The 64,881-nt window shown below is 52.8% G+C and overlaps 1 protein-coding gene across 1 annotated transcript; it reads right to left on the minus strand.

Annotated features, from left to right (window-relative positions):
* Window positions 1-24,903: 24,903 nt before the first annotated feature.
* Window positions 24,904-57,338, minus strand: CD9 (CD9 molecule). The gene is made up of 9 exons (XM_012637880.1): window positions 57,076-57,338; window positions 56,612-56,794; window positions 36,310-36,418; window positions 29,984-30,081; window positions 29,259-29,333; window positions 27,339-27,437; window positions 27,095-27,184; window positions 26,417-26,500; window positions 24,904-25,372 (listed from the first exon to the last, which is right to left on the minus strand). Exons 2-9 carry the CDS (start codon window positions 56,675-56,677, stop codon window positions 25,307-25,309), a joined length of 687 nt encoding a protein of 228 aa, XP_012493334.1. The 5' UTR covers window positions 56,678-56,794; window positions 57,076-57,338; the 3' UTR covers window positions 24,904-25,306.
* Between the last annotated feature and the right edge of the window lie 7,543 nt (window positions 57,339-64,881).

Genomic DNA, 64,881 nt, shown 5'->3' on the forward strand with positions numbered 1-64,881 from the left:
CGCTGGTGTGATTTTCACGTGCCGCCATATTTGTGGCGCCCCTTTTCCTCTAACTGGCTTTGGAGAGTGTCCAGGATTCTTCCACACGGCCTCCAGGGTCACATGCGGGAGCTGCTTCTGAAGGAGTCCTGTCCCTCGCAGTCCCCGCCTTGGTTGCTGGATCTCCCGCCTTACTAGGCCCCAGTGTTCTCCCCTCCCAGTGGGGTCATTTCTCACAGGTTCTGGACAGGACCTCTGGGCTCTGCCTGGGCCTGGGACCCTCGACCTCTGAGGGTTTGGAGCAGCCGTGTTGGTAGCCCAGGGCTTGCCGGACAGCGGTGCGATCGTGACTGAATGGGAGGGCGACCACTCCCTCCTCCTCTGGGGCAGGCTGTCCCGCCTTCTCTTTCAGTACGGCTCGCCTGGAGCACGTCATCTGGCGTCTCCCAGCTTGGTAGCGTTTCTACTCCCCTTTGGGTTCCAGGTGCTCTCCTGGGTGTTAAGCTGGGAGGCTGTGGGGGGCCCGTGTTCTGGACTGCGTGCCCTGGGGCATGTCTCTTACCATCTTTGACCTTCAATTTCCTCATCTGTTAAATGGGCACCTCATGAGGTTGCCGTGTGGATCAAATAAGACAGTCTGCAAAGACTGTCTGCAAAGACCATCTGATTTGGGGATGTACTCTGGGGACGGGTCACGACATCAATGTTATCTATACTCATTGAATTGGATACACGGAGCTCTTCTCTTTCCTAGTTGGCAGAGTGACGGGTAATTTGCCCTTTCTCAGGAAACCCCCAAGGTATCAGCAGCCGATATGAAAGTCCCTGACAATGGTAGACCCTTGAATCTCGCCTCTGTTCCTTACTAAAACAGAGTGTTCTCATTGGGCGCCTACTGTGTGTACCCAGCATGGAGCTGGGTGTGAGGCAATTCTGGGCTGGTTGTTGGGAAGTAGGGTAATCCACAGAGAAAAACACGTGGGCCGTGCCCGGTGAAAGGGCGTGCCGTAAGCAGAGAATGCTTTGGCATTTCAGAGGCAGAGCACGGCGTAAGTGGCTGGAGGATAAAGATTTTACACAGAGGAAGAGCTTGAACCAGACAAGCTCAGGACAGGTTGGAGTTGGGTGGGGGGAGGACGAGGGCAAAGGTGGCCCGAGAGGGGCTGCGGAGTAGGCCGAGGGGAGGCCTGTGCGACAGAAGGTTGGGCTGACAGGCCTCCCCCTTCCTGTAGGGACCTGGCCCAGCAGGGCTGCCCAGCATCAACAGGTGGTGTCACGACACAATCCCCTCAATGAGCCTGTGGCCTCTCCCCTTCCTGCCTTTGCTTTTCCAAGCGAAAAGGAACGTCTTTTTTCCAGTTGTCCCCCCTGGAGGGAGACCTGGTGGCCCTTCTAGAATCTGTAGCTCCCTGGTGATGACTTCTGGCGCATTTACAAGGAAGGATAAATAAAAGCTCCCTTTCATCCTGGGCCCCTCTGCCCATCCCATTGGCAAGGGCAGAGGCCAGACAACCAAAGTTTGATAGGTCCTGATGTCACTAATTTGTTGACAACAATGAAAGCTGCTGTTGACAACAGTCTGAGTGTGTTAGGTGCCAGGTCATTCTTCCTGGACAGCTGTCCTCCCCCGTAATTCTCTCTCCTTCACTCTGGGCACCCCCTCTGTCACTTCCTGCCCACGCCCTCCTGTCCCAACATCACATGGTCATGCCTGCTCAAGTGTGTCACCTTCCACCCCAGCTGCCACCCATTGTTTTCCTACTTGGGAATGGACACAACAAGGGAAATCACTCTGTTTGGGGCCAAGGAGGAAGGAAAGCAGGATGGGACTGGAACAGGCAGATGATGGAAAAAGTGACTTCCAGCTGTTCCCTGGCTTGGACCTGGATGGCAGCTCAGAGTGGTTGCCGTGGTGATGTGCAGACAAACACATTACCTCCTCCCTCCCCCCCCAAAATAATGGTGGTTGTGCCTTTTCCTCCCTACTCTCATCCCCTCAGGACTCCACCTGGTATGGAGTACAGATTCCCCTTAGCTGCCCTTGCCTCAGTTTCCCAGCCCGATCAAAGGAGGCAGATGGGGCCGCTGGGATGGAGAGGGTGTGCCGGCTCTTTCCTGTGTGCCTCTGCTGACCCACGCTCCACGCTTCTGCACGGCCCCGTGCCCCGGCGGGCTGACTTTTGGGGACTGCCGATTATAGCCTCCTTGCCCTCCGGTTTCCGGTCAGCCAGTGGGAGGCACGGGCAGGACCTGGAGGGTGGAGGGGAGGGGATGGGACACTGGCCCCCTGGCTCTCTTACGGTGGGCTGCTGGCTGCCAGTGGCTGTGTCCCTCTCCCGAAGGCCACGGCTCCTGTCGGCAGCACCCCTAAAGCTCCAGGTCTCCCCGCTTCTGCTCCCTGCCCCTTCCCCGTGCCCCCCAGCCACAGAGTGGCAAGGCTTCCCGCTCCTGTAGCCCCAGGTTCTTCACCGACCCTACGCCCCTCTGTGGTCAGCCTTCGCTTCAGCTCTCCTCAGACGCCCACTCAGGTATGTTCCCTGCTGCTAGGGAGAATGTCTCAACATCCAGGGAGGAAGGTGCTTTCTTCAGGGCGCCTTTCTTTGTGCGCAGGCTCCGGCAGGCTGGGCGTGCGGCTGGGGTGGCCTCCCTGGTGTAATCTGAGATGTACCCAGAAGGTGGCCCTGCCCAGAACAGCCAGGCTGAACCCTGCAGCGAGAGGGCCATCCATCTCTCTGAATCAAATCCTAGCACTCTGGGAGGCAGAGGCGGGCGGATCGTTTGAGCTCAGGAGTTCAAGACCAGCCTGAGCAAGAGCGAGACCCCGTCTCTACTAAAATTAGAAAGAAATTAATTGGACAACTAAAAATATATAGAAAAAATTAGCCGGGCATGGTGGTGCGTGCCTGTAGTCCCAGCTACTCGGGAGGCTGAGGCAGGAGGATCGCTTGAGCCCAGGAGTTTGAGGTTGCTGTGAGCTAGGCTGACGCCATGGCACTCACTCTAACCCAGGCAAAAGAGTGAGACTGTCTCAAAAAAAAAAAAAAAAAGTTCCTCTGCAAAGATGCCGCACTCCCCAGGAAGGCAAGCGTATTATCTGGTCACTCGGTTCTCAGCCTGCCTTAGTGTCATCAGCTAAGAAGCTTGACTGTAGGCTTCGTAAATGCGAGGACTGTCTGTCCCCATTGCATAGACATGGGTGGCATGAGCCCTGGTGTAGAGAACATCCGTTGAATAAATTTGTTCACCGCTCACCAAATGTTTCTTGAGTGCCTGCTGTGTCCCAGGCACTGTTCTGGGTGCCTGGAACACACGAGTGAAGAAAAAAGGCCAAGGCTTTAGGCAGGGAGACCAGGAGCACGCTCTGTAGCACATAATGCTGGAGGGTGGCGAAAGACAAACAGGGCAGGGAAGGAGATTGGGTGCGGGTCAGGTGTTGTTGGACGATGGGTGGGGAGGCCTTATTGGGAGAGTGACCATCGAGCAGCCTGAAGGAGGTGGGCAGGGACAGTGACATGCACAAGGGAACAGCCAGAACGAAGGCCCAATAAGGAAGAGCAAAAAGCCCTGGGTGAGCAAAGGGGAAGCGGTTTGCCACATCTTTTTGGGTCCTTTTCTGGGCCTGACCTTCCTCTAGCGATCTCTCCCCCAAGCCCATAGGCTCCCAGGCCCGCCACCCGCTCTGGGGGACCCCACTGGACCCCATCCAGACTGCCTCTGTCCTCACTGCTCTAAGCAACCAAATGTCCTCCGTTTCCTTCCTTAGTGGAGCTGGTCTCAGACTCAGCTGGCGAGGAAAGCAAAGGCTCCTAATAAACAAGATGAATGTGACTCCTAGGAGTTCTTGAAGTGGGTATTTATAATCTGCCCCTCACTGGTGCGGCTTAATATGCTATGACAGGCTGCATTAAAACAACCGGGTACTGCATAGACGTGTGTCACTGTTCTTAGTTGCAAAATATAGAACACTTTCTTGCTAGCTTGGTCAGAAAAGGAATTTATTTTGGGATATTTGATTCCCAGGGAACCTGCAGGAGGACCGCAGAACCTAGCTTGAGGGCTACGTGGACTGTGTCTCTGACCGCGTCAGCGAAGGCCGCCAGCACTCCTGGACGCGGGCAGTGTGTCTTGTCCTGCCAGCGCTTGTCCCCAGATACCGGCACCTCCTCTCCAGCAGGCCGCAGTGCTGATGCTTCTTCTCTCCATCCCCTGTGGAGGTGCAGCCCCCGTGGCACCTGCCTCCTCGAGCTCTTTATTTACAATTTTAAACCCTGTTTGGTTGCCTCTGATGGGCGGAGCCCTGGGCGTGTGCCTGCTACCTAGCTAGAAAGGCAGCTGGGAAGGCAGTTTTTTCTGCCTTCTACCCTGGAAAAGTAGGACTCATTAGGACTGGAAACTTTCCCCAAAAAGAAAGGGTATTCAAAGGTGTTGGGCAGGAAGAAAACATGACAAATGCCCTCCCCGCCCGTGAAGCTCCCTGGGGCCATGATGTGGGGGTGAGCCGAGGGTTGCAAGCTCCATCAGTCCGTGCTCTTGGGCACGGCCAACAGAAACGGATTCCAGCCAACTTAAGCAGAGGGAATCGGTTGCCGGGATATTGGGGTCTCCCAGGACCTATGAGGGCTGGATGGGAGAGGGAGGATGAAGCGTTTTTGGCTGCCATGGGGAGAGGTGGGCACGACCTTCCATCGTGACCACACTCCAGGAGGGGCCTCCGGAAAGGGGAGCTAGTGCGCCATGAGGAAAGGGACCGGAAGCTGGGCAGTCACAGAAGGGTGACGTCCACCACCATAGCAGCAGTAGGCCAGTCCTCGTGAGGGTCCCCACCCCTTCCCCTCTAATGTCCTCGCTTTCGGTTTAGTTTACTATAGTCCACTTCAACGAGGTTTTGGGCTAGTTTCTATGGATTGTTGCCCAGAGAGAATCTGCGGGGGAGGCTGGTGGCGCTGGGAGGCCAGAGGAAGGAGAGCTTAGCTGTGGCTGGGAGAGACCAGGAAGGTCTTAATGGAAGAAAGAGCTCAAGCCAAGCTTTGGAGGGTGAGGAGGTTTAACAGGTGGGGAAGGTAGATAAAGCATTCCTGGCTGAGAGAATAGCACAGGAGCAAAGGTGGTTTGAGACTGTGACGGTCCTCTGTGGTTCTGGCCTGCTAAACATCTGTTCCCTTTTCTTCTAGAAAATGGCACTGGGATTTTCCTTGAGGAATCAATCTCCTCCTACCACGACCCCACGATTCAGGAAGGCCTGATCCCTGTCCTGGCCCCAGGGTGCCTGTCTGGCCCAGGCAGTTGGAACATCGAATCCCCGATCTCAGCATCTGATTCAGGGCTGGTGTGGGATCCCAGCCAGGCTGATGGCACCACATTCTGGGACTTGCATTGGAGCCACTGGGGAAGCAGGATTTTCACTCTCCGCTGGAGTTGCTTGGGAACATGGGAGCTGTCACTGCACCTCTCACTACTCCACCTTTCCAGGTGCTCAGATCCAAAGCTCTTCAAGTTACCTTGGACTCTTTATCTCATGCCAACATCCAATCCGTTAGGAAATCCTGCAAGATAGATCCAGAATCCAGCCACTCCTCACCCCTGCACTGCCACCTTTCTCCCCCGAATGCTGCTGAGCCTCCTCACCACTTTCCTTCCTCCCCTCCCCCTCCCACAGTCCATCCTCAGCGCATTAGCCAGAATGACCCTTTACAAAGCCAAGTCAGGTTATGCTGTATCTTTGTTCAGACCCAATAACGGCTTCCCATGTCACTTAGAGTGAAAACCCAAATTCTTGCGATGGCCTCTGTGGTAGGCAGCTTCTGGCCCCATGGTTGCTGCCTCCTGGTAGGCACGGCCTGAGTAATCCCCTCCCTCTGGGTGTGGGCTGCACCTAGTGACTTACTTCTAACCAACAGCGAAAGCAATGGGACGTCACTTCTGAGAGTAGGTTATAAAAGACTGTGACTTTGTCTTGGAGGCTCAGTCTTTCTCCTCCCCCCACTTCTTGGCTTGCTTACTTTGCTGCCTCAGGCTGCCATGTTGGAGAGGCCCTTTTGGCAAGGAACTGTGGGTGGCCTCTGGCCAATGGTCAGCGAGGAACTGATACCCTTGGTCCTGCATCTGGCGAGGAACTGAACCTGCCTACCGTCCTGGAGTGAGCTTGGAAGTGGCTCCTTCCTTCTCCAGTTGAGCCTTGAGATGTCTGCAGCCCTGGCCAACACCCTCTAGCCCATGAGAGACCCTAAAACAGAGGACTCAACTAAGCTGTGCGCCAATTCCTGACCCGCAGAAACTATGGGACGATAAATGCTGTGTTGTTTGGAGCTTCTATGTCTTGGGGTAATTTGTCAGGCAGTGAGAGATAGCTAAACCAGCCTCCAAAGACCTACTCAGTCTCTACCCTTATTCTCACATGCCTCTTAGCAGCTTTCTGGCCTTACCTTACCTTCTCTCCCCTCGCTCACTCTGTTCCAGCCAGGCTTGTTGCTTGAGCACACTGACACCCCCACATTCAAGCTTTTGTGTCTGCTGTTCTCTGCCTACCACATGCTCCCCAAGTTGTCTGCAGGGCTAATCCCCAACCCCTGCTTTTTCTTTTGAGACAGGGTCTTGCTCCATCACCCAGGCTGGAGTGCGGTGGTGTCATCATAGCTCACTGCAACCTCAAACTCCTGGGCTCAAACAATCCTCTTGCCTCAGCCTCCCAAATAGCTGGGACTATAGGTATGTGCTGCCACACCCAGCTAATTTTTCTATTTTTAGTAGCGATGGGGTCTCGCTCTTGCTCAGGCTGGTCTAGAACTCCTGAGTTCAAGAGATCTTCCTTCCTCTGCCTCCCAGAGTGCTAGGATTACAGGTGTGAGCCACTGTGCCAGTCCCCTCTCCTCTTTTATTCCTTTCTCCATGGGACTGACTTTGACCAGTCTATTTGAAAGTACACTCTGCTGCCACCACGGGCACTTTTGAGCCCCTTTACCTGGCTCTACTTTATTTTTTCATAGCACTTACCGCCTTCTAACTGTGTAATATGCTCATGTCTCATTATCATTATCCTTATTTTTTATTTATTTATTTTAAAAAAAATCACAGGAGTACAAATGTTTTAGGTTACATGGATTGCTTTTGTGCTAAAGCTTGAGTCCGGATTGTAAGTGTGCCCATCGCCCAGACAGTGTTTGTTGCACCCGTCATGGTCATTACTGCTGATCTGGTTTATTATCTATTTTCCACTGCTAGAACGTAAGGCGTGCAGGTACAGGGAGCTGGTCTGTTTTGCTCACTAATGTCTCCCAAGGGCCTAACATGGTACTCGACACATAGTAGGTGCTCAAGAAATACTTGGCGAATGAATACATGAAGAATACACCTGCAAATGAAGCTGACACTGAAGAAAGCAGAGCTGGTGGATGTCCAAAGCCAGACCAACCCCTGGGGGTGCCATTTATGTTTTGGAGCCAACTGCGTCGAACAGTCTCGTCTCACAAAGTCAATGCATTTCCTTTCGTGCATGAGTCACTCTGGTTAAGGTTCACTGTCACTTGCAACCAAGAGTCCTGAGTAATGTGTGGGATTACCGAGGACTGTGCCGTGCCTGTGACGCTGAGGGAGGACAGGAAGGAAACGCAGGGACGGCAGAGCAGGGAAAAGGGGTGGGGACAGCCATTTGTGGAGCCTCCACTGCGTGCCACGTAGGAGCCAGCTTTGTCATGCACATTATTGCTTCGAGTTTTCAGGACAAGCTTGTGAATTAGATATCATTACTCCCATTTCACAGATGAAGATACTGAGGCTCAGTGAGGTTAGGTGACTTGCCTAAGATCATATGGCTAGTGAGTGGCAGAGAGAGAAATAAAGCTCAGGTCTTTCTGATTTAAAATCCCATGCTTTTTCTGTAGTTTACGTTTCTCTATTTCTGTGCCCATGGATTGGCCAGAATCTCCAAATATTTTCCCCATTGCTGGAGTCCTGGCAAAGGCCACAAGTGGGGTGGCTGCCAGCGGCTGGGGCAGAGGAGGGGAGGAGAGGGAGGGTGTGCCTGTGTGGGCCCTTTGTATTCAGGTATTTATAAACCTGGGCTTCTCCCTTGTAACAAATATCAGAGATATTTCTTCTGGCTCTCAGACCCGGGGAAGGTATCCTTGCCTCTGTTTACGGGAACCCGCTTGGAAGAGGCAGTTCTTGGAGGTCAGGTGAGGCCAGGCTGGCCTGGAGAGGTGAACTAAGGCTGCCGACCGAAGGTGTCCTGGGGCTTTTTGGATGCCACATGAGCGCCCTGCCCGCAGCCCCTTGTGAGAGAAACTGAGCTGTCCGCAGGCCCCTGCCACCCATGTCTAAGGCACACGGTTGCTGTCCTGACCCGCGTGGCCTTGCCCACCTTGGCCTCAGCCGATTGGCCCAGCGTCAGCACCCGGCCAAGGACAGCCCCAGCCGGAGCTGGGCAGGGCCCCTGAGGGGCTTTGGTGTCAGAGCGCTGTGATGAGCTGGGCCCCTGGCGGAGGGGCTGGAGCAGCACGACGCACACACAGGAAAAGCAGAGGAAGAGGCAGCCCTGGGGAGACGGCTGTCTGGCGCTGTCTTGCTCCTGAAATAAGAGGCCGACTGGGTGGCTGCTCCTGGGGTCCCTTTGTGCTGTCAGTTCCTTATAGGAGTCCCCGCATTTGCAGACTAGTGTGAGAGTGACCACGGCAACCCAAAGAGGAGGACAGTCCGGACTGCAGAGCCTGATATGGTCGCCCCCGTCTCATTCACAGGGTCGTGACTCAGGGGCCTGTGGCCTCCCACACTTGGTTCCAGGGCCACTGGGCCACGCCTGAGGTGGGGCAAGGGTTTGGGCTAGAAGCCCAGGAGAAGGGAGAGGCTGGGCCAGAGGGGCCACGGAGGAACAGTGGTTTCAGTCATGACGTCACAACACATCTCAGGCCTGGGTGTGTTTTAAGCAGTTTGCTACTCACGGTAGTCAGAGACCTGGCATATATTTTTGTTGTTGTTGTTGTTGAGATAGAATCTTGCTCTGTTGCCCGGGCTAGAGTGCCGTGGTGTCAGCCTCGCTCACAGCAACCTCAAACTCCTAGGCTCAAGCAATCCTCCTGCCTCAGCCTCCCGAGTAGCTGGGACTATAGGCATGCGCCACCATGCCCAGCTAATTTTTTCTATGTATTTTTAGTTGTTCGGCTAATTTCTTTTTATTTTTAGTAGAGATGGGGTCTCACTCTTGCTCAGGCTGGTCTCGAACTCCTGACCTCAAGCCATCCTCCTGTCTCGGCCTCCCAGAGTGCCAGGATTACAGGCGTGAGCCACCGCGCCGGCCCCTGGTGTGTATTTTAGGCACACCTTTACTTCTGGAACCATGTCAAATTTCAAAGGGCCCAGAAGGGCACACACTGAAAAGTCTCCTCCTTCCCGTCGGGCAGCTGCCCGCCACAGGGGCCCGTTGTTACCAGGTTTTGGGGCATCCTTCCAGAAATGTTTTATGAATATATAAGCAAACATCCTCTTGCACACATTCTTTTTGGTTTTTTCCCATCAAGTACACAAATGTTGGCCTACTGTCTTCCCTGTCCTGCACCTTGTTCTTTTCATTGTGAACAGTTAACTGACTTTCCCCTGTGAGTGCGGATTTGAGATCATCCCGGGTCAAGGTCACACTCGCTCACTTGCCTCCCAGGGCTCCTTTCTGCGAGGGGGAGCGTTAGTCAGCAGCGACCCAGGACCCTGAGGGAGGGTGCGTGTGCGTGTGCGTGTGCGAATGTGCACACGTGTGTGCTCCCAGGAAGACCCGGAGGAGCCCATTCTGAAGACCTGGCTCTAGGTCTGGGTCCCACTGACAGGCCCTGGGCCCTAACCCCCTCCAGTTCAGTGTCCTCCCCACAAAGAGGAATGACAAGTATATTCCCCGGGGTCACTGAGGATGGAATAAGGACACTGAGAAACTGTCTTGAGAATTGCCAAGTCCCGGGCAGTGGAAGGTCACTCACTACCCGTCTGACTCTGCTGGGTGTGGAGCGTTCTCATCCGTTCCCCCTCGGGGACGGGTCTGACCTCCTTGCTCACCCCCCCACCCACCCTCCGCTGACAGCTCCTCTCTCCCTCCTGAGTCAGCGGAGGTGCTTCCCCGGCTGCCCACCCACATCTGCCTACGTGTTTACCCGGCTGCGCCACCTCGCCTCCTTCTGCTGCCTTCTCCTGGGCGCCCGAAACCGACTCTTGCCTCCTCGGGGACCCCGCTCTGTTTACTCATCCTCCTCCCCACTCCCCCACATCTTCAGCCTCTCTTTACTGGCTTCTCCCAGTCAGCTTCTAGACATGCTCAGATTTTTCCTGTATTACGGTAAACCCACCATGCGCGGTGGCTCACGCCTGTAATCCCAGCACTTTCGGAGGCCAAGGCAGGAAGATTGCTTGAGGCCAGGAGTTAAAGACCAACCTGAGCAACATAGCAAGACCTCATCTCTACAAAAAATAGAAAAATTAGCATAGCTTGGTGGTGTGAGCCTATAGTCCCAGTTACTCGGGAGGCAGAGGCAGGAGGATCACTTGAGCCCAGGAGTTCAAGGTTGCAGTGAGCTGTGATGATGCCACTGCACTCTGGCCTGGGCGACAGAGCAAGACTTTATCTCTAAAAAAAAGAGTGAACCCTCCTTTGACCTTACATCACCTTCGGCTGCTGTTTTTCTCTTCCACCGCAGAGTCAAACTTCTAGAGAGATGTGCTTAGCCTCCGTCCCTCCACCTCCTCCTGCTCCATTCGCTCAGCAGCACGTCGGATGTTTTAATTGGACATCTAAGGAACTCTGTGTGCCAGGTGCTCTTCCAGTACTTGCATGGATTAACTCGTTTAATCCTCACAACTACAACCCGAAGAGGTAGGTACCGTTACTAGCCATTTTACAGAGAGGCCTGCTCAACTATGCCGAGTACAGCCACGCACAGGCATAAGTGCTAATGCTAGTCACAAAACCAGGCCACCTGCCCCCAGGGCCTGTGGGCCTGGCCTCCCTCAGCCCCCTGCCCTTCCTTCCTTAGGTGACTCCTTTGTGATATACCTTGGATCTCAGCTTAAATGTCACTTTCTCGGGGAAGTGTTTCCTAAGGCCCCTCCCGTGACAGCCCTCCCTGTGTGCCCTTGTCCCTCTTCTGCCCCGTCACTTCTTGTTCTGTGCTGTAGTTGCCTATTTACTTGTCTGTGCTCACCCTCCCGCATGGTTTGTTTCCCTTTAGATCTGATCTGCCTGTGCCGTGCACACGGAAAGCACGCCATAAATGTGAGCTGAGTGACTTTTTCATGGTGCAGAGCTGTCTGGAACTGCAGGAGCGAAAGAATTCCAGGTGGTGGTCTGGTTTAAGAGCGGTCAAAGGGAGAAATGTGAAAATATTAAACAGAAACAAGGGAGTGGAAGTAGCCATGCTGGCGTGTGTCTGTGTCAGGGCATCTCTTACCTCCCTGTCACACTTTAGAGTGTGGTGCCTGGTTCAGATCCTGGCTCCACTATTTGCTGCAGTGTGATCTTGAGAAAGTTCCGGAACCTGTTTGTTTCTCATTGATCTAAGTTACCTGAAACAACTCGGCCCAATGCCAGTGGGCCAGGGCTCTGCTCCTGTGGCCACTTGTCCTTGTGCAAAGTCCTCCCCTCTCTGCTCCTCTGTTCCTCATCTGTAAAATGACAGCCTTGGCCAGGGCAATTCCAAGGGCACCTCCTTGTTTAAGCCACTTTAGCTCAATGACACTTCTCAGATTTTATGCTCTTGTTAAATTAAGTTTGGCCTAAAGCTGCCTCCTTACACATTTTCAGTTTGGCCTAAAGGTTTCTCTGTACATAGTGAACTCCACCCTAACTGCAGTGTAAACAGACTGGAACCTATTCCTGCACCAGTCAGCCAAGCAAAGGTGGCCAACTGTTCAAACCTGTTCAAATAAGGCAAATGCCAGACCGTACCCAATCTGGCTGTTTCTGTACCTCACTTCGGTTCCCTGCACACCACCTTCCTTTTTTCTGTCTATAAGGCCGCTCTGACCACAGTGCTGGGGTCTCTTTGAACCTATTCTGGTTTAGGGGGCTGTTCGATTCATGAATGGTTCTTTGCTCAATTAAACGCTTTTAAATTTAATTTGTCCAAAGTTTTTAACACTCTGGAGCATTTGGACACAGCAGCAAACATCTCTGCGGGAGGATGCAGAGGGTGATGTTTCACCTAGCAATCCTGCACCTTCAGGAAAGCAGGCCCCTGGGCAGCAGGAGAGCAACCCGAGATGGAACAGCCCCAACACAGAGCCTGCCACCGTTCCCCAAAAGCTGCTTGGGAATCAGACCGCCTGTCACCTCCCACTAGCAGGGAGGCAGGAAGAGCCTATAAGACCTCACTGGCTTTTCCTGAGAAGCTCCTTTTGGCTTCACAGCATCCCTGGGGGCAGTGACCTTGACTAACCATGAGCTGGACAGAGTTAGGGGAGTTACGGTTCTCCAGGGAAAGAGAACCAGTGGGATGAGTGTGTGTGCACGTGTGTGTGTGTGTGTGTGTGTGTGTGTGTGCGCGTGTGCGTGTATACATATATATACATATGTATGCATGTGCAGAGACTTATTTCAAGGACTTAGCTCATGTGAGTATGGAGTCTGGGTGAGTTCCAGATCTACAGAGTGGGCTGTTAGGCTGGAGACCTGGGCAGAGCCCACATGACAGTGTATTGCAGAATTCCTCTTGCTCTGGGAGGTCAGTCTTCTGTTCTATTCAGGCCTTCGGCTGATTGGATGAGACCCACTCATATTATGGAGGCAATCTGTTTAACTCAAAGTCCATCATTTAAATGTTAATCTTATCCAAAAACACCCTCACAGAAACATCCAGAACAATGTTTGACCAAATATCTGGGCAACGGGGCCAGTGTGATACTTGGATTGAACTAATGAAGGGTCTCTTCGTTCTTCTACCTTATTGGCTACTTTGTCTCAGTCTCCATTGCTGGTTTTTCCCCAACATTTAAAAAACAAATTAAACTTTTTTTTTTTTGTTTAGAGATGGGGGTCTTGATATGTTTCCCAGGCAGGCCTCGAACTCCTGGGCTCAGCAATCCTCCTGCCTCAGCTTCCCGAGTAGCTGGAACTGTCAGCGAGTGCCTCCACGCCTAGCTGTCCTCAACATTTTGATCTCTGAAACCGGAGCGAAGTGACTAAGAAGTCTAGGGCAGTGTTTTTCAAATTGAGAGACACAGCCTATTAGTGGACCCTAAAATTAAGTTAGTGGGCTGCAACCAGCATCTGTAAAAATGAAATAGAATAGAGTAGAAAATGGCAGAGCGTGTAGCAAGGATAAGTGTCATCTCATAAAGCTTTTATTTCACTTTTGTCTATGTAGTCATGGGTATTTATATATGGCCAGTGTGTGTCTGAACACAAGTATGGTTGGGTCATGAACAAACAAGTTTGAAAGCCACTGGTCATGAGAGTGAGCTAGGAGGTCAAAAAACAGAGAGGCCAGGTCATGGGAGAGATTTTATTGTAAATCCTGAGGTCACCAAGACTTTATTTATAGGGGTAGTGCTGAAGAGAAAGATATTTTACTAAGGTCAAAAATTTTCAAGAAATGTCCCAGGAGTTTGTGGATGATTGCAACAAAGTCGTCCTTAGTCCTTGTTCTAGGACTTTGAATTCTGACCCTGTCCTGCCCTTCCCCGGATCTGAGCCACTTGCCAGCTCCTTCCTCCCCAGCGCATCCCCACCTGCCTTAGGAGCCCTGGCAACCCACCTCCAGCCCCCTGGGTCCAGCTGGTACAGTCGTACCTCCTGCTCCCTGCAAGAGGTAGTGGGTATTAGTGATAATAGCAACTTAACGACAAGGCCAGCCATCATTTACTGAATTCCTCTGTATGCTCTATTAGGTTGTTACCCTGCAAAGTAGAAATTACCCCTCATTTTAGAGAGGAAAGCCAGGAGTCCGAAGGTCAAATGACTTTCCCAAGGTCAGTCACTCAGTGAGCAGCAGAGCCAGGATTTGAACTCAAGTCTCTCTCACTCCCCAGTGAGGCCCTTGCGGTGCACCCCATAGCCTCTCTCACCGGCTGATTGCTTAACTCCTATGGACTGTCCTCACAGCATGAAGTTCAGATTTCATGCTTCAATACAAGTGCGAATCATTACATGTCATGGGTGGTGGGTTCTCTCACAGAGCTGGAGAGTAAATTCTCGAATGGGTACTGTCCCCACTGAATGTCAGTCCTTCACCAAGAGCTGTGCTGGGGGAACAAGAATAGGTGGAGACTCAAAGACCCGGCTCTTGGGCTCAGGCAATGACAACCAGAGGACTAGAGACCTTAGAGACTAGAGAGGTGATCTATATTTAACAAAGACAAAACCGAGGCCTGTGTCACAATGAGGGAAGGATAGAAGTCTTGGAGCACGGAGGAAGGACCACCTTGCTGTAATCATTTACTGACTCTTAGGTCACTCCCTGTCGTTTCTTGAAGTTTTAGTACCCAGTAAAACATCTCTAACACTGCTATAAAATCTTGGTGACTTCAGAATACAGGTTTCCTGCCCAGCAGTTTACAAGTTCTCAGGCTGAGATGATAAAGCGATGACATGGGGCATATGGGAATCTGGCTGCCAGTGTCACGGACCACTCAGGTGCCACGTCCTACCCCGCCCTGGGTGTCTGGAGGCCACGGGCTCCGGGTGAGGCGGGACTCTCCCCGCCCTGGGCCGGGGCGTGAGTCCTGCTTAGTCCGACCCAGTCGTGGTCGTTCCCTCCTCTTCACTGCCGTGGTTTAGCAATGGGCATCTGATCGATTTGGGCCCATGGGATGGGAGGGGATGTCTCTGAGGGAATTCTGGGGGTGACTGTCATATTCTTAAAAAAGAGACGCAATGAAGGAACATTTTCTCTTCCAGCCTCAAGACACAGACATCTTGGGACAAGACGAACCCTTGAGTTGCTGCAGCCACTTTGTGACCATGAAGGGACCCACTCAAGGGCAAAAGCCAATGTGCTGGGACAGTCAGCCATGGAACTCCCTCCTTCTGAACTCCCTGTATGTGGTTTAAGTTTCTCATTGCTTAAAAAATTTTGACTTTGGGCTTCTGCTGCCTGTAGCCCCAAGATCCCAACTGGTTACAGTAATGTGCAGCCTCAGACGGCCCTGCTGGCAAGCGCTGTGGACGGTCAATGCCGCTGCAGCATGCACAGAGCTAAAGGCCCATTCGAAGGAGACCACCTGGGGTGGGGCCTGCGTGTGGGCAGAGAGGTCTATAAATTTGGGTAGAAAGAGAGCAGAATATAGAGGACCTTGAATGTCTGTGTCCGTCCACCTTTGTTGTGTGTTTCCCAGAGTTGATTTGGAACAGTTGTGTGAGATGGGCTGTATCTGGGTCACCACTTGTTGAGCCCCAGGCTTCAGAGTGAACCCCGCAACATCCCACGGCTTGGGTAAAAGAGTAAGTGGGGTGAGGGGAGAGAAAATTTACAAGTCCAGCCAGGGTCAGCAAGACAGAGCTGGCATGCTCCAGGGAAGGCACCCTGGCCTCTTTTGTAGGGCAAATACGAAAGCAACCTTATTCAAGAGAGGGCCCACAGGCTGCGTGGGGCCAGGCAGTCTGGAGAAGCCCAGCCCAGGGCCCTTGGGGTGTCGCAGTTCCCCGTGAAGCCACTGGCTGTGGGAAGCTGAGCTGGGGCGGCTCCTCCCGCTTAGAGAAGGGGGATCCCAAAGAGCTCTCCTGTGTGAGACCCTGAGTGACCCCCAGAGCCACTTTCCACAGCCCTGCTCCTCGCATAGTGGGAACCTGAGGATTTTGTGGTTTTTTGCCAAGGAGGAGCTCAACATTTGCATGTCACAGTCGGTGTAGCACTGAGGGAGGGGTCAGAACCATGGGACTCCACAGCAGAAATGCCGTGCCTTGCGTGTCGGCTGCGTGCCAGGAGTTTTGTATTTGCGCAGGGTAGGCCGAGCAGCAGGGCTCGTGGGTTGCAATCTTAGGCGCCTTTCTTTTGTCTCACACGATCCCTATGTCGTGGTCAGTGGGGGTAGCTCTTCCCGTGCAGGAGGGACAGTGGCAGTTCCAGACTTTCCTGATCACTTCGAGAGTGAAGTCCTGCAGCGACTTCAAGTTGCAAAACATAGTCGTGATTCCAGAACTGTAATGTTCAGTCACAAGCAGTTGTAAGTTTCCAGTTATATGTGAAGTTATTAATAGGACTGTTTTCCTCTGCTGGGGAGCTCGCCTCTGGGCAGGGGGTGTGGCCAGCCTTTCCTTTCTCGCTCGCTCACCTCCACTCACCTCCACTCACCTCTGCTCACCTCCGCTCAACCAAGTGCAGTGCTGAGCCCTCAGTCGGAAGGGTTTGGGAAATCTCGGGCCAAGGATTCGGAGGCATAGAATCCAGTTCTCTCAGAATCAGCCTCTCCACAGCCCCCAGGGGTGCCAGCAGCAGCTGGGACACGCCCCCTCCTCAAGGTCGGAGTCCCAGCTGCAGGGCCCCTCCTCCGAGCATCTAGCCCCTGATGATCCCGCCTCCTCCCTCTGTTTCCCCAGCCCAGGCTGGCAGCTGTTTCCTCCCTCTATTATTTCTGCATTACCTCGTTGTTCTCTTAGTGATTTTTCAGTCCTCCAACACTTGTTTAACCAATTTCCTATATTAAATTCTCTCTGATGAATTACCTATTTTGGATTTTGTTTTCTTGGCTAGATCCTGATTATACATTGGTTATTTAACAATTTCCAACCACTACGGTTGAAAGGAGATATAAATTAAATTTAATTTAATAGCTAACTGTTTATGGAGAAAATGATGAAACATTTGCTCATGTCAGCCAGGGCCTGATAAAATACTACTCTCCCTGAGAGGGGGATTTGTGCTTAGCTGAAAGGCTAGTACCTTCCTCCTCTGCCTTTGCTTTAAGCCCAGAGGGCGGCCGACGTGTCATTCATGGGCCAAACCACTGCACCTTGCGATGCTTTGGCGCGGTCCGTGGGAGGGGTGGAGGCTGCGTGCCAGCCCAGAAGGAAAGGAGGGGACAGCCCGATGAAAAAGGCTGGTGGCCGCCGGATTCGAGTCTAGGTGTTTCCAGGTGTAGCTGGGGCAGGGGGCATGGTGGAAGAGAGAGAACTTCCCCTGAATCTCTTTTGGTATCATGGGACTGTGTTTGAGATTCAGAGGATTCCTAACTTTAATTTGCGGAATACCATCTTTGCACTGCATCTTCGCTCTCCTGTTCATTTCCTTCGTCACTGATAACTCCCTCAAAGATTAGGAAAAGTGGATCAGACAGCATCTGCTCCTCTTTATTCCCAAACCAAGACAACGGTAGCCAGGCAAATGTTGCCGCCTTCTGCCCAAACGACAGGAGATTGTCTGTTCTTGCTTCCGCTGGAGTTGTGTCCTCCTCCTCCTCCTCTTCCTCCTTTTTTTCTCTAGTGCTTCTTAACAGACAATCCTTTGTCACTTTCTTTCTGACCACGTTGCGGTCAGCAGCTTCAGAAATTTCACCATGTATAGTACGCTCTTAAACAAAGCTACGACTTGACCTTAAACCTTAACCAAAGCTGTATCATCTCCCGTGTCAGAATCGCAACTCTGGTCTGCATCTCGCTGAGCAACCCCGACTCCTCGTCGAAGTTCACGGAGGTTCTAGCACCGCCAGGGCAGGAAGGTCCAAGAGCTGTGCGACTGGTCTCCAGATGAATCCTGGCGCCCCACTTGGGAACGCCGTATCTATTGTATCTTCCTTGTTGCCCTTCTGTTACATACACATGTAGTTTTCATACACATGTATGCTACATACATATATGATTTTTTATAAACACTTATAATTTTAAAAACTACTCTGTAGAGTATGTTTCATTAGCTCCAATTTACATAGGAGGCAACTGAGGCCCAAGGTCCTGCCAGCCAGTGGCAGAGACATAAACGGAACGTAGACCTAGTTGCGGCGTCTCTGTGCAGTCCTCCACGGAGCTGCTCTTCTCCAGGCACGCTCGAGTATTGTGGTCCAGGGCACGTCACCGACCCTTTTCTTTGGCCCTCAGTCCTTCCAAGCATTAAGAGTAGAGAATAAACCACATGTCTCCGCAGCTCCCAGGGAGGTACCGAGGGTCAGTGGGACGCCCAGACCAAGTCGAGATCTGTGGGCGCCGGTGCCCGTCCTTGCAGGGTGTGTTAGCGTAGCCCCTCTGGGTCACTCCCTGCCTTGCCTGGCCTGAAGGTCAGCTCTGGCTCTCAGAGCCTTGCAGAGCAAGGGAGATTCTGCCCTGGGATAAGATCTGATCCTGCCTGCACTTCCACAGGGGAAGCAGATGGTTTGGGGAAATCCAATTTAAAAAGAATGAAATCGAATTAGCCTTCTAGGGGTCTGATGGCCAAGGCTTGAGTGAAGACAATTACATTAGAAGCTCTGGCCTCACCCAGCCAGTCCGAAGACCTGGGGGAGGGGAAGCTACCCTGGGGTCCCTTAGCCCTGGGTGGCTTCTGGTCATGGCTGAGGGGGAGAGGAGAGAATTTAGCTTGGTGGAATAAAGTCCTTAGACTGTGATGATCCCTGGCTTGGGACCTGTGAGCCTGCAGCTCACGCCGCCACTTGCCCTCCCATGGCTCACAGACCCTTTCTTTTTTTTTTTTTTTTTTTTTTTTGAGACAGAGTCTCACTGTGTTGCCCAGGCTAGAGTGTTGTGGCGTCATCCTAGCTCACAGCAACCTCAAACTCCTGGGCTCAAGCGATTCTCCTGCCTCAGCCTCCCGGTAGCTGGGACTACAGGCATGGGCCACCATGCCCGGCTAATTTTTTCTATATATTTTTAGTTGTCCAATTAATTTCTTTCTATTTTTAGTAGAGACAGGGTCTCGCTCTTGCTCAGGCTGGTTTCGAACTCCTGAGCTCAAACAATCTGCCCGCCTCGGCCTTCCAGAGAGCTAGGATTACAGACGTGAGCCACCGCGCCCGGCCTACAGACCCTTTCTGTAGTTCCTCTTTCTCAGAGGTCCGCATGCAGAGTCTTACCTCTTTTGGAGTGTGGTCACATTTATTTAAGGAGAACACTTAAGAAAAACACCTCTCAACAGGTGCTGCGTTGGACAAAAGTGTCAGGCACATTTACTCCAGGAATTCCACTGCAGAGCTCCTTGGGGTGTAAGGAACTGTGGTGTGGGCTCATGAAAGGTGGCTGTCCCAGGCGGTCCTTGAGCCAGTCAGCTCTAACCAGAAAGGTGTCCCAGCTCTAACTGCAAAGGTGTCCCAGGATGTTCTTTCTTTCTGCCTAAATTTTTGTGCTTGGAAGATCATGCAGCAACCTGGATATCAATACTGTTTCCTGGCCTCATGCAATTGACCAGAGATCGGTGCTCCGCCAAGGGATGCCAGTAGGGACGCTTCTTATAGGACGGTACCAAACAACCTGTCCTGCTGAGGGGGCTTGAGTGTGAGACGCAAAGAGAAGCAGAGACCCTGGGGGCAGATGCCACTGTCCCAGACCTCTGCGGAATCCAGGCTAGAAAGTGCAGAAACTCCCAGTGGTTGTGTGACTGCTGAGATGCGAAATATCCTTCCAACAAACCTCATTACTTAATGGCACTTAGTAGGGAAAAAATGCAACAATTTCAGAGATGAAATATTGTTTCAAAATATTTTGGGGTTGCCCATACAAATGTCACTGTTCCCTTACCTTTACTAGAGGTCCTTCCCTCACCCCATCCCATAATTGGATATAGGGAGGGAGAGAGCTGGTTTTTTGAGTGTTCACTTGGAGACATGTGTTTTATAGAGAAAGCTCTTAGAGATGGGAGGCATCACGTCCCCATCAGTGCAGCAACACCTTATCCCCAGCTTCCTCTGGAGCCCCCTTCAGGTCCGGGGCCACTACTCCTGGGCAGCCCCTCCTCTGTTGGACAGCCCTGTTTAAAGGGGCTTTCTTTATGGTCAGCCAAAATCTGTTCCCTGGGAGTTCTGCCCATCAGTCCTCATTCTGGCCTCAGGGAAAACATACACCCCCTGGTGTTCCCTATAGTCCTTCAGATATTTGAGAACAAAGACTGCTGTGGTGTTGGATTCTCCCTCTCCCAGGTTAGAATCCCCTGGTCCTTCACTCTCCCCTTGGATGACAATGTCTTTAGGCCCCTCCCGCAAAAGTCTGCCCCCTCTAAGTCTCTGTAGCTGGTCTCCTTCCTTCTTGAGGGGTAGCCTCTGTCCGTCTGGATGCCTACCTCTCTGTATGCAGCCGGAGACATCCTCTCCTCACAGTTTCGGATTCTATTACGTTTGTGGTAAGCTAAATTTTTCTTTCTTTCTTTCTTTCTTTCCTTTTTTTTTTTTTAAAGACGGGGGTCTCACTCTTGCCCAGGCTGGTCTTGAACTCCTGAGCTCAAGCAATCCTCTTGCCTCGGCTTGCAGAGTGCTAGGATTACAGGCATGAGCCACTGCACCTGGCCTTAAATTTTTCAAATGAAAATTGTTTCTGCATCCTGCATTTATGTAATGGGTTCTTGCAATCAAAAGATGTTCCAGTATGTTCCTGTCAAATTTCCTCCTATGATATGAATTCTGGAAGGCAGCACTGTGTAAAATATGCAATAAAATTTGGAGATAGACCTGAATTTAAATATATATCCAGTATATTAATTGTATGATCTTTCTCTGAACTCCAAGTTCTCAAAATGTAAAATGCAATGAAAGACATATAACTCACTTGTTCTCTTCCAATCTTCACTATAGACTGAAAAAGACTAAATGCTCATGTTCTCAGCCTCCCTTCTAACTATGAGTAGCCATGTGACAGATTCCTGGCCACTCATGCACAAATGGAAGTTGACTTCCAGTCTGTGAAGGGGACGAGGGGGAAGCTTTTGCGTTTTAGGTAATAGGGGTAGGTGTGGCTAGCATTTGTCCTTCACTACTTCTTGCTGTGCAATGGCTGGACCTGCAGCAGCTACCTTATGACCATGGGGGACAAGCCAAGAGGATCACTGAGATGCCATCTTTGACAGATAGAGCTGCTAAATCAACACCTCTGGTTGCTTCCAGACTTAATATATAAGGGAAAAAAACCTGTTAATTAATCAGCCAAACATATGTTTAACTTACTCAGCTAACTTAAAGTATGGTAAGGCCCAGAGACTGTGCTAAACATATTATATGGATTGCTTGATTTTCATTTACTTATTTATTCCTGTTGAGATACATCCTTTGGGTGTCATAGTTGATTATTCTAGTCTCTTAAGATCCCTTTGAACTACAACTGTTATCCAAATTACTGGATATTCTTCAGAGCTTTGTGAAATCTACAATATTTGACAGTATTCCAAGTTGTCATTTAAAACATTGACTAGGGTGGGGCAAAGCAGGGCCCCACAGGCCACTGACAGACTTCACCCTTGTGTGGGTGTGTTCACTCGCCATGGATATGCCTAACTGTGCTGTAATTTCACCCATACCGCTCCACCTGGTGGCTGAGCAGCTCATGAGATAACCCGGGGAAATGACAGCATCATGGAATGAGCCCTGGGACACACGTGGGGGCCTGGCCCACCCTTGCACCACTCAACTCCATCCAGAGGATGTGGGTTTGGAGAGTCGGGCCTTCGAGAGGAGTCCGGGAGGTTTATGAATTTTTAAGCACTTTGAGTCCTTGAAGGGCACTGGGTGAAGTAATAACCTTTTACTAAATCCAGACGTTTCTATCCAAATTTGTTGCCCCTGGACTGCTTGTCGCAGCTGGGCCAAGAAGCCAACACATCTAGCTGCTTTCCCTCTTATGCTCCAGATTCTTTCTGGGCCAGGCGCGGTGGCTCACGCCTGTAATCCTAGCACTCTGGGAGGCCGAGGCAGGAGGATCACTCGAGGTCAGGAGTTCAAGAAAAACCTGAGCAAGAGCGAGACCCCATCTCTACTAAAAATAGACAGAAATTAGCTGGACAACTAAAAATATATAGAAAAAGTTAGCCGGGCATGGTGGCGCATGCCTGTAGTCCCAGCTACTCGGGGGGCTGAGGCAGCAGGATCGCTTGAGCCCAGGAGTTTGAGGTTGCTGTGAGCTAGGCTGATGCCACGGCACTCTAGCCCGGGCGACAGAGTGAGACTTTGTCTCAAAAAAAAAAAAAAAAAAAAAAAAAAAGATTCTTTCTGGACCCAAAGCTGTTGTTTTTGGCACAGTCCTTTGCTCCCCACGCCCTTCAGCTCCCGAGAGCTGCAGCCCGTCCTGGCTTTCCCCTCGCTGCAGAGCTATACCTGGCTGCATCTGCCAAGAGTAGGGGAAGCTCATTTTGGCCTGATTGAGGCAATGTGGATAGCTAGCTCCTTTTGGGGTGTCTGCCAGCTCTTGGTGATCCCGCCTCTTCTGGCCCTGGGCCCAGTCTACAGGTCACAGAGGGTGGCCAATTCTTTACTCCACTCACCCCTCCTCGCCACTTGGACAGGGGTAGATGTTTCACTGAAACTGGGTCAAATTCTTCTCTCCTAAAACTTCAAGTGGGGCTCATGGAGGCTGTGGAGTTGAGGGGCAGCCCTTACGCTACCCCATGAGGACTGAGTAGCAGAAAATGTTGCCCTCTTTGGAGAGCAGAAAACGGCACACAGAAATAGGGAGCTGTGGGATTTCCTAGTCCATGGCTTCAGAATCTTCCTAAGGCTCAACTGTGTTTCCTCCCGTTCTTGGGTTCCATGAGACACCATCCGTGTTCTTAATCGATTGCTTACTTTTGCTTAAGCTAGCCCATTTGTCCACTGTTTACAACCGACACGCAGACAGGGTATAACCCCGAGTCGTTCTTGATTTAAGTGCTAGCACTGCACTATACACTAAGCCCAGCCTTCAGCAAAGCAGCAGAGTGGAAAGTGAGTCCGGAGCATGGGCCCCGCCTGTCCTGGAGGAGTGGGGGGTACACGCAGGGCTCATGTTAGAGCTCATCAGGACTACAACGCCCTGAGCTGGGAGTCTTCGCCACCCTTAGATAAAACCAATGTTTGACCTGCTATTCTCCCCTCCCCACCAGCCTCTGGTCAGCTCTAATCTACTTTGTTTCGGTGAATTTACCTGTTCTAGGTACCGCATGTAACAGGAATTATGGAATATTTGCTCTTTGGTGTCTGGTTTATTTCCCTGAGCACAATGTGTTCAAGATGGCAGCATGGGTCAGAATTTCATTCCTTTTCAAGGCTGTGCAATAGTCCCTTGTCCGGATAGACCACCTTTTGCTTGTCTGTTCATCTGTGGATGGACGTTTGGGTTGTTTCCACCTTTTGGCTACTGTGAATGACGCTGCTATGAACATGGGTGTTTTGATTTTTTTTTAATGTAATGGCATTCAGAGACATAGACTCTTTTTTCTCATTTTTCTTTTTTTAATGTTAAGAACAAACCCAAACTGAATCGAGGGGTGGAAAATAAAAATTGGTTTCCTCCGCCTCTGTACTTCCCCTCTCCGGTGCTTACCCCACTCTGCCTGCCCAAGCTGGATTGCCACGACTGTGTGACCCGGCCACCTGCTTAAGCTGAGCTGCACTTCCCAAAATTCCCCTTCCTGTGTTTCCAGTTAGCAAGGGGCACGAGGCAGGCCCCCGTGGCAGGCTGTAGGTGGGAGATGAAGCCGCAGTCACTTCACAGCTCACACAATCTTGTTTCTCGGACAGCTCTGCCTCAGCACCTCCAGGACCCGGGCCGTGAGTGCTGAGCTACACCACGGAGGGTCCGGCCTCTGCAGGACCCACACCACTGCCGTCAGGAGTGGACGCGGACGTGTCTATCTTCATGGGCTTTGGCCCACGTCCCTCATCTCCCACCATCTGTCCTTCCCAACTGTCAGCAGGATCTGCTTAACCAGCCCCAAAGATCGTGTGAGGTCAAATTCCTGCAACAATCCCTTCATGCACGTATCTCTCAGTGGTTCTGCTTCTCTGATTAAGCCCTGATGGGTGCATACTCATTTATTCATTCAACCAACAAATATTAATTGATAAGAAAAAGTGAGGCTGGGTGCGGTGGCTCACACCTATAATCCTAGCAATCTTCGAGGCCGAAGAGGGAGGATTGCTTGAGCTCAGGAGTTTGAGACCAGCCTGAGCAAGAGTGAAACCCAGTCTCTACTAAAAACAGAAAAATTAGCTGGGCGCTGTGGCACGTGCCTGTAGTCCCAGCTACCCGGGAGGCTGAGGCAGGAGGATCACTTGAGCCCAGGAATTGGAGGTTGCTGTGAGCCAGGCTGACGCCATGGCACTCTACTTAGGGCAACAGAGTGAGACTCTGTCTCAAAGAAAAAGAAAAAAGAAAAAGTGAGCACCTAATACTATACACCAGACACGAGGTTCTTGGCAGTGAGTAAAGCGAAGTCCCTGCCACCACGGTGCACGTGGGCACTACTGTAGCCCCAGGATAGCACACGCTGCCGAATGAAGAGCCTGGGGCTGAGGTTCCGATGCTGACTCTTCCTTTTTTTTTTTTTTTTTGAGACAGAGTCTCACTGTGTTGCCCGGGCTAGAGTGCCGTGGAGTCAGCCTAGCTCACAGCAACCTCAAACTCCTGGGCTCAAGGATCCTCCTGCCTCAGCCTCCCGAGTAGCTGGGACTACAGGCATGCGCCACCATGCCCGGCTAATTTTTTCTATCTATTTTTAGTTGTCCGATTAATTTCTTTCTATTTTTAGTAGAGACGGGGTCTCGCTCTTGCTCAGGCTGGTCTCGAACTCCTGAGCTCAAACAATCTGCCCTCCTCGGCCTCCCAGAGAGCTAGGATTACAGGCGTGAGCCATCGCGCCCGGCCTCAATGCTGACTCTTCTGTGAACAAGTGTGTGGCGCTGGATCCAAATCCTTTCACGTGTCTGCGGCTCAATTCCTTCCTTAGTAGAGCAGGGACACCAACCTCGCCACCTGCCTCTCCTATGCATGCAGTTAGAGTAAAGAGCAGCTGAAAGACATCTGAAAACTAAATAGCTCTAAAAAAAAAAAATGAAAGAAAACAAAACCAGAAACCAGTCCAGGATATTGTCATATCTTTTATTATGTATCAAATTGTCTTCAATATAAGTTACAACCTGATTAAATTTGATAGACATTTTTATCTATTTAAAGAAAAAAAATTCTCTTTATGTACAGTATCTTTTGTCTAGAGTCTAGCAAATATAGTACCTTTCATTGCAGGACTTCTGCTTAACATAACAAGCAAAAACGAACAACCAAAAAAATATAAACCAAAAGCAAACCAGACCCCCCCACCCCCCAGCTACAAATATCAATTCGAATAAAGCATTAAAAGACAAACATACAATAACTTTTTTGGTTTAGAAATGCAGAATGAATACTAAAATTAGTGGCAAAAATCCAAAAAAATCCCAATAGTCTTCTGGGGTAGACTTTCCTGCTCAGGGACATAAGCTGACTCTAGACCATCTCTCGGCTTCTGCGGATAGCACAGCACAGGATCATACTGAAGATCATGCCGAAGATCTGCAAGTCAGGGCATAGTGTCAGGAACAGGGCAGTGCTGTCTGAAGGAAGGCTGAGGGCAAGGGAAAGACCTGAGTCATTCAGTCCATGACACATGACTAGGAGAATGGCATCCACGAGGCCAAATGAATTAAAATGCATTGAAGCAGGAGAGATGTAGGCCAGATAACAGGAGGGACGGCTGGCCTGGTGGGACTCCAAGGGTCTGCAGTCAGTTGCTAATGCAAGCTGCACCGGCACCCTTCCCTGGAGAACTTTCAGAGTGAGAAATAAGCTCAGAGCTAAATTTCATGCTCAAATTCCAGATGTTCCAACAGTCCACACAGGTTAGCACTTACGCTTTCGTCTTCGTGTGTATGTTTAATAGCCTATTGTAAAAGGTCTCACTGAGAGCTGCTTCCAGCCTTTCTCAGATGCACATGAGGGGTACAAATGACCACTAAGAAAGGAGGCAATTCTCTCCTTTGGGCAGTCCTGCAAGGGGCGGAGGAGGACAGGTGGGGGTAGGACTCAGTGAGCCGTGCCATCCCCGTAAGGGCGGGGTCCTCACTGGGACAAGGGCTGGCCCCGGGGAACCTGGTTGGCCCTTGGTTTCTGGAAGCTGATTAGCCGCCTGTGGACGCCCTGCAGCCCACAGGAGGAAATGGAACATCTCCACCCAGGTAGCTCCCAGGGAACTACCCTCGAGGAAGAGAAAAGCAGGTGTGTGAAGAGACGAGCTCTGGGGACCAGCAGTGCTGGCGTCACCTTACATGTGCCTCTAACCCTTAACGGCTAAGAGAGTCGATTCTGGAGACACACTGAGGTCGAACCTCGGGTCCTTCACTCAGGAGCTCAGGGGCTTCGATCACCTTATCAACCTCTGTCCCCCCACATCTCCTAGCTGCAACGCAGAAACACTAACAGCACCTACCTCGCAGGTATGGAGAGGATGGAGTCGGGTGATAAAGGCACAGCACTTAAAACAGTGTCTGGAGGGAGTGTGTGCTGAATAAATGTCAACCACCGAGAAGGCCACCCCTGCCCAGATGCCCCGCCACTCACCATGACCACGGCAATGCCGATGCCCACCGCGCCGATGATGTGGAATTTGTTCTCGAAGACATCTTTGATGGCCGTCGGGCAGGGCTTAGGGAGGCAAACCGAGACCCAGGTCACGCACTATCCCCTCTCCAGGGGCACCCCTCCCTCCCACGGCCCCCAGGAGCACTGGGGTGGGGGAGAGGACAGGCTGGAGACAGGAATGTCCAGGGTAAGAGATGTCCTGGCTAGTGGGTGGGACGGGAACCAAGAGGTGGCTAGGCGAGTGGGTCCCTAAAATCTGGGAAGGACGTTAGGGAAGGAAGAGGGATGGGGTCTATTTCTGATATGGCAGTAGAGTCACTTTTTATCATTCTGGAGTTTGGACATTAACTCTAGCTAACAATCATGAGCCGTTTACAAAGCCTAAAAATAAAAGGAGTCCAAACTCAGAAGCATGCCCATCCTCGACGGCTTTAGGGCTGGGGCGGCAATGGGTGCGGGGAGCAAAACACGTTGTTATTCCCCTGGTTTGGCCTTTGTTTTGTTGCCCTTGAGGGAACGGAGGGCCCAAAGGAGGGGAGAAAAGAGATGGTCCCCAGGGAAGCCTTTCACAGGTAGAAGGGGGTAATTGTGAAGTGGTCGGCGGCTTTGCCCAGCGCAAGGGGGCGGGGGCAACCGGGGTCTTGCCCCTAAGTTTACCTTCATGGTGAGGCTGTCGAGTATGTCCTTTTCGGGGCAGATGTCCGTGATAAATTGCTCCACACCCCCGGCCAAACCACAGCAGTTCAACTACACAGAGAAGGCGGGGATGGGGACGAGGAGTGAACAAAACAGACGACTGCAGTAGGAATGCACTGGGCGGTCTCGCGAGCACCCTGCGTGCAGACGTATTGTGAAGACACGTGGGTCTTCAGAAAAGGGGGTCTCTGCCGAGACGACGTACCGCGTAGTGGATGGCTTTCAGCGTTTCCCGCTGCGGTCCTTCCTTGGTTTTCAGCTTGTTGTAGGTGTCCTCGTACAATTCCTGGATGTCCTTAATCACCTACGATGGACACACAAGAGAGGGGCAGACACAGCTTTTTCACATACTTGCTCACGAGCAAGTGTTACCTGTTCCACCCCGTTCACTCTCTGCAAGTTCCCAGCCAGCAAACATGTGTGTTGGCAAACGTCACTGGGCAGACAAAAGCCCCCAGTCCCGCCGTCTCAGGGCCTCTGGGTGCCTTCCAGCTCCTCCCGCGTCCTCCACGAACCAGCTCCTGTCACTTGTCCTGGTCGCCTGTATTTTTGTTGGTCCCTTCAGCCACATTTGGCTCTTAAATCGAATCTCCTCAATCTAAAGCATAATGGTGGCTCACGCCTGTGATCGCAGCACTTGGGGGCCCAGACGGAGGATCGCTTGAGGCCAGGAGTTTAAGACCAACCTGGACAACACAGCAAGCCCCGTCTCTACAAAAAACAGAAAAATGAGCTGGGTGGCACATGCCTGTAGTCCCAGCTACTTGAGAGGCTGGGCCCGGGAGTCGGAGGCTGCAGTGAGCTATGATCGTACTGTTGCACTCCAGCCTGGGTGACAAAGTGAGACTTCATCTCTAAAAAAATATTAAATTAAATTTAAAAAATAATAACAATAATAAAAATTCAAAATCCCACTCCTGACCTGTTTCCTCAGGCTTCCATCTTCTTTGTTTCTTCACTTAGGTGTGACTTTTGGCAAATTATTAACCCTCTCTACACGTCAGTTTCTGCATATGTAGGATAGAGATTACACTAGTCCCTAATCTCATAGGTTATTATGAGGATTTAAATGGGGTGTTGCACGTTAAGCCTTTACCATTATGTCTGGTACAGAGTAAATGTGGAAGAGGTGCTGGTTAGATCACTACCCTCTTGCACCTGGGTGCATCCCAGTTTAACGCATGCCTGCCCCCTCGACTCTTATATCCAATTAACAAACCAACGTTCGGCATTTTTCCTTTAGCATCTTTCTGACATCTTCTACAATTATCTCTTCCTATTTCTACGACTGCAGCTATTACGAGAGGGCCCCTGCCTCCTCCCTTCCTTTCCCCTTCCTGCTGAACATGACAAGGTAGCTCTTCCTAAAACACTGCTCTGATATGGCCCATCCTGGCACCAAACTCTTCAGGGCTCTCCATGGAAGTCCAAGCTCAGCTGTGCTCAGACCCTTTGTCTGGGACCACCCCTCTGCCTCCACGAACTTTCCTCCTGAAATCCCACCTCTCATTCAAGGTTTAGGTCGGTGCACCCTTCTCCATGAAGCTAGAGGACTGCCCTTCCCTGCCCGACCTTTTCAAATCCCATAGTACTTTGGACAGAAATCACTTCTATGACACTTGTCAAAGGCATGTCTTTCTCTCACACTAGATGGCCAAGTCCCTGGAAGTGGGGCCCCCTTGTGCACCTGTGGACCCTGCGTAGGGTTGGGCACAGCACTTGGCTTATGGGGGTAGCACCCGAACACACGCTTACAGATGAGAGGAGGAGGCGAGTGGGTCCAGCCCGCAGAAAGCCGGGTTTTCTGGAGCAATGTTTCCAGGAGCGGGGGAAGGGGCTACTGCGGTGTGTGACAGACAGACAGACTCGGACCCAGCGAGGAGTTCCTGATCGCCTAGGAGCTGGCACTGTGGCTGGCACCACACCCGCACAGGGCAGAGTAAGCGCTCACGCGCCCTGCCCTCGAGGATGCGTGTTCTGAAGGCGCGAGGAAACGTGGCGGAGACGAGAGGCCCTCTCAGTGGCTGAGAGCTGACCAAGGTGCCCAGCTAGGACCCCTCCCCCCCCCACGCCCATCCCCCAGCCCAGGCCACTCGGGACCCACAAGCTCTCGGGACACACCTACCTCGTCTTTGTGGGAATATCCCCAGATGGCCGCGGCTATCTCGATGGCAAATATCACCAAGAGGAAGCCGAAGAACTAGGAGGAAAAGAGGGGCCAGTGTGAGGGACGATGCAGCCAACTAGACAGAGCATCAAAAGGCATCTTGGAGCAAGGAAGAGCGACAGCTCTCCGGGGAACAGCCTAGAAGAGGCAGGGAAGAAGTTCACGGAACAGGGAGAGTTAAGCCAAGGCGAGGACGGAAGCTGCAGCAGGAAGAGGTGCCCACAGCCCAGCCCCAAACTGGCATTTATAAGGCGTTAGTTAAGGGTCGGTGGGCAACGGAACCCAGAGGTTTGGGGACGTGAAGGAAGAGAACACGCTGTGGAGTTGCGGGCGATTGTGAGGAATTCTGGGACAAGCAGGAGAGAAGGCGAAGGGACCTGTGGGTTCAGGGATAACGTGGTCCTCGAGAAAGGGGGAAACAGAGTCCTGGCACTTAGCTGCCTACCGGAAGTGCTAAGACAGGTTCCCAGAGGGAAGGGGCCGCCCCACACGGGGGAGGGAGGGCGAGGGCAGCACGGGGCCGGCCCCCCAGCTGGGCTGGGGCCTGAAGAGGGGCAACGGGGGGCCGAGGGCGGCCGATGCCCAGCCCTTTGGGCACCTTCTCACCCCCTCCCCTTCCGTCACATCTGTGGGTCTGGTGCCGCTGAGGTCCAGGGCTGGCCGCGGGGACAAGGGGGACTCACCAAGCCCAGCATGCACTGGGACTCCTGCACAGCGCCGCAGCAGCCCAGGAAGCCCACCAGCATCATGAGGGCGCCGGCCCCGATCAGAATGTAGACTCCTGCGGGAAGGGCAGGGGAGAGGACCGCGGTGGAGACGTCTGCGTGGAGGCTCAGGCCTCGCCTGCGGTGCCTGTGCCCTCTGCGTGCTCCGCCTCCCCATCCTCACTGTCCTCATCTCACTCAGGGAAGATGCTTCCCCTAAAACACAGCCGCCTCCACCTCTGCGCCCGTCTCCTTCCCGCCGGCTTCCTTCCAGGACTCTGCCTCCTCACGTCCACTCCTGCTTTACCCTCAGCCTTTCCGGACGGTGCGCGTTAGCCCCGAATCTAGGACAGAGCATAGCCGCGGGAACCCCCATTCTCCTCAGGACGCAAACCGGTCCAGGCCCTCAGCTGTTTCTGGCAAGATGAATCCATGTGAGCTACCTGACGGAGACCCTCCGGACCCGGGCTGACTCCTGGGGCTCTGAGAGGCCTCGTGTGGGTCTCTCTCTCACAGAGGGTGCCGTGAGAGCAAGCTTCCAGAAGGAAGGGGCTGTGCAGGCCAGACAGCCACGCGCCTCCTTCCCACAGGGACGCCTCCCCACCCTGCTGCCAGTGGCCTCAGTGACGCCCAAGGGCACGTGTTGGCAAAGGTGTATTTGCTCTAGTACAAAGGACACAGGGCTGGGTGTCGGAAGACCCTTGTTTTGGTACCAGCACTGCTACTAACTGCGCTGTGACCTTGGGTAAGACACTTTCCCTCTCTGGGTCTCAATTTCCTTACCAGTAAAATTAAAAAAGTAGGTTGCTAGAAGATTTCAAAAGATCCCTACAGCACACCTAAGAAATCTTACAACTGCAACTCGGTTATTCCAGGTTAAGGGTGAAAGGGTCCTCCTTGCCAAGGGGTGGGTGAGTTGGGTGCTGACGGGGTGGGAGAAGGGCAGTGACTTCTATGACTCTTGCCCACACTGAGACCAGTGCAAACTCCCGGTCCCACTCATTCCACAACCTACCCAGGGAACGCCCAGAGGGGCCCATCCTACAGTTACATTCTTGAGGAGCCACAGCTGTCCTGCGGGGACACCTTACTCAGCCCCCACCCCCACACGCAGGCCCATGAGAAAACCAGCAGAGAAGTCCCAGCGCCTCCCGGGTTACATGTGTGCTCTATCCAACCTTGGGAGGGGCTGTTGCCACACGTCCAGAGCACCAGCCCCAAAGCCCAGAGGGCCTGGGCTTTCCCCAGGTGGGGAAGCCCCTTAACCTCTCTGTGCAACAGTTTTCTATCTGCAAAACGGGGATAGTAACAATGCCTACCTCCAGGATCGCCGTGACGGCGCAGTGATAGAATCCGTGTGTGCACAACAAATGCTACCTGCTGCTCATCTCAACAATATAAAAGATGGGCAACAATTATTAATCACCGTGGTGAATTTTATATACTTGCTGCTCTCTCCCTACTGTCCTTTAACTGGGACTAGAGAGATTTCCTTGTAGTAGGGGCGGAAAATGAGAGAGGGAGAAAGAGTCTGGGATGTTTCCCCAGAATACCCAGCAGGATAGGCGGTGAGAACTCACAGCAGGTGACACAGTGACCTCAGTGTCCCACATCTGTACCCTGAGTGCAGGGCTGAGGCTTTGCAGGCAACAGAGGGTGCAATCTGCAGGTAGCTGAGGTGCACGGGTGGCACAGAGCAGAATGCACACAGGGAGCATCTGTGCCTCCCCCTTCTCCCCCACATCTGTCGTGAGGTCAGGTCACGTGGGCTCCCTGGCAAACCCCATGTTGTATGAATATGGGTATTGTTCCTGTGCATGCCCGGCCCAGACTGGGCAAGGGCACAAATGGAGCTTGTCCTCGAGTCAGGTCCCATCCTCCTAGGCAGGCCAATGCTGTGGGGCCACGGGCTGGACTCAGGGAGGCAGAGCAGCCCCTACATGGGGCCCTGGGGACGAGGGGCAGCCTCCCCCAGTTCTCGGCTCTAACATGGGGACACCAGCGAGCCGAGGCAGTGGAATGGCCCCCGTTTCTCCCCATCTCATCGGGGCAAGACAGAGAAGGATGAGGTCACTCCTTTAAGCTCCAGAGCAGGGGCTGAATAAATAGGGGGTGTTAAGAGATCACAAGGATTTACAAGCACATGGAATACAGCAGAGTGGGAATGAACAGACAGACGTGTTTTCTCTAAGTCCACATTCCAGTTCCTAAGCCGCGCGACCCCGGCAGAGGCCAGGGGAGTTGGATCAGCAGCAAGTGAGCTACTAAAGGAGAAAGCATTTCCCATGCAGAAAGAGAGAATATTCTCTTAATGGGCCTCGGTTAATATTAAATATTCATTCCAGGGCTCGGCAGAGGAAGATTTTAAGATAAAGGGTCTTGTTGGCTTTAAATCTTGCTTGGATAGCTGTAGACCTGGAGTGCCTCGATTGAGCCCTCTCTGGGGGTGGGGAGAGACAGGCACTCCCCAGGCAGCTGTCTACGTCGTCAGGCTATAGGGTGGCTCATCTGGCAGTCACAGAACCACCGCAGGGCTCGGGGTGCTTCTTACAAGGGCCGCCCAGTGCTTCCCTTTGGACTGGCTCCTCATAGCCGACACCCCAGGCTTGTTAGCAAAGGCCAGCGATGACAAATGACAAAGTGTTCCCCTTTATAAAACAAGCGAATGTTAGCTTTCTGTCTGACTCATGGAAAAAGTTACCCATCACAGAGCCTTCTCTTCTCGGGGATTACAGTATTAATTTGCTTAAGGGCTGTTTATTCTGCTTTTCTCAGGCTGCCATTATAGGCAGCAGTGGCATATGCCAGGGTGTCCTTTACACAAGAAATGGAACAGTGTTTTTCATTGTTTATCAGGCCTCTCAGCTCAGGCTGGGGAGAGGACACAGCAACCTCCGCTCACTACCCCAGCTCCATCCTGCAAACAGCACTGACCACACCTGTTCGAGGGGAGAACAAAACCCGGCCGAGCCTCTGGCCTCTGCTTGCTTAAAAGTTTATTATCTCCAAATAACTCAACCAGGGGTTCAAAGGAACCCTCACTCTGCCCCTATGGGCTCCCTCTTGGTTGCCCTCCCTCCCCTGGGTGGTCGTCCTCGTTAGTAAGCGCCACAGTGGGACTCCGTTTGCCAGGCTCGGTAATTCTGCGCCTCAGAGAGGAGCTGGTGTGTAATCTGTGCTGGCTTCAGGATGGGGAAAAGGCGGCATGGAGCGACAGAACAAACGGTCCCAGGTCGTAAGCTGGACTGGGCACCTGGTCATGCATGGGGGGACGGTCCTAGGGAAGGGTGGACATCCACGGCCTCCAGTTAGAGCCCCCTGGGTGCCCTCCCTCAGGGGCCACGGTTCTGGAAGGACACCAAGGAGTTAAGAAGGGCCGCTGGCCCGGGACCAAGAAAACGAAGTTCCCCAACATGTTTGCAGCTAGGATTATGGATAGTGCTGACGGGCTGGATCTCCCAGGGCCTGAATCGGAGAGAAGGCCCATATAAGGTTGGCAGCTGTTCTACACTCACCATAAACTGTTCTGAACGTTGGGAAGTTCGTTTTGCACTTGCGTCTCTGCCTGGCTATATATGCTCCTTCTCTACTATGGAAGCTGTGGCGCCCTGGAGAAAAGACAGCCTGGGGCCGTTCAGGTTTCCTAGGAGTCAGTGGCGTGGCCGGGCTGGCCTGCGGGCTGCCCCGCAGACAGCTAGTGGCGCAGTGCAAGGGATGGTCACCCCATGATGTCAGAGCAGCAGCCAGGGTGCAGCTGGCACTCCAAGCTCATCTGGGAGAAGGGCTCTGGGCCAACACAAAAGGCTGGTGTCACAGCCCAGTGGGGGAGGGGGACACAGAGAGCGAAGCCTCCTTGGCCCTTCGCCCATGGACGACAATTATTCAGTTTTCCAAAGCAGTCAGTGAAGTGCAGGGTCCAGCCAGACCGAAGCAGCCACCCGGGGTGCTGATGTTCTGGGGTCACTTGCATCATCCCTTGTGCCCTGGGCTTCTGCAAGCAGAAAGAAGCCTTCGCAGCTCAGATCTTTTTCCCAGGAAGGGGGTCCAGCTGCGAAGGACCCGTATTTCCCTGCAGAGCTAAGGGGGCAGCGGCTGCCGCCTCCAACTAGGGGTTGCTGTGTCTCTTTGGGATTGTGCCTTCAAATCACTTTCCTGGTCACTTCAGGGAGGACCACTGACCACCAGGGGGGCCTGCAATGACCTTCGGGATCTGAATCCTATGAGGTTCCCCTAGGCAGGCCCCAGCTCTCCCGCCAGTGCTGGTCACTCTCCTACCCCCTCCATGGCTTCCCCACTTGCCATCTGCTGGCTAGGGCCGCGGCTGTGGGGGCTTCTCTCCCTGCCTACACCTTGGGCGAAGTCAAAAGGCCAAGAAAGCCCCACTCCACCCCCACCAGTGGGGAGCCTTCAGTCAGTACAGACTCTTTCTGTTCCTACATAGGGAGACCCCCCCACAACCTGGCACAGACAGTCTGGGAAGCAGCTTTTTTAGGCCTGGGTTCAAATTCTAGTCCTGCTTCTTGAGAGTGAGAGCTTGGACAAGTTATTTAGCCTCTCTAGGCCTCCGTTCCTTCACTTATGAGACGGGAGTCATTCTACACTCCTTGCAGAGTTAAGGGCGTTAAATAACAAGATCTGCAAGACCGTGACTGGCACGAAAAGGAAGGGGTTAAAAAACGTTTGTATCTTCCTCCCGGTTCTGTCCACTTACCAACGAGATTCTTACCTCCCACATCTAAAAATATACAGAATTGGCCATAGAGCCTGGATAACGAAAAAAAGAAAAACTAAGTTGCTAGAAGCAGCCAGAACAATGGGAGGACGGAGCCTCTCTCCCGAGAGACACACAAGGAGGCCACGGGGCTCTTGCTCGGGAGAGTTGGCCGGAGATGGTGCCCACTCCCGCGGGAAGCTCTGCTCTCCCCACGCAGGGGTCACGGCGCCCCACATAGCATGGCGGAGCGTGGAGGGTCTGCCTCGGCTCCCGCTCCTGCCCCCTGCCCTGCGGGACGCGCCGCAAACCTGCTGCAGACGCACAGAAACGCTCTGCTGCTAAAACAAGTCAGGGCGCTACAGAAACCTCCCTAAAAACTCTGTGTGTAGCTTTTTTTGTTTTTTAAACACAAACACATTATGCTTTTCTTTTCCTCAATTTCTTTCTGACGATAGGGAGACACACCCCCCAAAATTCCAACTAACAACAACGAAAAGCAGTAAAACCAGCAACACCACCCGCAGGGCTCAGGTGTTACACAACCAGACAGGCTGTTTCTAAAGACCCTCCCAGCCTGGCTCAAGAGGTGCAAGGGACGGTCCACATGGCCGCCTGGCCTTGCCTGTCCCCAGAGGCCAAAGAGGTAGCTGCTTTCTCCCTCCCTGCAAATTACTGTAAAAATAACTTCTTTGGTGGGCGGGAGGGAAGTGACCAAACTTACACTTTCAGCCTGACAGCATGACAGCAGCATCATCCTAAAAATAGGGTGCTTCCTCTGTTTCTCCCAAATGAAATGTTTCCTACCGCCAGGCTAGGCTGAAAGTACAGCGACCGAGTCTGAATTCCCCCAGACTCCGGGAGATTGTGCTTGGCAGGCCTCAGGCTCCCACTCCTCAGAGAGAAGCTTTTACGTGGTGCTACAGCAGCCAGAGGCACAGAACGATGCTAGAAAAGATGCCAAGCGTGTAGAAAGAAACCTTCCGAGTCTGTTCATGTTCAGAGGCTCCCAGGCAGGTTCAACTTGGAAACCTTTCCCCAAAAGGAAAAGCAGGTTAGAAAACAGATAGAACTAAACAGCAGGGCTTTTACCCCAGCACCAGGCGTCCAAAGGGCTGGAGAGAGTCCCCTGCAGTCTCCCCTACTGTTGCTGTGTTTTCTGGGAGGCTGGCCTTCCTCTGGGCCTCAGAGTCCCTATCTGCACAACGGGAAGAATAGCCATCTATCCTCTTCCTGGCACCGCGGGTCCCTAGGACAGAGGTTTCTGAATTAAGGGAATGATGAAGCCAAAGAAGACATGTCATTAGGAGAGAGCATGAGGGACAAGAGCAGAGGTTCTTAAATCCTCGAGAGTGGGTGCAACTTTGACAGAGCCGACTTCACATCAGAGAACAGTCAAAATGCCTGACTTAGCCAGCATGAAAAGAAACCACATCAGTCAAATGCAAATGCATGGGCACAACTACAAACAAAAATGACAAACTTGAAAAGGACATAACTGGCCAATGAGGCCACAGCATGTCCTTCCCAAGCCCAAGTCCCTGGGTCAACCCAGTCTCCAAAGTTGGAGGATATACCCAGTCTTTCCCCTCACCTGTGTAGAAGCTGGAATTATTATTGTTAGTTTCTTGCTCGAAGATGCTCTTGGTCTGAGAGTCGAATCGGAGCCATAGTCCAATGGCAAGGACTGCAATCCCCGCAAGCTGCAAGACACACAGGACATCAGCGTTAATCCTGGCTGCCAGGAACAGACAACTCAGCCCCCGAGTGCCGAGGGGTGCGACTTGAGACTTGCAAAGGACTCAGGGACCACCCTCGGTCTCCGCCCGTCACACACACCTGGCAGTCGCAGAAGCCAGTGGGAGTGTGTGTGATCAATCCGTGTGCTAAAAATACCAGCGAGCTGGGAATAAACACTGCCTACCAGCAGCACAGCAGTCGGACGGGTACTTTTATAGGCAAGGGAATACTATACGGCATGGAAATGGATAACTACAGCTACACACAATAATACCATGAGTGCATCTCATGATGCTAAACAAATATAGCAAGAAACACGAGAACACGTGCAGTATGATTCCATACAGTTAAAAATTACTACACTGGTTAGGGACGCACATAGATGTATATGCTTATATGTGCCTATAAATAATAAAAGAATGAAAAGTGATTGTCCTCAAGTGAGGTGGAGGGAAGGATTTATGCCCAGGGAGGAGCACATGGTGGGGGTGTCTAGGGTGCTGGCGATATGCTAACTTGTAACTTGGGTGATGGCTACATAGACACGGACACATATGCACCAGGGAGGGCAGCTGCAGTGCCCTCAGAGACCCTCTGCACAGTAAATGACATCGGGGGCTCGCCTCGCTTGCCCACACTGGTCCCTAACCTCTTCACAAGGCCCAGTCCTGGCCTGGCATGGCTGAACTAGATGCTGGGCAGGAGGCCTCCTGCCAAGCCACCCCTCCATCCCGGCGCCAGCTGAGCACCCTTGTCGTCGCTTGTACCAGGGCTCTCTGGGCGAGTGACTCACAGGCCTCCAGTGTCATGGCCGGCTGAACGCAGGAGATGCTGGGCCCCAGGTTTTGCTGGTCCACCCCCCTCAACAGAGGCACTCTTACATCAGGGCCCTGCTCGCCAGGGACCTTGATTCTTGGCTCCAGAAGCCGGTGAGGGCTGCCTCTCTTTCCTTTTCCCCATGGTCTGACAGTGGGTGTGGACGTGTTGGGCGGAGATGGCAACGGCACGAGGGCCCACCCCAGACCTCAGCCCGCACACCTGCCCACAGCCCCAGCGGTGCAGGTGGATTTGCTCCTGTCCTGTGTGTTTCCGTGGGGGCTGCAATTCTCAGCTTAGAGTTCTACTGCTTCAGTTTCCCATCTGTAAAACAGGAATGGCGAGATGGAGCCCTTCCTTGCCTTTAGTACGGCGAAAGAATATAGGAGATGATATTAGAAGTATTTCTGAAGAAGGTGTCCAATGGGCTTTCGGAGAATAACGTCACTTCATCAGCACAAAGGCCGACCAGCGCGGCACTGCCAGCCCTGCGGACAGTCACTCAGCGTCCTCCCAAACCTCTCAGCCCTCACCTTAGGTAAGGCGACCCCAAACATAGTCACAACTGCACAACGCCAAATGCCCCATGGCTGGACAATGGAGAAGAGAAAAACTCATGAAGCTGTAGGAATTTTAGAGTTAAAATGAACCTGAGAGCTTTGAGTTCAAACATGGGTCAGGTTTTCCTTCTTATTAATAAAAGACATGCAGGTGAGGGAGGGTGTCCTGGCCTGTTCCAAAGACAGCAGAGCACTCCTTCGTGGGGGAGAGGCGAGCCTGTCCCGACCACCGGGACTACCCCAGGCAGCGCACCAGTGGTGGGCCCAGCTGGGAGCATTCCGGGGAGAACAGGGGTGTGGCTTGAACCTGCACACTCAGGGGTCTTGACTCTGCAGGTGGCAGGCCCTGGCCTAGGTCCCCAGGGCCCTGGAGAGCTAAAGGAACAAAGGTAATACTTCCCCTCCCTCCACCCCAACACAGGAGGCCCCACGAGGCCCCTGGGAATTGGAAGCCAGAGGCTGCGGCCTCCTTTCAGAGGTAAAGGCGTTAACCTGAAAACGGCAGGCGGGAGCCCAGTTTTGGTCACCACTTAGCCACAACCTGTTTCTCGGGCTGGTCCTCCCTCTCGTCCTGCTCTTGGTGGTGCTGTTGTGAGCACCTGGGACGTGAGAGCAGCAGTGCTCACTGCTGTCCTTTTTGCTCTAGGCTTGTGCTTATCCAGGAATCATCCCCAAGTTGTCTCATCCCCCGATGACTGAAGTTACTCTCTCACCGCTTATCTGCCGGGAAAACGCAGCAAGTCACCACGGAAAGAAGGAAAACACTCTAGGCCAGCAAAGTAACTCTGCTCCAAGAGATGACGTAAAGCCACACTCCGCACAGAAGCTTCTCACGGGCAGGAGCTGGGTCCCTTTGGGAATGATTCCACGCTTGGATAATGACAGACACCCAGGTGAAACCTCAAGTGGTAAGGCCCCTTCTGTTTTATAGAGAACCTTAATTTTAAGGACCCAGAGCCAATTTCTAGACGTCCAGTCCTTTATCTGGTCTATGTGTACAGGTGGTCAGAGGGACACTGGGCTGGAGAATTGCAACCAGAAAGGAAAGGAAGCATTTCAGGTCTGCACTCGGTCAAGGACAAGGCCAGATATGGGAGTCGGAAGTCCCATGTTTGGATCCTGCCCCAAACCTAACATCATGCTCACTGGCTGTCAAAGCCACAACACTTTGCTACAATGAGGAAGGAAAAACAGCTGGCTCTGGAAAAATCTGCAATAAGTCTCAGTTTCTTATGCCCCAAACTCACTGTATGAGAGGAGGAAGGGTGTGGTGGCTCACATCTGTAATCCCAGCACTTTGGGAGATCACTTGAGGCCAGAATTTTTAGACCAGCCTGGGCGACATAGCAAAACCCAAACTGTACAAAAATAAAAAAAATTAGCTGGGCGTGGTGGTGCACAACTGTAGTCCTAGCTACTCGGGAAGCCGAGGCAGGAGGATCACTTGAGCCCAGGAGTTCGAGGTTGCAGTGATATCATAATGCCACTACACTCCAGCCTGGGTGACAGAGTGAGAAAGAAAAGAAAAGAACAGAAAGAAAAGAAAAGAAAAGAAAAAAAGAAAAAAAAAAGGTTCAAGAAACCCCAAGCGAGAGGAGGGCCAGTGCCAGGACTGGAAACACTTGGTTTACAAAAATCACAGAGAAGTGAACCATGCTGTCTTTTTCAATCAAGTTACTGAGTTGACTGGCCGGAGGGGATGCATTGTAAGCCATTAGTGGCCCTATTTTTTGTAATGCTATTGGAGAAATCGCTCCAGTTGGCTGAGTCACAACAGCTTGGGGTCACAGGGTCACAAAACTATATAACCAGTACCTGCCTGGTTGTTCAGGCAGCACTATCTAAAGCGCTCCAAAGTGCTTCCTAGGAGAATTCACTCTCTGGCGTGGCACAGAGGGGCTTCCCCGCCCCACCCGGCTCTCCCCGCAGCTATATTAGTAACAGGAGAAACTAAATGGGAAGGGACCAGCAGCAAGAATCAAAACAGCTCTAGCCTTTAAAACAGGGCACCAAGTGAATTATCAGGGGACTCCATAAAATAAGGATATGGGGTCTGGGGGCCACAGAGCTGATGGCGTACCCTCGGGTTGATTAACTGACATGTGGCAGGCATGCTGGCCACACAGTCTCGTTGGCCGCTGTCTCACTCTGGCCCAGCAGTGCACGGGCCCAGCAGGTTTGAAGCCCATGCCCAGCTGCACAATACCTGCTCTCGTCCTGCCAGGTCCCTAACCGGTCTGGCAGGGGTGGGGGTGGGGGTGGGGGATGGGGAGCTCAGTGTGGGGGCGGGGGAGAAGTCCAGAGCCTCTACTCCCAGCCTGAGGCCCTGCACAGTCTGCCTAGTTTCCTCCTTTGTCTCCAACAAAAGCCAAATGGAAACATTCTAGTTTTGTTGGGAAAAGCTCCTTTACCATCTGGCCAAAAATGGCTCCATCCCTTTGATAGCGCAGCAAGCAAAACAGAGTTTTCCCCATTGTTCTGTCGGAAATTTCTTCATTTCTTTACTCGTGTTACTTTCTTAGAAGGTGACGGGCCATGAGAAAAACATGAGACAAACCTAAATTGAGGACAGTCTACAAAACACTTGACCAGTACTTCTCAAAACTGTCATGGAAAACAAGGAAAGACAGAAACTGCCACAGACCAGAGGAGATTAAGGAGACATGACAACTGTCATGCGGTGTCCTGGAAGGGATCCCGGAACAGAAAGAGGACACTAGCGGGAAAACTAGTGAAATCCAAGTCAGCCTGGAGTTGGGCTGGCAGGACGCAGCAGTGTTGGTTTCCTAGTGTGGCAAACGCAACACGGCAGCACAAGATGTTAGTGGGGGAAGCCGGAGAAGAAGATGAGAGAAGCTCGAGACTATCTTTGCAACTTTTTGGCAGGTCTAAAACTAAGGGTATATAAAAACAACACAGAAGCCGGGGCCTCTCTCCATGAACTGACCTCTTTCCTGTCTCTGCCACCTTCTTGCCCTTTGCCAACAACACATGAGCAGATCTCTCTCTCTTAAAAACCCAATAGAACAAAACCAGAAACAAAACCCTCTCCTTGGTCAACCTCGTAGCACCTTCAAGTGCCTCTGCGCTTTCTCTGAACCCCCTCCGCGTCCTCACCACCCAGTCACTGCTCAGGTCTCCCGCAGGAACGCAGCCGTTTCTCTCAAGGGCCGCAGACGCCGCGCCAACTCCCAAGGCTTCTGGCGTTTTTTAGATCTCGCAGCAGCTGACACCATGGAACCCTGCCTCCTCCTCCTCTGCTCCTTAGACAGAATCTCTCGGTTTCCCAAACAAGCCTCATGCACGCCGCCTCTGTTCCGGCAAGGTCCCTCCCACAGATGCTGTCTGGCCACCTAGGCCTGCTGCGTCCCCACCCAGATTCCCCCCACTGCCCCTGCATCTGCCTTCGTTTTAGCGTCCTCGCACTCTGCCCTCCCTCTGAGCTGGGGCTTGTGTCACATCCCACCAGGGCAAAGGCTCCTTGCGGTCAGGGCGACTTCCGAGTCATTCTTGTATCTCCCCCGCCCCATGCACACTCTGGACAGAACCGTCGTTAGTAAATTACTTTTCAATGAATGAATGAATGACTACTTCAATGAAAGAGAACCTCTGAAAGCCCCTGGACTTCTCTCCTGGTCCTCTCCCCGCGGACGAGCCTCCTTTCCCGCCGGCTTTTCACCGGGCTCCACCTTCCAGCGTCTCACTGGCGTCAGAAACCACACGGAACACTACTTGCCAGAGAAAACACTGAGGAAGACCCACGACGGCTGTTCAGGGCGTATCTGGTGGATGACAAAGATTCCCCTTTCTGTATGTGACGAATGCACGATTTACGGGCAAATCCTTACACAGTCTTTTGAAAAACAACATTTATGAAAAGTCCACGCCTTGCTGTCCTCACTCTTAATTTGAACTCTACCAGCACCCATCCCTCAAAGAAGTCCGGTTAGACCCTCGAATTTCGGATGAACACGCAGGTAAGCTGGCCACCTGGGGCTGATGCCAGCCTCAGGAGACATGACAGCCCTGCCCTGCCCCAAATTCCGGCCCACGGGGAATGGTGTCCTGGTCACCTCTCTCTTCCCACACCACCCAGCCCTGAGAGCACAGTGCACCAGGGGCACCCACGCAAAGGCAGAACCTCAGTGACTCACACGGCAAGTCCTTGGCAGGGACAGGCTCAGAAATCTCACACTTGAAACACACCTGGAGTTAAAGGAAACATTTCTAATTCCAAAAGAGGATTAAAAAAACAAAAAACTCAAAAAAAAAACCAACAAAAAACCCTACGTGTAATGGAGCTTAGGGGCACTTGGCTGCTCTGAGGACCCTTTGCAAGTCTGCAGAACGGGTTCCAGGCAGAGCTTGAGGAGGCAGTGTGCACAGCGGCCTGCGGACAGAAACTCTCCAGGCAGGCGTTAGCAGGTGACAGGGGGAAAGAGCAACTGGCTGAATGAAGAAGGAGGTTTGGGTGTGTGCGGGTAGGGGCACCGCAGGCCAGGCCGCCCCTCAGGTGGGAGGAACCACGTTTGCCTATGGCACAAATCCCACTTCAAAGAAAAATCCTTTCACAGCAAACAGACTGGGTGGTTGGACTGGGCTAGGCGCCCTTTTCCCCCAAGCCCCCTCTTGTGTAATACGACCCGACTGGCCATACAGTTTTTTAAAAGGACAAAATATTTGTAACGCTTCTTCTACCCGTCTTAGAAAGCCCAGTAAGTGGACGACAGATCACTCTCCACTGTGGTTTCCCTGTGAGGCGGCCACACCTGTCACTTTGGGAGGGGTTGGAGGGGGTGGTGAGTGCAGCAGGCCTGGAAGAAGGGATAGCTTTCTTCCCTACTTCCCACTGTCCTTCTGGAAAACCAGCGGCTATTTGGTTACTCTGCTGAGCCCGCGGCCAAAAGATGCTGCAAGAATTTCAGCAGGAAACAGAAAGAATAGGAAAATAGAAAGAATAGTGAGCAAGGAGGAAGAGGCCCTGGTGCTGCCACCTGTCAACTGCACGGCTGTGCTACCCAGTGCCTGGTGCTACATGTGGTGGGCATCAGAATGGCCTGGGGGAGAATTCTAGACACGCACCTGCCCCAGTCCCATCGCAGGGGAGTCTGCGTGCTCCCAGGAGTTTCACTGCACACCTCTGCCGAGGATGACTGGGCTAGTGATGGTGTAGACTCCGGGTGCTAATTCTGCACTGCCACTTGGCAGTTCCATGACACCGAGCACTTTCCCCAGCTTCCCTGAACCTTAGAGTCCTCATTTACAGGAAACATAGCCTGACACCTGCCCTGCCTTCAGTCTAGACTGAAGCTGAGGCTTGACTGAGGTGATGCATGGAAAACACCCTGAAATGGCAGTGCTAGAACCAGCAGATTCTGCAGGGAACAGAAGATGGACAATAACAAAAACAATAATAACAATAACCTTGGGAGAGACCTGAGGTGACAGTGGGGCAGGCGATTCGCGGGCATTCTGTGGACGTGGGTTTGTGTCCTGTGATCTGAGAAGGTGGCCAGGTGAGAGCGGGGTCATCTAGGACGCTGGGGTTCTGTTTTCTGGCCTCGGAGAGTCTGTGTGAAGGTTGTGTGGCGGAGGAGATGGATAAATTTACCCTCCTCACACCCACAAACTGCCTCCCAGAGCTTCGCTACGACCAGAGGGAACGGCCAAAGCAAACGGGGGAGGGTTGAAGGAGCCTGTGTCCTTCCTTGGACGGCAGGCCGCAGGACAGGGGACCCTGCAGAAAGAGCTACCACAGCAGCAGGTAACAGAGGGAGAGACTTCCCCGGGTTGGGCAGGAAGGGAAACCTTGACCTCTTTAAGTCCCTTCCTCCGTAAGATGCTTATCGGCCCTGGTTTTTGTTTTTGTTTTGTACTAGACTTGGGAGACCATCAGGCATAATTGCCCACCACACCCAGGAAGTCAGCAACGGACAGAACACTGAGGACGCGGGGTTCCCCCACCAACCTTTTCCCGGACCCCAACACATCAGTCACACTTTCACGAAGCCAGGAGTGGAGGGAGGCCCTCTATGTTCGCACAGGCTTCAACATTTAAAAACAAGTCAGGCCACCCAGACCTGTGGGCTCCGGGCCTCACCCATCTCCATGGCAACCTCGGCTCACCACTGCATGCCGGGCCTGGACGGCTGATTCACTGTCAGGAGGCTGGGCCGGCCAGCGCCAGCAAGAACAGACAGGATCCGGTGCCCGCAGCCTTCTCCAGCCCTCTCCCTGCGTCCTCCTCCCCCACCTCCAAATTAGGGCTGGAGCCACTGTCTTTGGAAGGGCAAAGCCACTTGGGCAGACTAGAGCAACATCAACAAGAAAACCGAACTCCATTCTAATCAGCAGAAAAAACTGCCATGACTTGCTCTCCTTAAGGACCACAAGTGAACTACTAGCTCATGGCAGAATTTCAAGATAGCAACAAGGGCATATTACTAACTTCGGTTTTACTAGAGCGGAGGTGGAAAGCCCCAGAGATCACAGCCCTAGAGAACATAAGCCCCCCCTCGGAGTATGAGCACCCCGGGGACCTGGGCAGGCACAGCCTGGGGCCGTCTCCTCTCCAGACAACTTCTGCCCTTGGGGCTTCTACCCAGCTACTGTCCTAAGGCCGTGCTCGAATCTTCAGAAATTTGTTTCATCAAAGACAACCCCTGTAACCCTTCCCCAGGCCAGAGGTTCTCAAAGTGTGACACTACCGCCCTCGCCAGCCACCCACCACCACAGCAGCACCTGGAAACCTGTCAGACATGCAAATTTGCAGTCCCAGTCTAGATCTTAAGAGCCACTATTCTGGGCCTTCATTTAAACTCTGAACAATCAGGAAGGACAGGGAAAAGCTCTCTCTGGGGGTTCTGAACCCAGAGATCAGCTTTCTAAATGCCAGTGCCGAAAAGCATGAGGCCATGGACAGAGGTGTGAGCTTTCTCTGAACCCGCGGTTCCTTGTCTAAGCAAGGCAGAGCTCACAGCCTCAGCCCGACGAAGGGGCAGAGTTTGGCCCTCCCACTTTACACTAAGGCCTGGAGAGCTGGGGCTCAAATGCTCTGACCAGCGCCGTGAAATCATGCAGTGTGCACCCGGGACCCCCTTGGAACTGCTGCATGATGACAGCTCAGGATGAGGACACAGAGAGAGGTAAGTGGGAAGGAAGTGAGAGGTAAGAAGGGAGAGACACTGGCTGGACAATTCCCCGTGAACCCGCTGAGCCAGGAAGTCGTAGTAAACAGCTCAAGTTGGAACCTGCATTTGGCTCCCAAAGGCACATCCATCACCCGGGCCCTCCTCTGAGCCTTCCTCCGGCAACAGGCCCTCGTGACTCAGTGGGGCTCCCACATGACAGGCTCCCACAGCCTGTGGCAGGCAGTTTGCGCAAAAACTCCCCCCCCTTCTGCAGCCCACCGTGCTCCTAGACCAGGCTCTTATGTCCGAGGGGGGACCTTTTCCTTAAACCACCCAAACTCTAGAAAAAACAATAAAAAAAATACATTCAGAGGCTGATGGTCATGTTGTAGGTTATCTAGCTTTAGTGCTGACTTGACTTCTGGCAGGCTTTTCTGTCCATTAGCAACTCCTCCAGAGGCTGGGGAAGGGAAAAGAAATAACAGCCACGACAGGACTTTAGTCACGCGTGTAGTAGCAGTTACTGGCTATGAGGACCCCCGCGTCCCACACATTATACGGGGCGGTTTATGTACAGTCTCACATTGAATCCTTGTATCGCCCTTATTTTATAGATAAATCAGCCTCGGAGATGTTGAACGACTCACTCAAAAAGACACAGCCAGTGAGAGGCAGCTCAAACAGAACCAGGTGCACATAGACAGCTCGTAGCTATGCTTCTCCATGCACTGTGCTTCCTCACCGCCCAGCTGGTGAACGAGCAGGATGGGAACCCCTAAGAACTTTTCTTGGGCGACAGGAGGGTGGCTTGGACATGCTGAATTTGGCAAAACGCTCTGACTTAAACGTTACCCTGGTGACAAGGATTCCCCTGCCTGCTATGGCTTGACGACTGATGCTTCAGATTCAGGGTGTCAACCCCAGCCTCGGTGAGGGCCAAGAAGGAGGGAGGCAGGGAGGGAACTGACCACTAACTTCCCCCTTGGGTTTGTTCTCTCTCTTCCCTCTGGTGAGGCTGGAGGGGTGGTGGTCCCAGGGAAAATGCTCCCTCAGGGCCAGCTCTACCTCCTCTCATGGTCTAGCCCAGTGTCCACACAAGCAATGAGACTTTGGCTCTGCCACTCTCTGGGACCTGGTTCTGGGTGTTCTAGGTGTCCAGAAAGTTCTAGATTAGAGGACTCAGCCCCTTTTGGGAGGCATAGGAGTGAACTGAAGGAGAGGTGCTGAGACCACCCTTCTTGTTCTGCACGCAAAGTAGACTTTTCCTTCCAATTTTATTGTAAATTAAATTTCCAGTTAAGCCCCACAAGGGGACCCTCTGCCAGTGGTGGTATCCTCACGGGGCATTTCCAGTACGGTGCAAAACTGCGAAGCTCTCCTTGTCCCCTGTCCCCAAACTGGGGAAGTCTCAGAAATGAGTATTTTATAGACAGTAGAAAGATAAGTCCTGCAATTCATGTTCTGAGAACGAGGAAAGCTAGAGGTAAAATTTCAACTTCAAGTGATCCAGTGTGACGTGGTTTCACAGAACTGAAACAACAGGACACGGATGAATACAGATGTTTACACAACCTCGGTATCTGAAAAACTTTCAGCAGAGGTAGTAACTACAGCAACAGCCGCAGAAGCTAACACGTGAGCTCTCACGGTGAGTCAGGCCCATGGTTATAGCTTTACATTAAACATCCCATTACTCCTCAGAACAGCCTAAGACGTTGGTTGTATTATTACCTCCATTATGCAGATAAGGAAAGTGAAGCTGCCCCTCCCCAGGAACCTGTGTTTCCATCAAGCCAAGTCCGGCCCTCCTCCACCCCCACCAATTGCCCGGGGTCATAGATGGCCCCTGCTGCTAAGGCTGCGTGGTATAAGCAACAGGGGCAGGTGTGGCGGGGCCAGTGTGGTCCACAGCAAACCCCAGCCACCCAGGGAAGCCAGGTCCTCGAAGAAGCCGATTTCGGCCTCTTGTGGCCATTTAGTGCCCTAGACACTGAGAAGATCACGGGACCTACCTCTCCACCCACATAATTCAACATAAAAAAATCATAATTGTAAAATAAATATAAAGAAATTCAAAAAAGTGGGTATTTCCCCTGACTCCTCAGGCTTACCTGCGTTGCTGCTGCCCTAGGCACACGCTTAGCCTGCCTGCTGACCTTGTGGCCTCCCTTCTGGGGGTTCTAGTGTCCCTGGGGGGCTCCTGAGTGGACCAGCGAAGGTGCCCGAGACAGCTATAGCCTGTGGGTGCCACTACCTTGCTATATGCCTGGCACTTCTGGGTGACTGTGTTTAAATGTTCGAGCCTGGCCTCTGGCTGGCACGGGGCATTACTTTACGGGCCACACTCCCTGCAAGAGCAGCAGTGCAACGCATGGGAGGTTCCCAGGGAGAAGAGGGACAGTGGGAGACTGGAGTTATACCGGAAGGCCCTGCCATCCCCTTTGTTTCCTAGAGGGTTGCCTTACACCCTGAGAGCTGGTTAGGACCACCCCAGTGAGCGGTGAGGAAACAGGCTCAGAGAGGTAAAGCGACTGCCCATGGTCACAGAGCAGGAACAAGCGGCCCAGCTGTCAGCACTCTCCCTCCGTAACGTGCACAGCACAGCACGGGCCACACAGAGATCAGCTACTGCGCTCCTGTCTCGTCCCTGGTAGAAGGGAGATAGCTTGGTCTCCTCTCTGGGGTGTGGCAGAGAGTGAAGGCTGTGTAAGCTTTTCGTCAGCATGCCTTTATGGAGATTAGGTGGCCACTTGGTCTGAACAAGTTCAAGAGTTGTGCAATCCTCCCATCCAGGGACAAGTCGGCATCATTTAAAACCCAGAGCCTTGACTCTGCCTTAGGAGTAGCTTCGGCTGCCACGGTGCGCCGGAGTTGGGATGTCGGGGCTGACTGGGAGGGAGGGCCCTGCCCGAGGTAACCTTTCTAAACAAGAAATCTCATTTCAAGTTTCCACTCCCTGCTTGCCAGACGCGGAGCATACACCAGCCAGCCCATAAATCCCTTTTCCACTGAAAGCAGGCATTCTGATCTTAACCAAAATCATCTGATGTGGGGGATTGTTTTGGGGATGTTTTGCTTTAAATTCCAGAATACCACCCATTTGTTTTCCATCGTGTTTGCCTCACTGAGATGTCTGGCGATGATGCACACAACTCCTGCTTACACACTTTAGCCACTTGCTGCAGCTAGCTCTTGTCCCATCTGTGGAGCTGGTTACCGTGTGCGGCATGGCCCTGGGTGGTGGGAGATGTCCCTCCTTTTACAGCGTTCAGGCAATGCCATGTGGCGTGTGGACTGGAGTGTTGGCAAAAGGCACTCCTGGCATTGGCGGCTCGGTGGCCTTCCTCCCCTAGTGTGGGACATTCCGAGCCCCAAGCCAGCAAGGGGTGGGGGGCCAAGGTCCCTAAACTTCTGTATCTAACCTGTCACCTGTCCTACCCCTCTGCCAGGATCTCCACCTTCATTTTAGGTCTCTAAGTATCAGAAGCAAGCACTCGAATATTTGCTATCTATGCCCCACAGCCCCTGCTAAGCACTTCACCCGTATTTAATTTTCACAGCAGGCCCGACCACACGGCAAATAAGTGGCAGAGCTAGAACTGGAACCCAGACCCATCTGACTGCAAAGCCCAGACTCTCATTTTGTTAAATTGCTTGTCTTTTTGATCCGTTTCTTTTATTCCAGAGCCAGAATTTCTGCCTTTTGCCCTTGCTCCCTTCTAGCCTTATCCGATCCCATTTCAAAAGTGGTATCTTCTATCCTCAAAGTCCCCAGGAGAGCCCACCTGCAAGGGAAGGAGGGTGGCTTGCAGACGCCCACCTCCTCCCTGACAGGAAGGCACCTGCACTGGCCACCTGGGCTGAAGGTGCCACCTGAACCCGGCCTCTCTCAGGGGGGGCTCTCAATGGACAGAGTCCGGAAAAAGAGCTGGTGCTTCTTCTCACTGGCCTGTGGCCTGAGAGCTCTGGCCACACCCTTGGTCCCTGTCAGAAAGTCCCAGCAGACACAAGCAGAGCTCTGGGAAACAGACCCCCCCGGGCCACTTGGCATGTTCTGTTCTCACTCAGGCTTGACTACCACTGCAGCTGCCCACTGGCCACCGCGCCTGCAGACAGACTGCAGCCCACCACGTGACCATTGTCCTTGCATCCCCTATAGAAAGGGCCCCAGAGGGAGACTCAGAGCCTCTGCCCTTTCCCACGGTGCCATCCTGTCAGCACGGGCAAAGCGAACAATGCGGCATCAGCACAGGCCTCTGTGTTATAGCCCTGGGCACAAGCTCTCGAGACACACCCAGCTTCCTGGGGGCACCTGCAATGTGAGGATGATGCCAGCTTCCTGCTACAAAGAAGGCCTGAGTGTCCCTCCCCAGCACTGGAGGAGAATCTAATTTTTATTTGAAATGAGTCTTCTTGGTCTATAAGGGTTGTCTGTCTTAGGAAGTCGGGACTACAATCTGATTTGAGTAGAGGAAAGTAGAGTATGGGGAAATTTTCCCAGGCTTGTAAAAAGGAAGCTTTAAAACATTGGAGCTTAATAGTAATAGATTTAAATCTACAGCCCCATGTCACAAGAAAGAAGGTGTTCACACTGCGCTAGGGAGAGCAGGGGGACACGTCTTAGTGGGAAGGGCCTCCTGTCTCTGGGGTGCACATTCCTCCCGAGGAGCGGGGCCACAGAGGGAGGTGTGGATGGCCCCCACGAACACCCGGCAGAGCTGGGGTGTGATCTGAGGTAGGCATGCAAACTGGCGCCATGCAACTGCTCACCTAGAAGGGGAGAGGTGATTTGGATTCAAAGACCAAACCTTTACTGACTTGAAAAGCAATGGTGAGCTCACAAATAAGCATGAGTTTGCTGATCTTTTAGAGTTTTAATAACACTGTATTATCATGCTATAGATTCAATCAATGTAGGTTTAAAAGAAATTAAAACAAAAATGCTATAGGAATCTGTTTTGAATTTAGTAAAACTGTCCAGTTAACTCTATGGTATTTTAAACCCTAGTCAAGGATTTTTCCTGTGATCCATGTATCGTGTGGTTTCTGCATTTGGATGTTAACGGGCAGCTCAGACTGGGAGTGCAAGCAAGGGACTGCTTCCTAAGGCCGGCAGCTCAGCGTGGAGTGGGTGCTGGGCAGGAGTCATGGGCCACAGGCCTGCCCACGTCCTAGAGGGGTTCACCGGAACCTTGGATGTGCACCGGGTAAGCTGAAGGGTTACTTTCCTAACACAGCCAGCAAGAGCCCCCATGTCTGCTCACCTGCACTGTGTGTGGCAAGAGGATTAAACAAGAAGGTCTCTTAAAACCGAGGTTTCTGATGTTCTTCCAAGTCAGTAGTCCCCAGACCTCTCTACTCAGTGACCTTCTCTGGAATCAAATTAATCTGGTCCTCTTTCCAAGTCGGACTGCTTTGTCTTCCCCTGTTACTTAACCAGGCTGCTTATTCGCTCCTCAGGAGCCCAAACCCCCAAATGATCCCTCAGGAAACAGTTCTCCTTTCTGAAAGTCTTTAGAGGCAAGACGAGAGCAGGTTGGGCTGAGCCTTCTAGCCTCTATTTGGTGGGAAGAAGGAGAAGAAAAAAGAGCTCTGCTCTTCCTCAACAAAGACAAATCACTCAAGCTATGGGAACCCTAACCCGGGAGGGCAAACTTGGCTGGAAGCTCATAAAGTTGCATTTTTTATGTGGACTAGAAATAGAGAACACTCATTAAATTAATGGAGAGTCAAAACCACTCTTTGGGCAATGATTAAGCCGGGAGTCAGGGTGGGGATGGGAGGGGAGGCCAGCTCTCCAGCCTGGGCTCCTCACGGTCATCACGGGAATTCAGGTTTTCTAACGTCTTTTGCAAAGTCCCCGGTGATTCCTCCACGCAACTCCTGGAAAGCAGTGAGTCAACCTGTTTCTTCCGGCAGAAGCACGGGGCTCAGGACAGGGCAAGGGGTGCCTAGACACTGAGGGAGAAAAACCCACATGGGGCACTCATAACCTGAGGTCTATGGACCTCCAGAGGAAAAGCAAAAAAAGACATAATGTTTTTCTGGACGCAGGTCCCACTGATTTAACGGAATTCCCTAAAAAGGTTAAGATCTACTAGTCAAGGATGACAACATACAGTACTTAAAAACTATGCACAACTAAGTATAATTTGGTGGGGGGGGGTGGAGAAAATTACCAGATGGATGTAATTATTATAAAATTATCTCATCTGGGGACAGGATGTTGCTTTCTACAGCTGCATGCCATCGCTTGATGGAAAATGAAAATGTCCCTTGGACCTGCATGACTTTTTCCATGGAATAAAACAGGCAAGTGATCTGCAGTCAGACCTCAAAAACATAAATTTAAGAGGAGTATAAAAATTAGCTCTTTTTGTCGCCTGAATTTCCTAATTGCAAAGCATTTCTCCTGCTAGTTGAGGGCACAGGTCTGACCGGCTCTTACCCAGATCGTCAACCCTGGCACAACGAAGTCACTGCTTGTCTGTATGTAGGAGGTAAAGCCTGTTTCTGTGCGGCTGTGGTGGAGAAGACCTGCGGCAGGTCCAAATACAGTCCCCCGACCCCAGCCTGGGGAGGGAGGAGCACTGAGCACACACACGTAGCTCTTCCCCCCTCTCCTTTCCCCACTCAACACGACGCAGGTCCACTCGCACACGCCGCCAGCGAGGCAGCAACAGGACTACAGAAGCCGAAGCCGCGGCAACCTGGAGAGCTCAGGCCCTGCCCTCACGGCCGACGTGCCCAGGCGGGAACCGTGGGGGTTTGTATTCTTTAGACAAAAAAGTGCTTTTGTAAATCCAAGGTATAATTAAGTTCCAATCCAAACCGTGCAACCAATTCCAAAAGCCATGCCTCCTCGTCAAATTGAACAGAATGGGAGACCAGACAGACAAAACAAACACAGGACACACACAGCTGTGTGTGCAGGAGGGGAGATGCCCACCCACCACTCCTCCCAAAGGAAGGTGAAAGAGGCGAGTTTCTGAGCAGAGGCCACAGAAGGCTCACTTAGACCCAGAGCTCTGGCCAGGCCCTCGGTAAGGCTGCTTATCAAAACACTGCCAAATTCGGGCCTGAAACGGCTGCCGCTTCCTTTGAGCACAAAAGAGCTGAAGAAAAGGGCAGTGTGTGTGTGTGTGTGTGTGTGTGTGTGTGTGTGTGTGTGTGTGTGAGATCAGGAGTCCGGGTCTTTGTTGCTGACAACCCTTGAGGGGCTGGGGAGAGACCAGGAAGATTCTGGGTGATATCCCATTTTCCTTAGCAGATGCAGACACCTGGCCTCAACTCACCTCTCCCCAAACTTGCAGTCTGGGCGCCAGATGTGGAGCCATTTAATGTGACCGTCCCAGCTATTGCTCAGCCCCAACACTGGAGTCAAACAGCTTCTGGGGGAAGCGGCAAGCTGGGGCAGGGCCGGGGGGCAGTTGCCACCGCCACCCAACTTGTCCATGCCCCGCCCAGACCCGGAGTCCTGATGCCTTAGGGTTTCTCTGCCATGCAGTTTATTTCAGAAGTGGGGCCTCCCTACAGTCCAACGAGTAGCAACCTGTGCAATGGAGGCAGCGTTTTGATGCGGAGTGAGGCCGGCACTGACACGGAGGAGGAGGCAAGGGGGGAGGCAGACGTGCAGATTGGGGTGTGCTCCGGCCAGTCCGTTTAAATGGCCATACTTTTTGGGGAACTGCACCCACCCTCCCCACAGCCTCAACCTACTTTCCGCTAGTGAAGAACAATGCATCGAGTGCAATCTGCTATGCCAAATGCACTGTGCACAAGTGGCCATTGAACCCTCGCTGCGACCCCTGGGGTGGTCACCAGCCCCACCTGGTGATGGGGGCACCAAATCCAGAGCTGGCGCTCTGACCACTAAGCCGTACCACCACAAAGGGCTAAGGTACAGGGGCAATGCAGACAGAACCCCCAGGCAGAGAGACCCCACCCAGGGTGGGCAGAGGGAACACGGAGGTGACAGGAAAGAGAACCAGGTTCTTGCTCCAGAGGTAATAGTTAAGAGAAGCCCTGTTCTGAGGACAGGCTTTGGTATCCGCCACACATTTCCAACCCCTGAGTGCTGTTCTGGGCTGTGTGGGTGGTGGGGTGGGGTTGTTTTCATAGACTGAGCTTGAAAGGAGTTTTGAGTCCATTTGCTCCAACCCACTGGCTCTACAGATGAGGAAACTGAGGTCCAGAGCACAAAAGTGACCTGGCCTAAGGCTTCAGAGTCAGCTGGGGGCAGACCCGGACTCACACCCAGGTCTCTAAATTCCCAGTCCCGTCCCCGTCCATGTTTCCCAGCAGTCTCCCTTAGGTCCAGGCGACACCATTTCTCGGGACAGAGAAATCCCCTGCTATTTCCATCAGCAAGGGAGGGTATGGGGTGACAGGCAGTGAGCAACGGGCTGAGTGGAGGCGGGGTGAGGGCTGGGCTCTCTCAGTAGAGCCAAACTTCTCCCCCCTTTGCCCTAAGGAGCTCTTCCCCTTGTCTGACCAGGAAGAGGGCAGAAAGTCCCTACATTCAGGCTTAGGATTTGGGGAGATAGGAGGGGAAAGTTACATTCCTGGCCCGGCCCTAGCCCTGGTTCGCCACTGTACAGCTGGAAATACTTGTGTTGTCTGCCACCCCGACATCCTGGAAGATGTTTTCCCTCTCAATGGTTTTTTGGTGATGGGTGGGCAGGGAGGTCTGAAGGAAATGCAGAACAACCGAAATAGAGCTGGGAGGTTTGGTTCTGGGGGCGTTGGAAGAACAGACTGATTGCTGGTTTGGCTGTGGGCATCGGATGCCCGACTTGGCAAGGGCAGGCCGCACAGGCTCAGTTGTCGCAAGTGTCCCACGGGGATGGGAGCAGGCCAAGGAGGAGGCACAGCCCCTCCCTGTCCCCCACAACTGTCCCACTGCCACTAGGCTGGCCTCTCTGGATCCCTGCCACACACCCCTCTCAGCACCCCGTGTACATGAGGCGCTGGCGGCCCCTGGCCTCACAACTCCCGCGTTACAAGGCCCACATCAGGTCCCAAATGCCAAGTTTATAAATTCCTGGGCTTGAGAAAGGAAAGTGGTGACAGCACACTCCAAGCAGTTCCCTTAAGAGAGTGGTTTTTGGAGCTTCATCCCAGCCTTCCTCCATTCCCATCCAGCTAGCCAAACCCACCTGGGCAACTGACTTCTGAGACTGCCCTGCCCCACGATCCTGGATAAGGCACTTAACCTCTGTGGGGACTAGTTTCCGGACCATCAGTCAAATGGGGACGATGCTTCCTCCTCTGACTGTATGATGGCAGTTGGAAAAAGGGCTCTGCAGACTGCACAACGGGACCGACCGCCGTATTCCTCCATTACATCATCTCCTAGGGGATGAGAGCTTTGTCTCCAGAGGGACCCCGACACAGGACGGATGAACAGTGATTATTAGTTCAGGAAAACATAGCTACTGCCCACCTCCCTGCCCGTCACAGAGACAGAAGAGGACACAATGAAAAGTAAGGGACCCACTGGTTATAGTATTGGCTCGGTCTCTGTGATCCTGGGCCAATCAACCCCTGTCTCGGTTCTCTGCTGCCTGTGAATAAGAGGGCTGGACTCTCTAAAGTCATGTCCAATTCTAAACCCAAACACTCCCAGAGTAAGTGATTTCTATTTCAGACCACAGAGCCAACCAGCAGCACCTAACCCAGGCAGGGGAGCTCTGAATCCCAGCGGGGTGGCAGGCTGCAGATAGTGTGGACAGATTGCAGGCCAGCAGGCAAGAGACTGAGGAGATACTGGGCGACCCTGGGAGCCTCCCATTACCCTCCCGCACATGCCACAGGACAGATGGGGACATGGAGGCACACTGTGGCAGTCTGCGGTTAACTCCAGCCCCAAACCCTGATGCACTCTAGGCAGACGGCTGAGGACTAACCAACAGACCGGCAGAGGAGAGAGTGTGCTGGAGACAGGAGAGGAGAACTCCCCAAAGGACAAGGGTGGGGTGGGGCTGGGCCAGCTGCCTTCCAACATTCCTTTCTGGTGCCAGGGATTGGAGAGAGGAGGAAGCTCAGCCTGGCAGCTGGCCGGCTGTTGGGGCTGGTGGGAACAGCAGGAGGAGGGGGTGCCCACTGCAGGCAGGGTCTTCCTAAAGCAGATCAAGGGTTGGGCACGGGCACATCTTATGCTGTCCTCACTAGGGTGTGTGCTGGGTATGATGACTCACGCAAGGGCAGGTCAGTCTCTGTAGGCTGGAAGAACTGTCCTACCACCCTTCAGCTCTGGGGAGAGGAGTAAATCTTAGATTGGCCCTGAGGTTCACAGAGACCTCAATGACCAGCTCCAGGGGAATAAGTACATTTTTTGGTTACAAGCCCCTGGTGGCACACACTTTTTTCTACTGCCATCTCTCTTGAGAGTGGTACAGGGACCGCCTTTCCAAACCCTTTCCTGTCTGCGGAAGGGCAAATATTGTCATCTGTGTGCAGGGAATGTGGCCCTCAGAATCAGGACCTAAAGGTCCCCTACTCCTCGCTTCTGTCCCTGGGTGGTCCCTTAATCCTTCAAGGGAAGGTGTGGAGTGGACACTCTGCTTTTCTGTTGCCTCTCTGGGCCTTCCCATTCGAAGAGAGGCTAATGTGTGGCCAGCAGCAGGTGTCCCTGGTGCTCCGGGACCTGCTGATCTCTCCAGGTTAGTGTCCACTCTCTGTGCCCCGCCTTGCTTGCAGTTGGGGGGCCTGGCGGGGAGGGAGCAATGCTGGAGGCCCTCCTGGGCTGGCAGCCCGCTCTGCACCTGATCTCTCCGGGAAATGCACAAACACAGGACCCATCCCACTAGAGGCGCTGATAGGCATCTGCTCCTCCTTCCTTCCCCAGCTCTCCCAGACTTCTCTCCAGCGAGATACTTATCACCCTTGAAAAAAAATCAGGACAAGCTAGTCTTTCAGGTAGCTTGGAGGGAGCTCACACTTTCTCAGGGTGGCTCAGAATCAAAGTCTGAGGATATGGGGGCCTGCAAGGTTCCTCCTCCAGGGTGGAGGGGTCCCCTACTCTCACTCGGGGACTAGGTCCCGGGGGCCCACGCAGGCCCGCTGCGCACCCCTTTCTCTCCAGTGTAAAAGTGAGAACGGCTCTTGGCTGGGTTCTCCCTGAGCCACCGAGTCCTTTAGAGCGTCCGCATCCTCCCCGCTCGCGGCCCCTACCACTTGGGAGAGCCCGCCCCGGTCACGAACTGCGCTGCCTGCCACGGTCCTCCCTGGCCAGGGCCTTGCGTTCCCAGAAGAGGGGTGCTCCACTACTCCCTGTTGCCTGTCCCTCTGGCACTCGGAGAGGCTTGGGGTGGGAGCAGACACAAAGCCCACCTCGAATTCTCAGCGAGGGAGGGGGCCGGGGCCAGTCTATACGCCCAAGCTCACTAGGGCCCCCGCCTCCCCCGCTGGCTTGGCTTCGGATGAGCCCCACCCGAATGTGCCTGTCCCGCCCGACTCCGGACCCAGCCGAGGAGCCAGCTGGCAGGCGCAGCGCCCTTTCTCTTCCCGCCCAGAGCCTGCCCGGTGCGGGCAGTGCCAGCTGCCGGCACCCCCGGGGCGCCGTGGCACCCCGGGCCGCGGACAGCCGCTGGGGCCCGGGAACAGGTGGTCCCGGAGAAGAGCGCGTGGGAGTCGCGCACTCACTCACCCAGAAGATGAAGTTAAATCCGAACAGCAAGTATTTGATGCACTTGGTGCCTCCTTTGACCGGCATGGTGCGGGCTAGACTGGCCTGGGCCGGAGTGGTGCAGGACCGGGGCGCGCGGCTGGGACGGGCGGGACCCGGCGCAGGACAGAGGTGCTGGTAGCTGCGGGTTGGCCTCCGGCTGCACTTTTAAAAGTGCCACTCCTTACGGTGCGCGGCCGGCCGCGGTGCGCATGTGCGGAGAAAAGCCGACCCCCGCCGACCACGCCTCCCGGCCCCACCTGCCCCGCCCCCGCCCAGGTTCCGAGCCCCGCGGAGCCGCTCCCGCTTCTGTGCCCGCCTTCCTCCCGCTCAGTGCAGTCCCCACCGAGTTGCCCCTGCTCCCTAATCGTCGTCCTCCTCCTTCCTCCCTTTTTCTTCCCAGCAGTCCTGGGGTCTTTCCAGGCCTCACCCCTTGCCACTTTTACCTTCCGGTTCTCCCTTGTTGAATCTGGGCGTCCGGCCCAGGCCCTTTACTTTGGGAGACCCTCCCCAGGTCGTCTGGCTAAAGGCCTTACCCAAGGCCGGCTGCCAGAATGGGGGCTCCTTCTGCCCTGACCCGGATTTGAAGGGAAGCTGCCGGGCTTTATTTCTCCCGTGGGCGTCTCCTTGCAGGCCTTGACTCATTGAACACACTCTCAGTTGGCACATCGTGTGGAGTAGGGAGAAACTTGCAGTCTGCATGGGAAAACAGATCAACGGCTTTTGGAAGTAATTATCGAATACCGATCACCGAATCGGTAATATGGCTGAGGGTTGGACAGTCCCTAAGCGCTTCCTGGACTTGCTGTGTGGATGCCCCAGAGGGGAAGAGAGGGTTTGTAGCCCAGTCTTGTACTCCTCCACCCCACCCTCATTCCTGTGTCTCTGGAATGTCTGAGTGTCTCTCCTCAGCTCAAGAACTTTCTGTAGCTCCCCACATTCAATGACCTCAGTTGAAATTCCTCATCTTGCTTTCAAGGCCCTGTAGGGAACACTCATCTGACTTTCTGCCCCACCTGGCATCCTACCCCTACTCCATGGTCAAAATGCCCAGCTCTGCACGCGGTGCGTGCCCCTGCTGGCTGGTGGCCAGCCCTTCCCCCTGCACGTGTAGAAATTCTGTGGCTCCTTAAACACTCCTTTGAGATTCTCTCAACTGGATGAGGAGATTCCCCTTCCTTTGAAGCCCCCAAACCCCTTTGTCTTTTTTTCCAAAGGAAGTTTCCTTTAGTGTTCTTTATTATTAGGAAAGCAAAACATATTCATTACAGAAACAACAAATACCAATAAGCATAAACAAAATAACTCGAAATTTCACTCACCAGGAACAGCCACTGTTCCGCATTGTAGCTATTATTTTGCTCTGTTACCATTACACTTGTCTCGTTGATTGATTCATTGATTGATGCATTCAAAAACATTTTTCAGTATCTACTTTATGAGAGTATTTCAATAGGGTTAAGAACTGAAAAAAAATGATTAGACCCCGTTTCTGCTCTCCAGGAGCTGAGAGTCCAGTGCAGGGGGGAGACAGGCAGCCAGACAATGGGATGAGGGTGACATTTGGAGTTACAGAGACAGGCTTAAGGGAACTGGATGGAAAATCGAGATGTATTTGAGGAGGGGCAGTTGGGTGGTGTGAAGGGAGCAGCAGGAGATGAAAGGTGAGCTGAGGACCAGGTGCGGATCTGTTAGGAGGCTGTTGACTAGTTCAGGTGAGAGACAAGAGAAGTGAATGATGACCGGGCAATGGGGTGGAGGCTGGAGAGGGCAGGCAAAACCCCAGGAGGGGCCAGGTTGGGAACGGGAGGAGAGATGGGAGGCAGAGCAGCAGAAGCCAGATTATGGAGGGCTCCATTCATTGTTCTTTTAACGTTTCTTAAGAGGTTCCTGTGTGTCACACACCTTGTGGGATGCTGAGGGTACTGAGATGAAACAACCTCTATCCATGGGTAGACAGCATGTTAGAATCTCAGTGCAGGGCAGAGGGACCCATTAACAGACAATTACAAACACATAGAATCTTTGCTCAGGGAGAAAAGCGGCCTAGGAACAGGAAGGGGCCCAAGGGCGTGTCCCCAAGTCAGCCTGAGTGTGGGAGGCTTCCCAGAGCAGGAGACCCCCTGCAGCAGCTGACTGCGGACGGCAGGGTCAATAGCCAAGGTGGAGGAGAGAATTCCAGGCAGAGGGAACTATATGTGCAAAGTCACAGAAACAGGAAACCACAGGCACTTGGCAGCGCTGGAAACTACCAGCAGTGGGCGAGATGGCGGAGGAAGAGGATGGAGAAGCAGAGCCTGAACTGAGCCTGATGCTAGAGGGGCCGGCTACTCGTCCTAACCAGTGTCCCTGGAGGATGGTTCGGCAAGGCAGAGTGTGAAGCACCGGGTGAGGGGCGGTGAGAGTGGACGTGGAGACACAGACAATGTCCCATTGTGCTGCTCTGGGCCTGGGTCCATCCATCTCGGGAGAACAGGTCTAAGGAAAAGAGAGATTTTATCTCTTTGTATCTCCCCTCTCCCCCCGAGCTAATAAGGGCTGGTGGGAGGAGTTCAGTAAATATTTAAGCTTATAATAGAAACTACTTTTTAGGGGAATTGTGAATACGGAATGAGATAATTCACGTGGAGGCTTTAGAATAGTGCCTGCCACAGAAGTGCTCGAGAAATGTTGCCTACTGTTCCTATTGTCATTATTATTTTATTATTTTCACTCAAGAAACAGGGGCAGCCTAAGCGTCAAGTGTCACGTCACATATTATCCAGGGGGTCCTTGCAGTGTGGTAAGAACCTTGGCTCTGGCCTGAGGGGGTCTGAGTTCTGTTCTTGGTTCCCACCCGTTGGTTTATTTTGGACACGGGCCTGAGTCTCCTCACCTGTACAAAGAGCATTTGGGGTTAGATGTCAGAGTCCCCTTCGCTCTGACATTCTATGGCGCAATCAGCTTCTGGGCCAAAGTGTGCTTGTTACGGGCAGTTGGTGCTACAGGCAAGCAGGAAAGGAAGAGATGGAAAAAAATATGGTTTGCTTTAACTGGAAGAGGAAAGTCTGGGTAAACCCCTGAGTCAGAGATCACACAGAGGCAGCCAGCCTTCCAAGCTTTGTGGCGCTCAAGTGGGAAAACTTTTCCTCCCTTCCCTCAGGGAATCCTGTTTCAGGAAAAAAACCCTGGCTCCGGCTCAGGGCCCACTTCCACTCTGGCGCTCCCCCTGCTGGTAGGATTTGAACACGCAGGGGCGAGGGGAGCGGAGCGTCGGTCACGCCCACCTCCCGCATCCCTCCAGCGGCAGGCAATGGCTTTGTGAGCCAACGGGCAGTTCCCCAACTCTCACCGGCCACCAAGGCCCTCCCAGCCACCCTACCACTGGCTGTGTTGGTTCATTCACCTCCTCCACTCTAGAAACTTCTCTGCTGCTCTTCTTGCTAAGCTCAAATGCACCCCCTCATGATGCCCATCTTTTCTTTTCTTCCTGGGGGGACCTCGCTTGAATCTCCCTCACGGATAACTCATTGACTGTCATCATCTTCTTTTATGTGCACGTGTTTTGGTGGTGAGCTCCTCCGAAGCACACTGGCATTCGATTAATGTCTGTGTTCTCCATAGCTCCCAGCGCTTGCTGGCCCCTGGCAGGCCCTCCGCAAACATCTGTGGAATAGCCGCAGGCGTGGTCTCTCTCCGCGTTCCTCCTCAGGGCTCTGCCCTTGTCTGTCAGCCCTCTCCTTGAGCACTCTTCCCTCTTGGGCTCCCACCGTTTTCTCGGTTTAGCTCCCCTCTCCATAAATTCCAGTCCTGGTATCCGAGATCCTTCAGGCACTTCCCACATCCCAATCCCTGAAGCCTATGGGTGTCACTTTACATGGCCTGAGGGATTTTGCAGATGTGATGAGTTAAAGGGTCTTGAGGTGGAAGATTATCCTGGCCTATCCTGGTGGGCCCCAAGTCATCAAAAGGGTTCTTACAGGAAAGCGGCAGGAGGATCAGAGCTGGAGAAGGAGACGTGAGGATGGAAGCAGAGGCCACGTGCAGAACCAGGGCAGCCTCTGGAAGCTGGAAAAGTCGAAGAAACGAATTCTCCCCTGTTGCTGCCAGACTCATTTCAGCCTTCTGACCTCTAGAACTGTAAAATAATAAATGTGTGATATTTTGAGCCACTAAATTTGTGGTAATGTGTTACAGAAGCAATAGAAAATAAATAAATATAGTAATCTCGAAATAAACATCAAGCTCAGAATTCATAACCTCTGCGGGCTTCCTACATGCAAAGCTTGTCCTCAGCCCTGCCCCGCTCCTGCCATTCACACCCAAACTTCTTCTCCGCCTCACCTCACACGTGCTTGGTGAATGTGTTCTTGTTTCCTAGTGGCTCTCACATGCTTGCTGGGAGGTACCACGGATGCTGTCCGATTTAAAGATAAGAAACCAGGGCTGAGGCGGGATATGGTGACTTAGTGGCAGAGTGAAGATCAGACCTCAGGTCTGATTTCAGCCTAGCCGTGGTGCCTCATCTTTCATTCCTCCTGCCGCCACCCACAATGGGGGCACACCCTGGAAGCTCATTCACAGCCCAAACAGCTGCCCTACTCTCCCTGCTGTCTCCCTGCTGTTCACCTGTCCAGTGTGCACACGTCATTGGACCGACTGTCTTGAAACCTTTTGTGAAGGATTCATGGATAGGTGAGGGGTTCCATCTCGCGTGCCAGAGAACACTATTCTAAAAATCCATTTTGGATATCTCTTTCCTCAAACTTCCAATCCCCTTGTCCCCTGCCCCTAGCCCAGCCTTGGCCAGCTCACTCCGGGTCCCCGAGTATGTCTTCTGCACATGTCCATGTGGAAAAATTTAGCTCTGGCTTGGCATTTCCAGTTTGTATCCCCAACACCCCCCTGCTCAGCAAGACAAGTCATGGCTCTCGGATCCGTCCTCCTTAGAAGATTGTGGATTCGGGGTGGCCCAGGAGCAGTTGTAAGTAACTTGTATTTAACACCATCCTTTCTCTTCCTGCTCATTGTTCCTGCTCAGAGACCTCACAGCTCCCCTTTACCCAGTTCTACTTCTGAATGATTTTCTCGTGGAGTGTTTTCTTAGTATGTGTGTTGTTATTTACCTGCCTCTCCAGCTAGAACATAAGGAAACGCCGCGGGATGGTTTTGTTGTCCAGTGTATCCCGAGGGCTCTGAACAGTGCCCAGCACACGGTAGGTACACAATAAATATTTATTGAATGTATGAAAAGCTAATGTCTCCATTCTAAGATCATCATTCAGGCCCTCTGCTCTCTTTCTTAACCTGTATTTGCAATCCTGTCCACTCTTTTGGGATACCACATGCATTCCCACGTCTGCCTGGGTCCCCGCTTCCTCAGTCCTCAGCCCCGGCTCCCGGCCCTTCCTCCTCTCTTCCCTGCTGCACGCAGCCTGCCGGTCTCTGAGGCCATCTCAGCCTCTCCCGCATCCTCAGCTGCCCCAGCCTGCTCTGATCCTCCCACTCAGCTCACTCCTGTCGTGATTTCTTTCTGAACCATCCACTAGATTCTAATAAGATTTGTCCTGGATGGTAATTTCATGTTTTACGCATCTTAAAAAAAAATCTTCCCACCTAGATGACCAACTCCGGTTGTGCCCAGAGTAGGTACCTTCTAGACTGAAAAAATAAGTCCAAAGAACGAACATTTTCATGGGCACATGTGATGTGCCAGGTGCTATTCTAACTGCTATGTATAAACTCATTTAATCCTCAAATGACTGTATGAGGCTGATAGTCTTATTTCCATTTTACAAACGGGGAAACTGAGTCACAAGGCAGTTCATTAACTTGATAGGAAGCAGCAGAGCCAGGATTTGAACCCAGGTGGTCTGGCTCCAGAGCCCAGGTGCTAACCTGCCTCTTCATGTGGTAAGTGGATGTGGATTGGCACCACTCTTTGCCATTTTTTGCCCTTTGATTATAGAGGTGAGTGAAGGGGCTTCAGGGGATGTCCCCTCAACCCTGTTGTGCCATCTTGAGGGTGTCTCCCAGTAAGCTGGCCCTCTGAGTCTCAGGGGCTGGTGGCAGGTGGGGAGTTTGCACTTTGGTGCTGCCTCTGCTAGGGTCTGTCTGTCCCTTGTGAGTCTCCCTTTCCAAGCTTGGAGCGAGGGGGATTATTGCTCTTTCTCCACCACCCGGGGTGGGGATGCGCCGGTGCGTGCCCTGGCAGGCCCGCCCTTGGCTCTGTGGCAGACAATGCCAGCCCATGGGTACAGCTGCAGCTTCTCTCCACTCCGTGGTGGCTGACTTCTGTTCTGGGTGGTGGTTCTGGATTCAGGAGGAGGATGGGGGACTCTGTGTGTGTGTGTGTGTGTGTGTGTGTGTGTGTGTGTGTGGTGCTTCCTGCCTCGGAGGGCAGAGAAGCTACAAGAAAATAGCAAGGGGCTTGAAACTAGAAGTCACAGGCCAAACCCTAATGCATACTCATCTGGGAGCCGTGACAACCCAGGTGAGTCCCTTTGCTTTTCTGAGACTCCATTTCCTTATCCATAAAATGGGCTTAATACAGACCCGTACCTCTCTGTTATAAGGGCGTCACATGAGATTCTGGATGTGGAAGTGCTTTGCTAACTGTAAGCGTGCTTACGAACTTCATTTTTTTTAAATCTCAGAGAATAGGGCAGTGAGCTGGGTGGTTGTAAAATGCCACGTGGCCCCAAGCCTCAGAGTCTTGGAGAGTTTTGGCAAAATGAGCATTTTTTGCTCTTTGAAGAGCCAGTTCTTGGTCTTCGAAGCATCTTTGCCCAGCGTGTTGGGTCTTGTTCGTCGCACATTTATTCAACACCTACTGAGTGCCGGGCCCTGGGAGTCCCGGGATAAGGCGGAAGCTGGCCCTGCTCGCCAGGAGCGCACCTCGTAACTGGGGATGTGCGACGCTGCGGGCGCCAACCACTGGACGGCAGTGTGGCGAGGGAAGACTGGGGAGTGGAGAGCTGCGGGGTCCAGGGACCTGAGAGCACACAGTGGGGCGGCCCTCGGAGCAGCGGCCACGGGGAGGGGGTGGGGCCGTGCTGGCGGCCGTCGAGTTCAGCCCTTTTGCCACTTAGCCGAGCTGGCCCTGAGAAGGCTCTCTCAGAGGGCAAGTGAGGTCACTACGTCTGTCCTGCTGATGACTTCTTTGTGCCTCGTGTGACATTTGCCTGATGCTGCTCGAGGCAGTGCCTCTGTCTCCCCCATCCGTGTCTGGGGTGGGCTGGACACAGGCCCCTCCTAGAGGGGCAGTGTGCGTGTGTGCATGAGAGCTGGGCCCGTAGCGTGTGGGTTCAGGCAGACGGGGGCAGGCGAAATACAGTTAAGATGAACTAGTCCACCCGTGGCCCGTGGGAAGACTTCAAAGACAGGAAGGATTATTGCCGTGGAGTTATTACTTGAAGACAAAATCTGAACGTCATCGTGCGGCATAGACCCCCGGAATCCAGCCTCTGCTGCTGTCTGTCACCTGAGTTCCCCACTCTGGCCGTTAATGGCTCCCACCCCCACCCCACCTCTTTCTTAATAAACTTTTTATTTTGGAATAATGTCAGGTTTATATAAAAGTTGCAAAGATAGTATTGCTTTCCCCTAATGTTAACATCTTACATAAGCATGGCATATTTGTCGAAACTGAGACATTCACATTGGTGCGATGCTATTAACTAGACCGCAGACTTCATTCAGATTTCACTGGTTTGTCCGCTAATGTCCTTTTTCTGTTCCAGAGGCCAATCCAGGTTCCCACATTGCACTTAGTATTTTGCATTCCTTTTAATTCTCTGAACTCACTGGGCTCATTTTCTGTCTCTCTGCCTTTGGTCCTACCATTTTCTATGTCTACAGTAACGTTTCTGTTTCCAGAAAACTCCTGCTCATTCTACAGAAACCCCTCTCAGAACAGAGATGCCGTTGGGAACTTAGTCGGGTTTGGGTTTAGGGATCTGGCTGTTAGCAGTATTAGTGGACGCCTCTTCCACACCCAGGATCTCGTTTGACTCTCATTTGGTTCTTATGTACCCTTCTTTATGCAAACACAAGCAAATACTAGCATGTATGATTCCTCGCCCCCCTGTCCCAGCTGTGGTTACTTGGGGGAGTGTGTTCACAGGGCTCTAACAGGACCGAGCAGGCACTGGTGGCAGAGCTAGAAGCAGGAGTCAGGCCTCCTGACCTCCAGTTTAGTCCTCCCTCTCTGTCCTGCGTGCTGTGCCCGTCTCCAGTGTCCTCTGTTGTCCAGCCGGGGTGTGCTTTGTTTT

The sequence above is a fragment of the Propithecus coquereli genome, unplaced genomic scaffold (assembly GCF_000956105.1).
Source record: "Propithecus coquereli isolate 6110/MARCELLA unplaced genomic scaffold, Pcoq_1.0 Scaffold124, whole genome shotgun sequence".
NCBI classification, from domain to species: Eukaryota; Metazoa; Chordata; class Mammalia; order Primates; family Indriidae; genus Propithecus; species Propithecus coquereli.

Bases quoted from the DNA above. Each gene is read 5' to 3' on its own strand.
- CD9 (XM_012637880.1), bottom strand. From the start codon at position 56,677: ATGCCGGTCAAAGGAGGCACCAAGTGCATCAAATACTTGCTGTTCGGA. The intron at 36,419-56,611 runs GTGAGTGAGTGC...TGTGTCTTGCAG, and splicing joins GATTTAACTTCATCTTCTGG to CTTGCGGGGATTGCAGTCCT. The intron at 27,185-27,338 runs GTACGTCGTCTC...TTCTCTGTGTAG, and splicing joins TGAAAGCCATCCACTACGCG to TTGAACTGCTGTGGTTTGGC.